Source organism: Anoplophora glabripennis, unplaced genomic scaffold (genome assembly GCF_000390285.2).
Source record: "Anoplophora glabripennis isolate ALB-LARVAE unplaced genomic scaffold, Agla_2.0 scaffold527, whole genome shotgun sequence".
In the NCBI taxonomy this organism is placed as follows: domain Eukaryota; kingdom Metazoa; phylum Arthropoda; class Insecta; order Coleoptera; family Cerambycidae; genus Anoplophora; species Anoplophora glabripennis.
Window position 1 is genome coordinate 20,086 of NW_019416795.1, and position 67,767 is coordinate 87,852.

General features: G+C 32.7%; 1 protein-coding gene across 1 annotated transcript; it reads right to left on the minus strand.

Annotated features, from left to right (window-relative positions):
* Window positions 1-33,708: 33,708 nt before the first annotated feature.
* On the minus strand, window positions 33,709-57,437 carry LOC108909445 (transcription factor Sox-11-A-like). The gene is made up of 2 exons (XM_018713784.2): window positions 56,758-57,437; window positions 33,709-38,047 (listed from the first exon to the last, which is right to left on the minus strand). The coding sequence occupies exons 1-2, from the start codon at window positions 56,881-56,883 to the stop codon at window positions 37,205-37,207; spliced, it is 969 nt and encodes a 322-aa protein (XP_018569300.1). The 5' UTR covers window positions 56,884-57,437; the 3' UTR covers window positions 33,709-37,204.
* Between the last annotated feature and the right edge of the window lie 10,330 nt (window positions 57,438-67,767).

The following is a 67,767-nucleotide window of genomic DNA, read 5'->3' on the forward strand; positions in this document are numbered from 1 at the left end:
TTACTCCGAGCGAACCTCTGAAGGAAAAATTAAATCAAAACAGGCGTGAAACCGTTCAATATGCTGTTGGGGATTTTGTACTGGTCCATAGGGCGAGTAAATTGCATGTTAGCAAGTCAAAATTTGAATTTTTGGGTCCATACGAAATTATGAATATTACCAAAGAGGGTCGCTACGAATTGAAGCGGGTTGGTGCGAGTAGACACAAAATTATAAAAGCTGCTAAGGAGCAACTGAGGTTGTGGCCAACGGACTGGTCGTTGGCGACTGAAATGTCCGACTTGTTAGATTTCTTAAAAAATGAGACTGCAACAAAGGATGTTGGCAAGTTAACATTGTCTGATGATTATGAAGCTATTTATAAATACTGCTTTGCTGCAAGGTTGCAATATACCTTGGCTCTTGATATGTTTTGAATGAGTATAGTTTTGCTGCAAGGTTGAAATATACCTTGGCTCTTGATATGTTTTGAATAAGTATAGTTTTGCTGCAAGGTTGAAATATACCTTGGCTCTTGATATGTTTTGAATGAGTATAGTTTTGCTGCAAGGTTGAAATATACCTTGGCTCTTGATATGTTTTGAATAAGTATAGTTTTGCTGCAAGGTTGAAATATACCTTGGCTCTTGATATGTTTTGAATGAGTATAGTTTTGCTGCAAGGTTGAAATATACCTTGGCTCTTGATATGTTTTGAATAAGTATAGTTTTGCTGCAAGGTTGAAATATACCTTGGCTCTTGATATGTTTTGAATGAGTATAGTTTTGCTGCAAGGTTGAAATATACCTTGGCTCTTGATATGTTTTGAATAAGTATAGTTTTGCTGCAAGGTTGCAATATACCTTGGCTCTTGATATGTTTTGAATAAGTATTAATACAGTATTGCTGCAAGGTTGAAATATACCTTGGCTCTTGATATGTTTTGAATGAGTATTAATACAGTTTTGCTGCAAGGTTGCAATATACCTTGGCTCTTGATATATGTTTTGAATAAGTATTAATACGGTTTTGCTGCAAGGTTGGAATATACCTTGGCTCTGTATGCAGGAATAGCTGTAAAGTTGAAAGATACTTTGGCTCTGTGGAGTGTTAAAAAAAACACTCGTGGTGCCATAATTGACATAATCGAATTATTACTTTCATGTTACAGAGCCTATACCTGCTTCCATGGGAAATGATTCCGAGAACGGAATACCCGTCAGTCTGGCCGTGTTAGATTCCGATCCTAGTGAACCCTTAGATTGAAGAAATCAAGTGGACCAGAACCTGTCATCGCGCCTGTCTCGACCGAGAAAAAAAAACTTACTTGTCACTCGACACCGAGCCTGGCAATTTCGTTATTCCTTATCTCGAATGTTGTGAAGTAGTTTATAAATAATAAACGTTGTAAGATTTGTATTTTTCAGTTTACATCTAACAATACTTAATATAAAAAATATAATTATAGAACTCTAAAAATATGAAAAATAATACAATCTATGTACAATTATAAGTCTATGTTTAAAAAGGCATGTTTAAAAGAAATTAAAGAACTTTTGAAAGGGTCAATATTAAAATCACAAAGAATTATGTTCAGATGATTATTGCAGCTGTAGTTCATACTATGCAATTTAACACAAAATATAAGTAGCTTAATTTTTAAATGTAGGTGAAATTATGTTTACAAAAATGCGACAATAATTTAAATTATTAAATTAGCGTAATTAATATAATAATTAATAACTTGCGTATGTGACCCAACTTCTTAGTAGAAGATTTATCATTTATAAAATGGTAACAAACTACTGATACATAATAAAAAAGAACTTATGTATGTATATGAGATTTTAAGTCAACTTGCAAATCCCTCATCGCACCTACTCTATATTAGTATGTCAATGTGATATGCTGATAGTGTACCACAATTATTACTAAGGGTAAGTGAGATTATACATTTTTCAACATTTCGAACAACATTACTAGATCATTCACTATTGCAGTTAAAGATAAAATATATCATCCTCCTAATGTTGATTTTTTTATGACGATAGGCAGTTAGATATCCCAAGAACATTACATCTTTTCTTTATATTTGGTAAGCATATTTTTTATTCAAATCAGTCTGATAAAAAGCCGGTCCCAGACGATGTGGCCAACGTTCGTTCCAATGTTGGTTCCAATGTTCGTTCCAACGTTGGACACAATTTTCGTCATAAAAGTATGGCAAGTGTGTCTGCTACACGATGGGGTGAACTTTTGTTGAACATTAGAAATACATATGTGGCCAACGTCCGTCAGTGTCGTACTCATACTGCAGATTCACAGAATAGTAAAAAATTAAATATGAAGAGACAACAACTGTTGGCATGATAGTATTATGCAGTGCGAAACTATTATTACAAATAAAAAACAAAAAAAGACGTGTTAGAAGGTGGTGGATGCTACATATCTAAATATCTCTAAATTGAAATCTGTTGAAATTCAAGACATTAGTAAAGTTTTACTTAACATATAACCCACTTGTGAAAAGTAAGTACAAACTTTGAAAACTTTATATTATATTTATAATATTCAGTATGACTTTATAGACAAAAGAAAAACTAAACCAGTTCAATGTCGAATTTTTCGGCGCTCCTGGAATACGTCAAACACACGATCGCTCGTGTGGGTGTGTGACGAACGATGCTTCCAATTTGCTTCCAACGCTGGAAGCTCCTTTGATGCGGCTTAAATTTACCGACAGAAGCTCGAACGTGGCATGTAGCCAACGTTGGACACATGCAATTCGCCAGCGCCCGCCCACACGATGTGGCAAATGGCGATATGTCCAACGTTGGAAGGCATTCGCCACATCGTCTGGGACCGGCTTAACCATAATAAGTTGATTGTAAACTGAAATAAACAAAATTTTAAAATAGTTTCTCTTACGTTTTTGGATCACATAAATAAATAATGTAGACTAAGCTTTTTATTTAAATTCTTGATGAGTTGATCGCTTAATCCGTATCTATCCCACAGGGCATCACAATGAAAGGCATTTATTCATCCAAATATTTCTCGTCTGCATTAGTCGCAACTCACTACAACTAATGACATACTCCCTCCTAAAGTCTCGTTTGATCACATAAGCACTTGTTTTGTCCCCTTATCTGAAATTATCTTTACATCTTTATTGACTTCATCATTCTGTTAACATTTAAATTTTATCTTCTTAAATCAACTGGATTTAATTAAATTTACAAACTTCGACATCGGGGTTTGAATAAAATTATTCTCCCTTCTTCTCTGTTTTTACTTTGGTATTTCCGTTTAGTTTGTCGTCAGTTTAATATTTTTAGTAACTTTTCCACTGTAGGTACCCCACTAGAACAGACTTTACAGTTCAAGAGTCAAATTTTCCAGGATTTATTTCTTTTGGTAAATGTAAATATGCCAAACTACCAAAAACCCTCAATTTTTGTAGACTAGGTTTATGTCCATACCACAACTCCACACTAACTTTAGCTTCTACCTTGGAATTTTTATGAAACTTTCTCAATGGTTTTTTACATTCTGATTTTTTGTAACCAATAATACCGCAGTTATAACACTTATATTTGAATTTTTCGTAGACTTTAGAATTCTTTCCTGCCGTTACAAAAGCAATGGTTGGTTGTCCTTCATCTTTCAGTTTTGGTTTTGTACATCTTCTTTTTTATTCTTCTTCGAGAAGACGACTTTTAACGAATGCCAATGTTAAATTATCTACTGACAATGTTTTTAATGCTGTAGCAACAATATCATACTCATTTGGCATTGTCAAAAGTAAATGACACACTACATCTGTCTCTTCTAACGTAGCACCAGTTGATCGTAACTCTCTGATTAATTTATCAAATTTTAAGAAATGTGCTTCCATTTGCATGCTACTTGCATTAAACTTTAACATTAGCAACGACTTTCTAAGTAGTAATTGTCTAGCCACTCTTTTTCTTTTAAACGTATTGTATAAATTTGCATATGCAGTTTCAGCATCTTTAACATATTCGAGGTGACTATCTGCTACTCTCTGGACAATCTGCAATCTACATTTCCTATCTTTCTTTTTCCATTTTTCTAACTCTGTTTCTTTATTAGCTTTAGTATCTACAGAATCTGTTTCCAGAAATCTTACTTTTCCTGTATTCATTCATGGTTCATCAACCAATTCCAAAAGCTCGAAGTCCTCAAGCAAAGTCTCCATACGAAATTTCCAATTATTGAAATTATTTCCATCAAACAAAGGAACTTTTACACGTTCTTCTGGAGTACCTGCCATTTTTTCTTTTTAATGCTTTTGCTCTTATATTCCTTAATCCAAAAACGTTGGCACTGGGCCATAACCTGTTGTTGCAGCAGAAATAAGAGTTCGTGTTAGAAATAAATGTTTATTTCCCTCTTTTTGTATACAGGAATAAATAAAAATATTTCAATAATTCTTTTTAACTTTCAGTTGAAGTCGGACTACTCAGACTGTAAACAACAACAACTTCTCTTGTTTTTTTAACTTGTACAAAATCTTAACCATTGAACTGAACTGAATACAGAACTAAACATAACTTAACTTAACCTAACAGTGCCAACAACCTTAAAAACACAAATGTGATTTGTTACACATTACAACAATAATAATCAACGTACCATAACAACCAGTAGGTATAACAAAACCTACCACGTTTCATTGAGTACTAGTAAGAAATATCAAGTCGTGCGAATATTATTTTATTCAATTCCAATAATTCTGACTCCACAAATATGATTATGATGCGATTATGGATAAAACGTTGTATTGCATTCGTGTTTTAATTGCCTTTTATAAAGAAAATTAAATGCTACTTAAACTAGACACTACGTCATAATACTTGTGAACAGTCAGATAGTATATTACATAACATGGGCTGTACAGTAATTATGCGAGCGTCGAAATTGATTAACTCGAGATTTTGTATCGTACATACTTTTTCTACGCTAGAGAAAAGATCTATTTCAAATATACGGGTACAACAATTTATTTTGCAATTTGTTACTACTTATCCAATCTACTTATACGGTATATGGAAATAATTTCGAATGAAATTTGGGATATAAAATATTAAAATAGGGTGGAACATATACAGGGTGTTAAAAAAAGAGTGTAAAATATTTAAGGAGGTAATAGTATGAACCAAAATAAGCAGAAAAGTCTCAATAAACATGGGTCCGCAAAGTAACGGTTGCGGAGATATGGAATGTTTTATGTTTTTTAGCCCCTTTTTTTATTTTGCAAAAACGTTGTGTATTTTCTTATAATAGTTGGTTGATGTTTAGTGAAATAAACAGTACGTATTTGACAGTTGTTCTCAGTGCACAAGTTTTCTTTCGCTATGGCTGGTTACTCTAACGCAGAATTAACAGACATGCATTTCATGTATGGTCGTGCTAATGGGAACGCCACCGAAGCGCGACGTCTTTATGTTGACGCTTATCCAAATCGCCAGATTCCTTCACAACGCATGTTTGGAAGAATTCACCAAAGATTGCGTGATACCGGTTCCTTGAGCAAACAGTGCCATTTATCCGGAAGACCAAGGTCGGTATCCACTCCTAGAGCAGAAGAAGAAATTCTAGCACTGGTAGAGCAGAATCCAGGTACGAGTGTGCGGAGAATATCAGCCGAGGTAGGAATTAGTGGTCCTCTTGTTTGGAGAATCCTTCACGAGCAACTGCTTTATCCATACCATGTGCAACGAGTACAGGCCTTAAATCCAATAAATGATCATCAAGCACGTTTGGTTTTTTGCCGCTGGTTTCTACGTCATGATGCTGAAGACCCTCGTTTTCTTGCAAACATTCTTTTTACTGATGAGGCCGGGTTCACAAGAAATGGAGTGTTTAATTTTCACAATACGCATATTTGGGCCGACGAAAATCCTCATGCTCTAATAGAATCTGGACATCAGGCACGTTTTTCATTAAACATTTGGATGGGTATTGTAGGTGACAGGTTTCTAGGTCCTGTTGTTTTACCAAACCGATTAACAGGCGCTGCTTACCTCAACTTTCTGCAGAACACACTGTATGAGTTTTTGGAAGACATTCCTTTGAATCAGAGGCAACAAATGTGGTTCCAGCATGATGGTGCTCCAGCTCATTTTTCCATGGCCGTTAGAGAGCATTTACACCAAACTTTTCCACATAGATGGGTAGGAAGGGCCGGACCTGTTTTATGGCCTCCAAGATCGCCTGATCTGAACCCTCTAGATTTCTTTGTTTGGGGATATTTGAAGACATTAGTGTATGGTACTCCTGTAAATAGCCTGGAAGAGCTGCAGCTACGGATTAATCAAAAGTGTCAAGAAATCCAAACCAAGGAGGGTGTTTTCGAAAGAGTTCGAATATCGTTGAGACGAAGATGTCGTGCCTGCTTGGAAATGGACGGAGGGCACTTTGAACATCTTCTGTAACTTTGTTTTTTGTTTGTTAAAAGCTTCCTTTGTCGGTTTATTCCTAATAAAATAAAATGTTTGAAAAACTAATAATGGTCCATATCTCCGTTACTTTGCGGACCCATGTTTATTAAGACTTTTCGGCTTATTTTGGTTCATACTATTACCTCCTGAAATATTTTACTCTCTTTTTTAACACCCTGTATCTGTAAAAAAAAAATTTGTTTGTAAACAACTAATAAGTATACAGGGTGCCTCAGTTTTGATAAATAATACTTCAGGAGCAGATAGTACAACGAAAAATAATGGTACTTTGTCATATAAACAAACTTATTTCGAAATCTCAACCGATTTCGAGATACAAGGTGTTGATAATTAAAAAAAAAATGTAATTTACTGTAAATATCTTCTGAAATAATAGAGGTATTTGAACTAAATTTCCACAAAATACTGTAATATTAAAACTTTTGCACAAGTGGCGGAAATATGGGAAAATTATTCGACTGTATATAAAATAATAGTACGGTCCTGTGCAAAGTAATAATTGATTATATTTTCTCAAAAAGCATGCCAACGGGAACAAAAAATGTCTCTTACATTTTGTCGATATTTGTCTCTGTTTTACGGCAAACTGGATTTCTCTTTTTCCTTTCAAATTAGCCATATACTGTACGCTAATGGATTTTATAAAATCTTGTTAGAAATATTTCGGCTAGTTTCAACTAATTTAAATAAAAAATAAAGTACATCTTTCGAATTAATAATGTTATTATTTGATTATTACAAGAACAAGAGAATCATTAATATCCAAATAAAAGTCAACTTATTAGACTTTCTTCAATTTCTTGTGCAAGATTTATATTCGATGCTAGATCTTTAGCCTTAAAGAGGAATATGTGGCTGCAATTAGATGGGGCTCCTGCTCATTCTGGTAGGGTAGTTGAAAACTGGTTAAATGTCAACTCAACTACCCTAACAGATGGATTGGCAAACGCAAACAGGGCCCTATTCCATGGACTTCTCCATTAAAAATTATGTGTATAAAATCCAAATAAGTTCAGAGGGACATTTAGTACGTCGCATAAGAACTGCATGTGACCAATTAACAGAAGACATGATTCAGCTCCAGCGCATACAACTAAATATTTTAGCACGCTACAGAGCACGTATTGAGGCAAATGGTGCCCACTTTGAACACCTATTATGAAATGTACTCAAAATTGTTAGTAGCAGCAATAATAATTTATTAGTTAGTTAATCTGGTGTTAATTTAATTTTTAGCATTGAATTATTATACAATTTTGTTATTAACGTTTTAGTTAAATTTTCTTGTATTTCATATTTTGTAAGTTGTTTCTAAAATATCAGACAGATGTTACATCTTAACAGATAACAGATTGTCTCTAAAGGGAGTTCTACGGTGTTCACTTTTACACAAGGAGGAAGGCCAGCAGGCTTAAGGTAATAGCAGTGGAAACAAACACGATGCCTCTTCAGAAAATGAGCAAAAAATTTGTGAAATAATTAAAAGAGGTTAATCAAAGTTAAAGTAATATTTGGTCAATGGGAAAAATATATTCGCTTATTTGGACAGCGACAGCCAAGTTAACCTTATTTGTATCGATGCTGTCGAGAGGACCAACCTTCAACTGTATCTCGAGTCAAATTATTTAAAACCTCGAGGTCAGTTATAAAAATTGACAGCCGCAAAATTTATTCTGAAGATAGACAATATTGAAATAGAACCGTCGGCTTTTGTGATAAGTGGACAATGGACAATTTTCAAATGATTTTTAGGCAACCAGTATTAAATGTTAAATCACTAATCGATTGTGCAGGAAGTGCGAAATTAGTGGAAAATAGCGCAATTGGTTACAAGACATTTTGGAAATACGAAGTACACCCGAACATTATTTTGTCAAAAAATTCCGTACTATGGCTTCCTTCTACAACAATAGTGGTCTACATATTCAGTGACGAACATGACAATGTAGAGGTCTATATGAACAGCAAAGGCTTCCAGTTAGGAAGGATTGTGATATGGATTGCCTGCATGACGTTTAGAACTTCCCATTACTGATTCCTGTTTCGAACTTGAATCGAAGAAATAGAGTGGAAAGAGGAGCGACTGGTTCGTAAAGGACTTAGATTCAGGACTATAGAGTGGCTATAGGATTCAGGATTATAGAGTGAATTCTTTGAGTTATAGTACTAAAAATGTTTAGAGAGATTTAAATAGGGGATTATGCATAAATACTGATTTAGATTGTGATTCGAAGGAAAAAGTTTTAGAAGTATTAAATAAATGGCAGCATTGGAGTCTTCTGCAGTTAGGTTGTACTCCTTGACTAAATCCATCTTGTCCACGATATTCAGAGGCGCAGAGGTAATTTGCTAATTTGAATATACAGAGTGTCCCGTTCATGTTTCAAAAAAACTTGTGTGCAAGTTCCTCATGGAAAAGTAATAGGTGTAGTTCATGTAAAGTTTTTTTCTTAGACGCCTTGTTTTCGAGATACAGTGTGTTGAAGTTGTTACTTTCCAAATAGTTTTCCTTAATTATCTTTAAATCGGCTAAAAATTAAAATGTCAAAATTTGTACACGAGTAAACGACAACTGTGCGTTAAGAATAATGTGCAAAAAGTTTCTTTCGGAAAAGCAGTGTCGCCAATACAAGTAATTGGAGGGGTACAATCGAAAAAAAAAATGTTAAAAGTAAAAATTTATTACATTTCTAAATGGTTCTGTAAACTCTAAAGCATACTACAAAAACTTGTATGTAGCATTTTCGAGAAAAATGAAGTTGCATAAAAGCAAATGGGGATAATTTCAGCATCTACTGTAGTATTTCCAGTTTTGCTCATTTATTTAATTATGCAACTGTTTTGTTTTGTTCTGTATGTCTCCGAGTCTGTTTCCTAATATTTTTCTGTTCTTAGACTTTTTTTAATCATTTATGTCCATCAACAATTCAGTCCATTCAACAATTGTTTATTTTAGTAGTGGTAGTGTAGTAGTTTACAAAATCTCAAATTAGTTATTAATAGGTAGTTAATTAACATAATTTGTTTATTTTGATTTACTTTTTTAAATGTTAGTTTACAACAAGCTCCAACTTAAAATTAATTTTAATTTTTTTACCCTTCATTAAATAACTGTATTTACTAGACCTAACTAAATTTTAACACAGAAGGACATACTATAGGTCTTCTGCCTTGGTCACTCTTACTGCAGACTCTCTTCTTGATCTCACGGAAGGAAAATCAGAAGTAATATTGTTAACTGGAGAAACTTCGATTCCATATTAAAAAATATTTGTTTAAAAATTAACATATAGTCTATGTTAATACATTCAAATACTTCCTCAGGTCATTTCCATGGATTTATTTCTGCTTTAGGAGGACTTGTCTTATGCAATGAGCAATTTTCATAGCTTTTTGCTAGTTTCCAGATATCTTTATTCCCGACCAAAAATATGAATTGTCAGCCATATTTTTAATTTTGATAATTCCTGTGTTAGCATTACCTACATTTTTAGTTTAAGAACAACTGAGTTATTCTAAAACAAAACATTGTGCTTTGTAGTTAATAGATGAAGACTTGCATAGAATTTTTTAAATCTATAATTTTTTTTGTCACCCAATTTTTACATACTTTTTTCTACTGTCAAAATGTTGTCTGACTTGGTATATTTCTAAATAATTTAAAAAAGTGTTGAAATAGTTACATTATCCAAAAAATAATTTAACTAATCGACGTCAAGCGATTCCGAAATTTAATTTTTATCATTTTAAATTGATATTTACAATATTTTCTAATCTTGTCAAATGTTCAATACAATTTTTTATCACCAACCAAAATATCATCTAAATAATAAACACTTCCTTTGATATTATGAAGATTCAAAAATTTTCTGTCTCTGACGTTGAAAAAGACCTTCGTGGAAATTGTAACTAATTTTTTAGACTGCTCATCTAAATAAATTTGTGCATAAACATATGATAAAACAATTTTGGAAAAATTACACCACCTTGCAATTTAATATATAAATCGTCAACACGCAGTAAAGGGAACTGGTCAATTTCTGGAAGTGGATTAATCATAATTTTAAAATCAACACATAAGCGGACATGTCCAAATTTCTTTGTTACTGGTACAATTTAAATTGACTAATTATTTATTTAATTCTCTTTCGACATTATATATGATATCATTCTAGTTCTAGGAGTATTTGCGCCAATTTTTAATTTCAATGAAACAGTACCTTAATTAAAAGTTCTTAACCCTGATGAAAATACACTATTATATTTATTAAATAATTAATTTAATGTTACTAAAATTTATTTGAATCATTTTGAAATTAATTATATAACTGCACAAAATTTCTGCTTATAAATGTCATTATAAAAAATATTCAATCTTACCAGGAAAATTGTTTCACCATTATAAACATTTAACTTCTTATTAGCGGGAAATTACATATTTAGAAAAATTCTCTTTCCAAAATTTCTCAGATATTTCTTAGATTTAAAATTTTTACCCATCTTTGTGACACATTGGACCTAAGTGATCTTTGACTTTGTACAAGTTACATACGTAGTCACGATAATGACACTTCGTGGTGGGGTGATATTTATTTCCTACCGCTTATACCTAACACTTACACTTTTCACTCGTCACACTTCTAGGCTTCTTCACTTAGGACAATACCAATAGAAGTGACGTAATGTACAGTTAGCTCCATCTGTATAAAGGATCTCTGGAAACAGAAATTTCCCCAACCGCCATCTTTTTCCTTGAAGAGTTTCGCCTGAACTGGACCGCTTTCGAACTCCATAATAAATTGATCATGTCTATGAAATCCATAATATTTTTTCTTACTTACAGTTTAAACCCAGAAAACTGACTCTAGTTGCTCATTCGCTGACAATTTGGTTCTCATTTTTGCACGCGGCGAAAAACTTCGCGTAAGCTACAAACAGTGATTCGATGATTTTGAAATGCATGTTAAATAATTCAGAAAGTTCTTTGTAAATTTTGTCAGGTGAAGTCGTGGAAGGCACAAATTGTATATTATACTAAATTTACTTTATTTAACCCAGTTAATAAACCAACGGTTTACAAATTTTAACCACGTACATTGCCGTAAAAAGGCATTTTTATTGTAAAAAACTAGGTAAAAAACCAAGGGTTGACTGAATCAAATCGGTGTGTATAGACGAATATACTTAAAGCAACGACATCATTACAAACATATTTATCACGTTAAATAACACAGTTCCACAAAAAAAAGGTCGTGATCTGGATGACGCTAAATCCGAAACCGAGGTAAAAAAATCGTGTACCCTTTAAATTTATGTGTAGAGCCAAAGTTATGAATATCAGTATCATTACGGAAAGGAGTTTGAATGGGCACTTTGCAACCCTCGTGCTCTCATTTTATTATTGCCAAGGTCTCCCCCGAAGGGGTTGGTAAGCCTTCTGCACCCCTTCTATTTCTATACCTTTACATACAAGCTGTTGAGAATGCAAAGTAGACATAGTGGAGGGCAAACACAGCTAAAGAACCAACCCTCTAGAGTGGAGAAAACTACCCTCTGCAGGACGGGGTGAAGGAAGATGTGGGAGAATAAATTTTTCTTGTTTTTACTGCGCAATAGTCGCAGTGCACTGAGCAAAACATGCTTCAACTGGTTTGCCCGTATCCATCTAAGGAGTTAGGATTCAGCGTTGACCATGGTCAGCCATCCAGATCACGACCTTTTTTTGTGGGGCTGTGTAATTAATTCTTAAAAAATATGATAAGCTATTCAATTTTTGAGTAACAGTATTTATTAGTATTTAAAAAGAAATCGTTATAACACTTACATGTTTTGTTTTTGCCGCAAAGTCGCAGATCGTCGAGCCATTTGAATAATCTTCATTTTAAGAGAAAATATTATATTATTTTCCCATTTTTTACAACTAACTTTACTGATACATGCTGATACGTATTTTTCATTAGAATATATTTTTGACGTATGTAAGTAAGTAAGCTAAGTAGCAGTTTATGTTTGTAATAAATATATTTGTTTATTCAGAAAAACATATAAGGAAATGTATTTATTATATTATTAATGAAAGCATGTCTAGTTCATGTTAACAAAAAATAATTGTTTACAAAACTAAAAAAATCGGTAGAAGAGAAAAGTGCCAACAAACTTTCGAGTTGAGAAAAGGAAAACAATTTCTCTTTATTTATATTATGTCCATTGGCGTTTGTTGTTACCGCCATTTTAAAATTTGATTTAATAAGAACTGTTTTGAAAAATAATTTTTAAAAAATTGGACAGGTTCTGAAATTTTACGAATTTGATTAAAATAGTTTGATGATGTAACAGTGAATTTTCAGACAAACTTAAAATAAACGACGAGGAGTTTTTGACTTTTAATATATTTTTCTCTCAATTATGTATAACCTTCAAACTACTATGGGTTGCCAGTTTTTCTTAAAACAGTTGATATTTAGTCATGTACAAATTCTTATACCTTTATTTTTGGCCGATTTAAACATAATTCAAAAAACACTCTTTATTTAAAGTGTCAACTTGAACATTCTGTATCTTGGAAACACAACGTTAATGGGAAAAATGTTATAAGAAATACCTCCACAATTTTTCCAAATGGAACTCATCCCCCAGTTATTTTTTAAGTATATCTTAATTTACACGTCTTTTAAAAAGAAAACATTTCCTGGCGCCTGAAAAGTGTATACGATCAAAGCTGTTGTAATTAAGCAAATAAAGCGATAGCGCTCTTCATTTGTTTAAAATTGTGATAAAAGGACGTTGAATCGCGTTATCTAGTCGACAGCCTGCGCAAATGTGTCTACTTAAATTAACCTATCACTGATTTTCACACGATACTTACGTGGTTTATATTGATAACCATTAAAATGATAAAATTATTAAGATAGGCTCATAAATAAGAAAATAAGGCTCATAAGGGATAATCATCAAGTAATTTTAAATTTCATCCATCTTTCAGATGATACAAATAGTGTTCTATTTCTATATTTGAAGATGACTTGTTGAAAATGTTTTTTTTTAGATATCTTCTCAAGCACTTGAGGTATTTATACACGGTTCTTCACGGTAAATTGCGTATTAGACAGTTTCAGAGGAACCAAAGACAATATGACCCTGAAATTTTGTTTACGGGGGTTATCAGATATGTTCTCTTCAATGAAAATAATGCCATTAACGTAGTACTTCCGGTTATACCGGAAGTAGCTTACAACTTCGTTATTTTAAATGGAACACCCCATACCCCATATATTATTGAATTATCGACAAGATAAATTAAAGATAAGGCAAAATTGTTAAAGCACCCCTGTACCTAAATCTAACCGTTTTCGACATAATCGTCATTCTTCAAATTTTGCAAAATACCAAATCATAGAAATGCAGCTAATACTGATTCATGGTGAATGTCCCATAGATATAAAATAAACTCAAAATACCTTCATTAGAATAATTATTCTACATTTTTCTTGTCGAGTAAATACTTGATACTTTCAAGGCACATTTGATGATATTTTTAACGTAATATTCTTGTGAATGTAAGTAAACCGCAAATATCTGAGAAAATTGGAACTGTAACCTCTATAATGCCTATATCGATGAAAAGAGAATTTAATTTTCTATAATATGATGCAGAAAGATACAGGGTGTTCCAATTGAATCTAAAAAGTGTTGTCGGTTTTAAGTTTTCAAAATGTAACGTGAAAAATAGGACACTTAGTATAATATTCTTCAGATAATTTTGATAGAGGAAAATAATGCATCTTATGTTCCTTATGTATTCCGAAAAGCAAGTGAAAGCTCCTAGAACGAAGAAAGATATAAGGAATTTTCGAAACGCTTGCATATGTCAAAATTTTTATAAAATGTCGATTATCTCGAAAATGGTTAGATTTCGGTACAGGAAAGCTTTAACAATTTTGTCTTATCTTTAATTTATCTTGTCGACAATGCAATGTGTTCCATTTAAAATAACGAAGTTGATAGTTACCTCCGGTATAACCGTTAATGGTATTATTTTCATTGAAGAGAACATATCTGATATGCCTCGTAAACAAAATTTCAGAGTCATATTGTCTTTGGTTCCTCCGAAATGTTTAATAGGCTACTTATCGTGAAGAACATGAAAGAATGTTAGTAATTGTAAAAATTTTTTTATATAAATTGTAGTTTCGGTATTCTTTTACTTTGGTTTTCTTTGATTTTCCATATTATTATAGTCTTCCTGATTATGTTTTCTTCTCTAACTATTCTCTTTTTCTATTTGATCTTTTTTAGTATAACCATTTTGTAATTTCCTGGTCTCATCGTGCGTTTGCCTAGTGTAATTTCCAGTTTCATTCCTTTGATATATTTCTTTAATTAAATACTTAATTAGGTGCGTGTATTGTGTTTGTTATTATTCCCTAGAAATCCACCCTTTTCAAAAACTGCAATAGACACTGTGTTTTGTTTATTTTTTGGATTCCTCGATAAGATCGTACTACGTGCTAGCATTCTGTGTCATCATTGTCCGGATAAATAATTTTAAGTTCTTTCTCTTTCATTTTTTCTCCCATTTATATACCATTTGTTTCTACAATAATTGGTATGTATGAATTGTTCTAGGTAATTTAGCTTGTCGAATGTCACGTTTTCTCCTCTGTCTGAATCAATATTGGAACGCCTTGTTATCCGTAAATTATTTTCCAGTATGGCGACAGTACGGCGATTTCTTTTATTAGGATATCTATCTCGGTACTCCCCGACACATTGCTGTAAATTTCCGTTACAATATCCTAACACCTTAAGACCTAGGATTTTTTTATGGCGCTGTGGTATGGTGGGAAAAAACACCAGACCACAGCGAGAGAAAAACCGACTCAGGAACAATAATGATTGGAGAGGTAGTTAGTCCCTGTTCCAGGATTTTGGACACATATGTCAGAATCAACTCTTGAGATGGTATTTGGGAAGATGGTTTCAAGGTTTCATTTTCATAAGCCATTTGAGACTCGAATAGCGGATCAAAGCAAATGGGTGGAAAAGTTTGATACTCTGGAAAGATGGAGCCTAGTATAGTTTACGGACGGCTTCAAAATGGCCAAAGAGACGAGTACAGGAATATATGGACTCTACAGTCAGGGGAGGTTCCTTACTATACTGTATTCCACGCAGAAATTTTAGCGATAATGGCGTGTCTGGCAGAGAATATACGTAAACTCATATATGTATTCTTTCTGCAATTAAAGCTTTAGGTACACACAAAACTTGTGTGGGATTGTTTACAAATGCTGACTGAACTGAACCAATAATACAGTTAGAATGTATTGGATGCCAGGACATAAAGGCATTTGTGGGTACGAAAAAGTGGATGAACTTGCTAGAAAGGGATCCTAGCAGAATTCATTGGACCGGAGCCCTTCTGCGGTACATCTCCCATTGTGGTCAGGCGGGCTCTGGGCAAATGGACTGACACAGAACACAGGAAATACTGGAATTCGAGTAGAGGGCAGTCATTCTAAGGAGCTCATGGAATATCCTTTGAAGGAAAGAGTAAATGAGCTGCTGAACTTAAATAAAATTCGGCTCAGGAGAGTGACCAGACTCATGACGGGACACTTTAGGAAACATCTACATAAGCTGAAGCTTGTAGACAGTCCGGTCTGCCGAGGATGTGACTCGACGGATGAAACTTCTCTGTATAGGCGAGTGTCCGGGATTTGCACGTAGTAGAATGAAGCTCCTGGGGAGCCCCTATTTGGAACCCAAGGAACTGAGAGCAAGGAAGCTTTTAGACTTTGTTAAAAAGGACAAAACTACGTGCTGAATAGGCCAAAATAGTAAAACATTAAATCTAATAAGCCTACGGTGCCATGGGACTTATTAGAACTAACCACTAGAAAAATGAGAAGAACACTTTAATCATAGTTGTCATTGCCGAACATGTATAGTTAGCCATAATTAATAAATTATGCAATTTCAAATTTCAAACTTTTTAGAAGGCTTCTACTTGATGAAACAGAAATCTATGTGACAGTTTTTTTATCCATGACAACAGGTAACTTGATTATTTATAATGCATAAGACGTAGGTACCTAAATTTATTTGCCGGGTTGCATGTGACGGACGTGTGTTGAATTTTTTGTCACTAAAAGGCATGAGTTATCAAAATTTTCGAAAATACAGAATTTATTTAAAAAAGTTTTAACTTTCACCAGAAAAAATTGTGACAATTGGATAATACACAAAAAAATATGCATATTTTTTTCAACTGAAGTGTCCAGTTTAAGGCGTTTGCACAATTGTGCAACATTAATTACATCAGGAAAAGCCTTTTACCAATATATTTTTAAATACCAAATTTCATTTTAGGCGTTCAATGCTTTCCCGTTTGATAACGGATTATTGATATTTTTCAAAAACTTTGTCGCCACCTTCCTTCCTTCCAGTTTAACCTTAAGAATCTAGGGTGGTTTACTGGTACATGCATTTCAGGGACACCCTATATATGTATAGTTATTTAACGCATCATACCTACAGGTTGCATTCAGAGTTCGAATTTTATTTTATTCCTGTTTGCAGGCTGATTTAGCGACGCAGAAGGCGACATTTACATAATGTAGAATTGAAGAGACTAGACAAAAAGTTTATTTCAGTTTTTTATGAACTTCCAGTTTTCTGCTTACCTGTCCAGGATTTTGAATTGTATAAATATTTTAATTTATGTGAAACAAGTTCAGTATTATAGGTAGGTACTTGTTTTTAACTTGTATGTAGGGATTTGTTCCTGTAATACAGGGTGGGCTACCAGTAACGCCTCAGTCGCTAGGACCAAACGGCAAATATTACAGAAATCTGTTTAGGTGGGTATGTGTAGGTTGATTACGGCTACATTTTAAAAATATTTTGAAATATACAGGGCGTCCAGGAAAAGCGTACCATATCAGTTATGTATTTTTAAATGGAACACCCTGTATTTTACTGCTTTTCTGACCCATAAAAAAATAGGTGAACTTTATTAAAGGTTCTGCATACCTAGGACTTACAGTTTGTGAGATTTCAATTTTAGTGAAAATGCAGGCTTAGCGTAGAAATTTAATATTTGCAATAAAAAAATAATTTTAAGGAAGCAGCTTTGGNATCTCGACATAGTGCCCTCCTCCCCGGCACCCGAATCTGAAAAATAAATGCCGGCGGTCTCTCTGCCTAGGCTGAGATAACGTCGGTTGTTAGTAGAAATTTTGCAATATAAAATTGCCGAATTCTTTCTATAGATTGCCTTAATAAAGGCAGAATATTACTTGTCTTGTAAAAGACAGGTTTTGTGGGGCTTCCACTTCACTGTTCCTCGCACTGACACTCACTGCTGCACTGCACAAACTACGTCCGCACAGTTCGGCTGCTCGCTTGGAACTCAATAATGTACCCACGTGTCTTTATCGAGGTCTTTATTGAATTAGTTTGGGTTCGTCTTAATGATAATCTGAAAAATTTTCGATTCACATAAGGTTTAATAGAAAAGCGACAGTAATAATTGTGAAATGAATTACTCTAAAGAAGAATTAGTAAATATGGTGTACGCCGCGCCGTAGGAGAAGCTCATTGTAACTGTTTATTGTCAAGTCGTATTTACCAAGCTAATAATCCAGATTTACAAAGATATCCTCGTACAAAGAGTTTTGTAAAACTGAAGGAGAGGTTTGAAAGAACGGCAAATGCAAATTATGAGAAGACAACAAGCACACACGCATGCAGTAATCAGGATAGTCAAATTGGCATTTTGGGATGTGCAGTCCAAAATCCATCCACAAGTGTCAGAGAAATTAGTGATGAAATTAGTATTTCCAAAAGTGTGGTTAATATATCGTTAAAGAAAAACAACTTCCACCCCTATCATTCTGAGCATCACCAATTATTAACACAGCAAGATTTTCAGAAACGAGTACAATTTTGTGAGTGGGCAACTATAAAGCTACAAGATGAAAATTTTTTTTCAAAGGTGACGAGTCATCCTCTGCCAATACTGGTAGAGAAAATCGTCATCATCACCATTACGCCGATCATAAACCCAGATTAATAAGACAAGACGATCATCAACACTGCTTTAGTTAACGTTTGGGCGGAAATATGCGGAGAATATGTCATTGGACCACATTTTCTTGAAGGAAACTTAACTGGTAATGGGTATTTGCAGTTTTTACAAAACGACTTGCTCCAATTGCTGGGACATATTCCTCCGGATGACTTAAACAGTCAGTGGTTCCAACATGATGGTGCCCCTGCACATTTCACACTGGCGGTAAGTTTTCTCATTATGTAAGTTATTCATAGAAAAACTGTTTCAGGTTAGAGGATACTTAAATGGTTTGTATCCAGATAAGTGGATAGGTAGAGGCGGTCCAATTCCATAGCCTCCCCGATCCCCAGACCAGTCTTGTCTTGATTTTTTTTTATGGGGCTGTATAAAAGATAGGGTGTATGAAACTCATCCGACAGATGTTGAAGATTTACAGGCAAAGATAAGAAATGTTTTTTTGACCGTAACTCCGGAAATGTTGCGCAATGTGTCATGCAATTTTCGTCGTAGAATTCCTCAATGTCTAAAGAAAAATGGCATTTTGAGCGGTTACCTGTTAATTACTAATTTAACTAGGTCTTTATTACTTTTGTTAGAAATGCACGATGTTAATTTACTGTTTTGGATACTGCATGCGTGTGTTCTTGTTGTCTTCTCACAATTTGCATTTGTTGTTCTTTCAAACCTCTCCTTCAGTTTTATAAAACACTTTGTACGAGGATATCTTTGTAAATCTGGATTATTAGTTTGGTAAATACTTGTCAATAAACAGTTACCATGAGTTTTACAAATTATTCTATTATTTATTTACTAATTCTTCTTTAGAGTAATTCATTTCACAATTATTACTGTCGCTTTTCTATTAAACCTTATGTGAATCGAAAATTTTCCAGATTATCCTTTGACAAGAGCCTACTACGTTATTTTACATATAAGCTATTTGTAAACTTCGAATTTTTTTCTTAGAAATGAGATTTCATAAAAAACTAATGAATTTTGATATAGGAGCAAATAGTTGAACCTTTTCTAATATTCATCGTCGTATTGAAACTGCTAGTGTCCGAAAACTTACATCTGAAGGTAAACCTTGAAAAGTCGAAGAACATACTGAACCGAATACGAGGATGATCTCTAGATATTTGAATATTTGCCACCAAATTGTTTGAAGAATTTTAGTACATTTTATATCCATATCATATTTTAAGAATACAGGCATTACTTCCTAGAAATTTTCCAAGGCGTGTGACCTTTTGTCAGTGGTATTTTCGTAAAGTTGCGGAAAATCTGCAATTTAAATTACACATTCTGTTCAGGGACGAAGCTAATTTTTCAAGAAATTTCACTCAAAATTTTCACAACAATCATTTGCGGGCGGATGAAAATCCACATACCCTAATGGAAATCCATTTCCAACACCAATTTTCGGTCAACGTATGGGGAGGAATTATTGATGACCACTTTATTGGACCATTCTTCCTGCAGCATGCTGGGACGACTTGACGGACAATCTTACCGCAATTGGCTTCAAGAAAAATTGCCCTTGCTGTTTGAGGATGTTCCGATAGCAATAAGAAACCAAATGTGGTACATGCACGATGGCGCAAAAGCACATTTCAGTGTAATGGTTCACAATTATTTACAAACTGTTTATTCAAATCGTCGGATTGGCCGCGATGGGCCTCAAGAATGGCCACCAAGGTCCCCCGACCTCAATAGCTAAGATTTCTTTTTTGGGGCCCATCTTAAGATGCTAGTGTATACAAGTCCCCATAAATAGGGAAATAGGGAAACTAGGGTAGTTAAGAGAAAGAATAACTGCAGCATGCGATAGAATAAAAAAATACTCCAGGAATATCTCAACGAGTGCGCAATTCCATGAGAAGGAGGATGAAAGCATGCATATTAAGTGAAGGAGGCCATTTTCAACATTTTTTGTAATAATAGTTTAATACTAATTGTAATGTTATGTTAATGTTGTATGTTGTTAATTACACGCAGGTACCAAACTATAATGTATTTATTTTTGTTATTAGTAATAATTCTGTAAGTTTTTTTTACTCAAAAAACGGTGCATTCGCGATCCATTTTTTTCTTTAAAAATATCATAGTCAATGCTCGTACGTACGTCATTGTTAGAGCTAAAAATTATATTTGTATTGAACAACATGCGCCTTTATTATCTATCAGTACATACTAAATATCACTGAAATATCTTACAAGGTTTCGAAAATTTTAATTAATTTCCTTATTTTACCTAAAATTTGAACATCTCGAATTTTCGCAATGGAACATTTTTATAAAGCAAACTACTATTAATTTTCCATGTAACATCACACCCTTAACTATTCGCATATATTTAAGGAACGCCCTGTACAAGTAGAGTTATTGTGATATTGTTAATTACATACATTTTTGGTACGTTTCCTTTGAAATAATTCATCCCGAGTATCTGAAAAATCTTGTCAATTGTGTTTCGTCTGCGGGTCCTTAAGTTAATGTAAGACCACATTGATATGGATAGTGTATAATAATTCTACTTTTTATTTGTTTTAGACGTTGTTTTTGAAATATCGCTGTGTTGTTAGTTACATAAATGAAGGGTCCAGAAATTTGCTTACCCAAAATCAAAGTAAGAAAGTATTTGTATTTAATATGATACCTATCAGCGGTTAACTAAAACTAAGACAGTATTTTAATTATCGTATATTATTTAATATTTTTAATTTTTAAATCTAATTTATTTCCCAAATAAGTATTGTACTGAGTATACAAAACGCTTTGCCTAACAGCAATTCTAGTTATAAATTAGGAAAATGTTTATAGAAACGTATGTCTGAAAACCGCTTCGTTATCAAGATAAAGGCGGACAAATTTACAAGAGATATCATAGAAAAATCTGGTATACTATTATCTATTATTTTTGTTCGAGAATGTACATACAGGGTTTACAAAAAAGATATGGCCATTTTAATGTAGACTGTAATATGCTCTGTAATTAAAAATAAATGGTAAAATTCGTCGGACTTTCCATGGTATCCTGATGCCATGGAATGTTCAAGTAAAATTCATGTATAATAAATATATATTTTAAAGGTTTTATTTAATATTACATAAATTTTACTTGAACATTTCATAGCAACAGGTTACCATGGAAAGTTCGAGGAATTTTACCATACTCTTTATTACAGTGTGTACCTACGTATATTTCAAATGTTTTGAAGATGTAGTGGCGAAGCACTTGGTAATTTATTTTTATCTGTTTTAATTATGTCTAATATAATGTGAAGAGGTAAATTACAGATCTTTTTTAATTCAGTACTACGTTTATTTCTTTCCTACTAGTTCGACTGTTATTACTATGTAATTACCATATACAGGGTGTTTGGAAAAGTTGATACAAAATTTAAGAAGGTGAAAGTAGAGTCAAAAATAGTAAAAAAAGTTGCTATAAACATTGCCCCCCCCGGAGCACCGTTACTGAGATATGGCCCTCCAAACGAGTATTATCATTTAGATATTTTTTAAAATAACTTTCTTTCTGATTAAGATATTGGAATGAAAATTGTAGATAATAATCACACCATAAGGATCTTTAATCATAAGTTTCATCAAAATTGCTTATAAATAAGGATAGTTTTCTGACTACCCTTAACAGAAATTTATCGAATTTTTTTATTCCTTTGAATTATCAAGCAAATAATATTATTTTTTAATGAATTTGACTTTTTTGAAGAAAAAATTTTCCTACTTATTTTTTCGAATTCTGCGTAGTTCAGTCAGAAATAATTATTTTTTAAATAATGTATGGCTCAGAACAGTAACGTTTTTTTAACATTTTCACATAGTAGGCATCTTTCATAGTGACAGTTTCGTTGTAATGATACTAATGATTGTCATTTTCGTCTGCTATCGTTTAAATTCTTACTTTCTGTATCTTCTTAATTATGATCTTTGTGCTTGACTTTGCATTTCACTCGATTTTTTTACAACCACGAACCATCATGAGCTCTTCTTGCACTCGCAGTAGGATTATGTTAAAAAAATTCTAAAATTACTTCGTCTAAATCATGCCTACGCCTCCTTGGATTCATTCATTAAAAAATAATATTATTTCCTGATAATTCAAGGGAATAAAAAAAATTCGAAAAATTTCTGTTAAGGGTAGTTAGAAAACTATCATTATTTATAACCTATTTTGATGAAACTTATGATAGTTAAAGATCCTTATGGTATGATCATTACCTACAATTTTCATTCCATTATTTTAATCAGAAAGAAATTTATTTAAAAAATTATCCAAATGATAAGACTCCTTTGGAGGGCCATATATCAGTGGCGGTGCTCTCGAGGACCAATGTTTATAGAAATTTTTTTTACTACTTTTGGCTCTACCTTCACCTCCTTAAATTTTGTACCAACTTTTCCAAACACCATGTATATTAATTTTCGTAATGATAGCATAACAGCTACAACTTGTGAGAAAAAAGAAAACACAAGAACTCATATTTACCTACGTTTAGTATTACGACGGATATTCGTTAAGAAATTGTGTCTAATATCCATGAAATTTTTACATTTTCAGAAAGATTTTAGTTACTTCTATTGAATCAAATTCTGAGCAATTTTACAGAATAACATTTTGGAAAATTTTTCGTTTAAAATGCTACTATATACTACCTAGATGGATATTTATACAGGGGAGTACAAAAAACGTGGGCGGTTCTCATAAAAGGATTAGTCATTAAACAGTAAGACAAAGCGGCCCTATCAACATGAGTCTATTTTTATTTCATTTCATTTCTGTTCAAGTTCAGCTTTTCTCAAACTAAACTAAAGTCACTTTAAATTACATTAAGGGTCTTTTGACACGATACCAAAGTTGTAATTAATATCAGTAATTAACTAAGAACTTTTTAATTTTGCATAGGATCAGACACAAACTGCAACAATTATTTTTGTTACAATTTAAAAATTCTTAGTTAATTACTGAAATTAGTTCTAATTTTAACATGGTGTCATACGACCCTAAGAAAAAATTGATTACATCAATTACCTGACGTAATGAAATTTTATTTATAAGGAAATTAGAATAGTACTATCAAGACTTGTCATACATTTAACTGCCCACAGTAGTGTGCTATAAAAATGCAAAAAACAAGTGTACATATATATTTGTTTTCAAAAATTACTTCAGTGCCGGCCTATACGCACAACCCTAGTAAAACTACTACTACTGTAGGTAGGTACTAGATTAAATACTTTTAACAACTATTGCCCTTCAAATTTACTCGTTTTGAAAACAAAAAAATTAAGAAGTTTTAAGACCCTTAGAAAAGAACTTTTTCAAATACGACATTTTTAAATTACAAACAAACCTGTACATAACTATTTCCTTTTATTATTACCATCGCCTAAATTGGCGATGGCGGCCTACTGAATAATGATATATACAGGATGTTTCTTAAGTAAAAGTCAAAAATCCAGGAACGTATTCTGTGGCTAAAAATAAGGGTGAAGAAAAAAATCAGTTTTTAATTTTTAATTTCTAAACCGCTTGAGATAATTTAACCAAATTCGGTGTGCATATTTACTTAGTATGGAATGTGGAATATAGAATAATTTGGAGGGTAACTCAGTATACTGAGCGGCATCAGTACATCCATGCCCCATTGCAAAAGGGCTGGATGTATGCCGTCAATGCCTGGCGACTTGAATGGTAGGAAGGTTTCTCCTGCCCACCTTATTTTGTCTTCGGCTACGGTTTAGTTGGCAATTTGCTAATCCATAACCGTAGGTAAATTCTCAATTTCGCCAGGCCATTCCTCTCGTTCCGCTGATGCAGATCCCGGAAAATAGGTTTGCATGAGCAGCTCCAGACTCTCATTTAGATTGATGGTTTTCTTTCCATTCTCTCTGATTAGTAGACCGAAATTGTGGTATTTCTCTTTTGCAAGGACGTTAAATATCCTAACAGTCTGTGAATAGTCTTCAATCTCCTCAGTTATATATTACCTACTTCCCAGTCTGAGTCTCATCTGGTGGTATTTGCCTTATTAACATTCCTCTTTAGGTCGCTAAATTTTCGGTTCCACCAACTCGTAATTTCAACGGGTTATTGCCCTGACCTAAGAGGGCAGGACGCATTAGATGCTGTTTTTATTGCAAACACCTCGATTTCTCCATTATTCTTGGGCTGCTGTCCTTGCGCTGGTGATATAAGTATCTTTCCTTGTCAGTTCCTCGAGGGTCCCGAAACAATTTGGTAGGAGTTGATGCGTGGCCACATTTAGATCAGGATTAGATTAGATATACACGCCGTAGTTATTGTGGCGTATATTAGTGTTTGACTTCTAGAGTTGACAAATGTCGGTTCGCAGCCTCTGTTACTTATGCAGAGGCTGTTAGCGTTAATTCATTCCTCCACTTCCCGAGTTGGTAGTAGGGTAACCGAATCATCTGTGAGGTAAACTGATGCTAGGACAGCCACAGCATATTTAGTATGACAGGAGGCATGAAACAACATGTTAACAGCATTAGAAACTTACCAGTGGCGGAGTGTGGGTATCATCGATCATTATTTGTCAAAAAAATATATCACCCTGTGTAATATTACAAATAAAATAGGTCATCATATGCGCCATTGCATTATCTTCACTTTTTGCTTCTTTATATATTTTTTTTGTATTGCAAACCGATTAACAATAAAATTACTACAGTTACTTAAATTACTTAAACATATCTTACAATTAGAGAGGCTACGCAAAACAATAGTAATAAGAAGCCGTCATCTTATTTGATATTGTGTATTGTCAAATTAAGATGATTTTTTTTTAATATTAAGTTTTAATAATGGCTTATACATATTCGAATACTGAAATGCCAATATGGTTTACATTTATGCCCTTACAGATAGAAATGGTACGAAGGCTAGGCGAATTTATATAGAAAGATTTCCAAATCATCCAACTCCAAGAATGTTCAGAAATATTTTTCAACGACTTTCGGAGTCGGGCTCATTTCAAAAAGGCCCAATTCCTGGAAGACCTTTGGGTGTTAGAACGCCTGAGTTAGAAGAAGCTATTCTACACGAAATTGAAGAAGGCCCAAATACTAGTTTTAGGAAGATTGCTGCAAATCTTAATGTGAATCATAAATTAGTTTAATCCATTCTGAAGCATCTGGAATCTGGAATCTGGAATTTAGGGAGGGTAGCTTAATATCTACAGCACTTACTTGTACTCTTCCCGTTAGGAGATCAATCCACCTGAGCTGCTAACCAACATATTACAGAGAAAAATGTAGACCATAGAAGGCCAACGTTCTCGGATTCTCTTATTGGGGAGTGCATTCGTATAACAATGTAGTACCGTCTCGTCTTCCTGTTCACAACCCCTACAAAGAGGTGTTTTACACTTCCTCATTATGTGAAGGTGTTTCCTTAGCCAGCACTGTCCAGTTTATTCTGAAGCATCATACCCTCACATCACATACTAAGGGTTCAAACCTTACTGCCGCAGGACTATCCTACTCGCCTACAATTTTTCCACTGGATTTTGCAAAAAATTGAACAAAATGTGCCGCTGGCATATTGTTTACCTACGAAGCTAATTTTTTCATGAGCTTCCACAATAAACACGTTGGTTCTGATAAAAACCGTCATGCCATAATGGAATCTCGATTTCAACATCAGTTTACTTTGAATGTATGGGTGGGTATTATTGGAAATTTTCTTGTTGGGCCTTGATTTCTCCAATAACTAACCGGTGCCTCCTACAGACATTTTCTTGAAAACGTTTTACCTGAACTACTTGACGATGTTCTTTATGCGCTAAGCGAGAGAATGTGGTTTATGCAAGACGCGGCTCGCCCACATTTTAGTTTGACTTCTCGTGAATTTTTAAATGAAATATTCCGTAATAACATTATTGGGCGAGACACTCAAGAACCAGGTCAACCTTGGCCACCCAGATCACCCGATATGAACCCTAAGTATTATTTTTTTTCTTTAGAGACATCTCAAGACATAAGTTTACAAAGTTCACATTGAATCTCAGGAGCACTTACGTCAACAAATTATAGCTGATTATGATGCGATAAGAGCTACTCCTGGAATTTTTGCACGTGTTCGAGCTACAATTTCAAGAAGATCTGAAGCATGTATTTTGGCTGAAAGTGGCCATTTCCAACATTTATTATAATAAATCATAGTAAAGTAATTGCATTGTTAATTAATTATTTTGTTATTATTACCTATAAGTAATGTAATGAGTATCGTAAAAATGCACTTGTACAAATAAATAAGTTTTGTTGTTAATCGGTTTGTAATGCAAAAAAGTGTAAGGAAACAAAAAGTGAAAATATCGCATTGACTCATATGACATCCTATTTATTTGTAATATTATACATGGTGATATATTTTTTGCCAAATAATGATCGATGATACCCACACCTCCGCCACTGGTAAGTTTCTAAAGCTGGTAATTTTTTGTTTTATATCTACTGTCATACTAAATATGCACACCGAATATTGTAAAATTATCTCAAGCGGTTTAGAAATTTAAAATTAAAAATTGATTTTTCAACAAAGTTGCCCCTGGATTTTTTACCTCTACTTAAGAAACACCCTGTATATTTAAAATTCTTATTATTATCCGACCATTCTTCAGACTTTTTATTTCTTGCCAGAAAAATTTTGTGTATTGGCAAGTTTTAAATACCATAAAGATCAATTATTGAGAATACTGGAATGGACTCAAGAGAATTTTACGTTATTTACGTGGTACTGCAGAATTTGGTCTATTTTATAAGAAAACTTGTGAGCCTTTAATTGGTTATGCTGATTCGGATTGGGCCAATGCATCAGATAGAAAATCAGTGACTGGTTACCTATTTATGGTTTCACTATTTGCTGGGCAACTAACAAACAGAAATCAGTCCCACTTTCTTCAACTGAAACGGAGTATGTTGCACTTGCTACGGCTGCATCAGAGTGTGTTTGGCTAGTGAATCTACTCAAAGAACTTCAAAATGAAACTGGTAGTGTTGTGATTTACGAGGACAATCAGTCATGTATACACTTGGTAATATATTATTATTAAATACAACTTTATAAGAGATTTAGTTTTATGTGGAGACAATGAAGTGAAGTACATTTCTACAAAAGAACAAATCGCAGACTGTCTAACAAAGGCGTTAGCTGGTGAACAATTTGAAAAGTTGAGAAGCCTTATGGGAATTTGTATTTTTGTAATGTGGTCTTCCGACAACGTTTAAAACCACAAATTGAGGGGGGGTGTTGTAAAGAGTAACAAATCAGATTTGTGTTTTTAAGGTTGTCGGCACTGTCAGATTAAAGTTCTGTTTAGTTCTGTATTCAGTTCAGTTCAATGGTTAAGATTTTGTACAAGTTAAAAAAAACAAGAGAAGTTGTTGTTGTTTAGAGTATGAGTGGTCTGACTTCAACTGAAAGTTAAAAAGAATTATTGCAACATTTTTATTTATTCCTGTATACAAAAAAAGAGGGAAATAAACATTTATTTCTCACACGAACTCTTATTTCTGCTGCGACAACAATTATCAATTATTTAATAAACAGTTCCATCTGAATTTGGTAAAAATGTAAGAAAGTAATTATTGTGTTCCTGTGGCTGTTTTTGAAGAAGCTCGAGAAGCAATTTTCCATTTATTGCCAACGAAATAAGTGTTCGCCGAATTTAACGAATGGGGGGAAAAACGAAGAGTAATGACAATAAATGAAGAAGTTGTACAATCGTATTTTTTAAATTTAAAGATCTACAAAAATATAGATATTGGAAAATATAACAAGCTTACTTAGTAGAGTTTTTGTCAGTGGCGGCACCTAAGGGAGATACAGCCCCTTGAAGGGGTAACTCGGGAAACGGTTTTTATTTCATAACTTCAAAACGGTTTAATATCAAATCACGAAATTTTCATTTACTTGACATATCTGTTAAGTGTCATAAATAGTAATTTTCTCATGGCACAATTTGATATATTTATTTTCAGCAGGAATTTTTGACCACGTAATGAATTATTGAAGTGGATTTTACTAGAAAACGCTCATGCTATTAAAATCTGACAAGAGTACCTTTTTTATGCAAAATATGATATGATTTTCATAATTTCGATTCAGGAAGTAGAAAAAATTGTCTACAAAAAAAAATTGTAAAATTTGCCCCATGATCCCGCATTTTCTTACACCCCTGTAGCAAATTTTGATTTGTATATAATGCCGATTATTAAGCATATAAATAGTAATACAACCCCAAAATTTCGCGATTTAGTATTAGACCGTTTTGAAGTTATGCAATAAAAACTGTTTCCTGAGTTACCCCTTCAAGGGGCTGTATCTCTCTTAGGGTCCGTCACTGACAAAAACTCTACTAAGGTTTTCATCATATTTCTACATGTTTTACATACTCTCCAATTTTGAGTACTTATTTCGTTAACACCTTGTATAGTGAACTTTGAATTATTTTAGGTTGCACTACTAGTGCTGCGAATTGACAAATTTGAAAATTAGTGACGTACAGGACGTTGGCAGTTACCTACCTACTTGTTTCAACATCTGACACCAAGACGGGCATTTCAAAATTTGCAATTATAGAAGAAGGATTTTACGTGAATGCTGTTGAAATATGCAGAAAATATATTTCTCTACGCCCAATTCACCTAACACGAAACAGATTCTTTTTAAGATACATCAATCAAAAATGTACTTCTCGGCCTATTGCAATCAACACATTGGCGAAGGTACCCTCAATAGTTGCTTCACTCTTGAATATCGCAAATCCAGAAGAATATACTAGTCATTGTATGAGGCGCACTTCAACAACTTTATTGGCCAATAAAGTGCTGATCTTATAACCCTCAAACGGCATGGTTGATGGAAGAGCTCCTCTGTAGCAGAAAGTTATGTTGAGGAGTCTATATCTAACAAACTTGATATTGCAAAGAAATCCAAGGAAAATATAGCTGTTCCTTACGAGAAGAAACATCCGTAACTTGTGCAAATTCTTCACAAACTTCCGTAGATGTTATGCGTTCCGAAAATGATGGCAACAATGCTACAAGTGTTTTTATTAACGGAAAGGAAGTTAAATGTGATAAAACAAAAAACGAAATCTTACTATAAATGTAAATGTTAATGTTAATAAGTAAATAAATTTAATTTCATTTATTATAGGTTTATTATTTTATTATTCTACTAGTGAAATAAAGTTACTTTATTCTACTAATGGATAAGTGTCACTTTAGACGGTACACATATGTGGATAAAAGTCCGATTATAAGGTGATTGTGGACAAAATAATTTTAATCCTGAATTTTGTAGACAACGGAGTGCAAAAATGCATAAGAGACAAGTATTATTATAATTAAAATTGTTTGTTTAATATTTTTTTTGTTATTTTTCATATTATAACGCACGAATTTATTTTTTGTTCCATGTGATTTTCATTATAAATTGCTCAAATAGTGTCAATCATTAATTCAATCTATTTATTTCCATAACAGTATTAATCAAATATTTTAGATAGAGGAAACGAAAAAATTGGTAGACGCAAGAGTAATGACCGCAAAGCCACTAAACAACTCAGGCCTAGCTGGTGGTCAGTGAATCATAAGGTATATTTAAAATTATCTTTTGTCCTTGTAAATGGATACAAAACATCGTGCATGATTAACGACTCTTCGTTCTCAACGGCTTACGTCGCAATAGATATATGAAATCATGCGGCTCCCAATGTTAACGTTAATTTACAGAAATTATTAATTTCCTGTTTATTATTGGTAATGTTTCTGTTAAATTACCCTACCTTTGAATATAAAGAAAACGAAAAATATTTGTTATTAATGTTTAAATTAATGCATTTAAGCGACAGTGCAAATAAGTTGCCACAAAGTGATATTTAAAAAAAATATATTATCGCCGAAAAATTGGGCCAAAATATATTTTCAGGTAAGTTACATACATAACAGCGTTTCTTTTTTTTATTACATAATTCTTTCAATACATACATAATTTACAAAATATTGTGTGATTCAATCTAGAAAATATTATTAGTTGACAATTGTGAAAGCTTGACAATTATAATTACTTCTATTTTTACTTAAGTTTATCATATGTATTTCTAGTTCTACTGTACATATTAAGGTAAGCGCTCACTTATCCGCGCCGAACACAACGCACGTACCGTGCTAATCGCTTTTTTTATACCCGTATACATAGTCGATCGATGCTAGTGTCCGCTCACTGTATCCGCAATGCTTCTCTTTTCTATCATAGCTGTCTGAAAGTTATTAGTGTAAACAATATTTAGTCCAAGTTTGCATTGTGCTTTTCGTATATTTAATGAGTGATAGTGAACAAGGCGTAATTATTATTAGCGCCTTATTAGAATAGGAAGAAAATATAAGGAAAAAACGAAAGATATATACATTACACATTACATGCAAAAAACCACTCATTCTAAATAAATTTCATGCATTATTTCATGATCTACTTGAGGACCATTGTTCCTAAAGTGACTGAATACAAAATATTTCCAAATTTTCTAAAGCATGCGACTGGTGCAACTAACCGGAATTGCATGTGTCGTCATCAGCACGCACCGAACACGCCGCATAAATATTCCCTCTGAAGAATGTCGCCGCAATTTCGGTAGTGCGTTTCGTGCGATTCAAGGCAGTTAGCGCAAATGCATACCTATAAAAGAGTGTAAAATATATTTTCTTCCGATTCGGGTGGTGCCTGCGTTGCGTTCGGCGCGGATAAGTGAGCGCTTAACTTTATTCTTTTATCAATACCATGCCTGCATTCTTGATTATAACTCTAAACTGTTTAATATATTTATTTTCGATTCTTAAGGTAAGCGCTCACTTATCCGCGCCGAACGCAACGCACCCACCACCCGAATCGAAACAAAATCTATTTTATGTTGTTTTATATGCATTGGCGCTAACTGGCTCGAGTTGTACGAAACGTACTACCGAAATTGCAGCCGACATTCTTCAGAGGAAATATTTCTGCTGCGAGTTCGGTGCGATCTAATGACGACACGCAATTCAAAAAATATCGCAAAATATCTAAAAGACTACTAAATTTCTGGTAACTAATTTTTGCATATATTGTGTTTTTTCCTTATATTTTCTTCCTCTTCTAATAAGGCACTAATAATACTTACGTCTTTTTCACTATCACTCAATAAGTACCAACCTATACGAAAAGCAGCATGCAAACTTGGACTAAACACTGTTCACTAACAATTTTCAGACAGCACTGATAAAACGAAGCGTTCCGGATACAGCGCACACTAAATAAAAAATGCAATTCGCCCGGTGCGTGCGTTGCGTTCGCAGCGGATAAGTGAGAGCTTATCTTTAAAATGTAAATGTAGGTAACTAAATTATTACTAATAGTCATTACCTACGATACACAGATGACAAATGAAAATCGACCATAAGACTAATTTTGGGATTGCCTAGTGTAGAACATGTTTATTGACATTTCATCCATATATGTAGGTACCACTTTTCTTATGTATGCATTAAATAGGTCATTATATTAGTGAAAACCGCTATTTAATTTTTCCATCACTTTCCTTTTTAAAGATTTACACATTACAATCTCTACTTAATTTAACTATTAATAAATTTATAATACAAAATAAATTAAGAAAATCATAAAATCTTGTAGGTGTAGGTAGATGAGTTAGTTGATATAGTACAAAAAACAAAAATATACACAAGGTGTTTACTAAGTAGCCGTACAGATTTTAAAGGGCGAATCTTTGACTAATTTTAAGATAAAAAGTTCATATGAACATGGGTCCGCAACAGCTTTGTTCTTGAGATAGAGAACGTCCAAAAAAAATTGTTTCAGCAATTATTGTAAATGTAATTTGGAGAAGTAGGTACTTGTTTTTCAAAAACTCTTAATGATTCAACTTACAAAATTCCAAGGCAGATTTAACTTTGAACCCGTTTTTTACAAAACGGCTGCTTTCAGCGACAAGTCCTAAGAGTACCTTCTGTACGTAAAATTGAATGGAGAATAGATATGTTTAGACAAAAATAACTTACAGTGCGACATAAAAAAGTTATGGTTATTTAAATCTAGGTACAACAATGTACCTATGTAGCGTCCTCTAACATTAAACAAAAAACTAAGTACATATTTGAGTTTCTTCAACAATACTCCCAATTTCCTGAATTTCGTCAAATTGCTATTTTATTTAAACTAAACAATGTTTTTTTTGACACCCTCTGTCTCAAGAACGTTGCGACCCATTTTCATATGAACTTCTTATCTTAAAATTAGTCAAAGATTGATCATTTAAAGTTTGAAATAGGTACTTAATAAACACCCTGTATGCTTACTAAAGTTATACAAAACCAACGTCAGACTAAATGTTTATCTGTATATTTCCGATTTCAATTTTGGTTGAAATTTAAGTATACTTTTGATTGACAATCTATCTTTTTTGATAAAAATAATAAGTATTTGTTCCAACTAGATTAATAAACATATAATCAACAATATAAAAAACAGAAAATTTTGTTTTAAAAAACGAATTTGATTTTTTTAGCAAAGTTCTACATTAGATGATTTAACCGCCATAGTTCAATCAACAATTTTTTTTTGACAAATCATTAATTTAAAGAACATAAACAATATTTTTTCTAAGAGGATAACCTATGTATCAACTAGTTATTGTGAGAATTTGAAGTCAGTATTCATTCATATATTGCAGATAAAGACAAAATCAGTTTAATTTAGACGTACGTTGTTCTTTTACATACTTACCTTATTTTTGCTCTTAATAAGTCCCCATAACTTATCTTGATTAAAAAAATGTAGTGTTATTTTCTTCATACAGTAAAAAATTGTTTCAAAGCCATATTTAGGTACCTATATGTTAATGTGTATTTTGTTTGTGAAGATACTATTTTCATTCATATGTATAAGTTGTCACAATAAAAATGGTATATCACTATATAAATTTTATCGGCAAACAATAAAAAGTTCGGTCATTGGTATCGAGAAGAACGAGTTTAAAAATTTCCGACAACCAATTAATCCTCTGTTAGTGAAGCGAATCGATCTGAACCAAGACAGCGTGTTTTCATGACAAAAAAAATAAATTGAAAAAATCTGTTTATTGGCCATATAATAATATATTTAACAGCAACTACAATACAAAATGTACACACTATATAATAACTTTAATATATCTAGTAATATGAATATAGTACATGGGGCAGATTTACAAATGCAGGGGATTATGTTACATCAAGGTAAAATGCAAAAATATTGCTAACTTTTTTAATCTCTTAAATCGTTCGCCAGAATAGAAGTTAACAATGCGACAAAATAACGTACTTACAAATCAAAGATGATTCGCGCGAAAATCCACAGGATAAATAATAAATATTTAAAAAAGTCTAAAAGGTATGAATTTTTACACATTGTGCCTAAAATATATTTTTTTTCTATTTTCTGGCCTGAAACGGTCGCACGAAACATCTTACTATCTATCTGCTCAAGTCCGAGCCGCGGATTCGAAAATATCCAAGGTGAAGCACGCGACTCGTCGACTTGGAAGATCTAAAGATAATTATTGCGATGATTTTAAACTGATTGTGTAAACAGTACAGTTTTAACAAAAACAATCTTTACATGAGCAATTTTTACATTGTATATACAAACTGCGGAAGGCACCTGCAGAGCTATAGGCCCAAAATGACAATCGAACCAAGAAACGGTCGCAAAATTAAAGAGAACTTTATTATCGTCTGAAAAGCACAGTGCTTAACAGAAAATTCTACATCTAAGTCAGTCAGCGGCGGCACATCTTGGGCAGCCGTGCAGGTGCACCGCGTAAACAATTATTGGGTACAAAAATACACCGAATATGTTACTCTACTTTATCATACTGTACCAGGCAGGCCTCATAAAATTTTAAAATTCGAAAACATATATATATCGGACAGTCCGATCTAACTGTAGTCTAATCGACAGAGGATAAAAGGATAAAAATAACCGCCTAAAGTGGTAACTAAGATTTTTCAATCAATTAGTCAGTCTGAAAGAATTATTGGATAACTTCCGAGACTATATAATATGACAAAATACAATTTTTAATAGTTTTAACTGACTGTTGTGCGTCATTTAAGTATACTTAAATTGTTTCAATAAATACTTAACAGTTTGAAGTCTAGATGTTTTGAGGATCACAAATAAAATGATAGAATAATATCTCAGTTCTAAGGTATTTTTAATAACGGAACCACTGTCGATTAGACTATTTTATAATAGTTATTTCTAGTACACTGAAAGCACACGTTGGCGAGTTTACCACGCCTTCCGATATATCATGTTATATAAGAATATCGATGTCGCTTACTATTCTAGTTGTAAATTTGAAAAACGTTATATACTATCTTTTATTTTATTAAGTTTGTGCATTGACTCTGGAATACATTAGAAAGAAATAGAAGTAAGCGTACATAGGTATGTCAAGAAATCGACACTTATACCCTTCGTGATTATGAAATTAGCCCCAAGCTGCGTTCTATGATTTTCTCATGAAAATTGAAATCTTCAAATAGATTGTAAAATTAAAAATAGTACATTTTCCCCGTTTAGAAACAATGACAATTTTATTAACAAGTAGAACGAACGCAAGTGTTACACGATTCATTTTTTTAAGGAAATTGTAGAAAATACATAGGGCTAAATTTTATATTCACTTATCCATCTGCAGCAATAAGACGAGGAAGTCATAGATAAATAATATTATATACAAGACATGTGCATAACGAAGTATAAACCGAATGTCCGACAGCAGCACAAACAATCCTAGCCTACTGGATATCTGACTGTTAATATCAACTTCTATTACTACCGACAGTGCTTGCTTAATCTTTACAGCTGTACAGTACAGATTTCAAATAATTAAGTACAATTCTGGACGAACGAATGAAACCATTTCAATGAAATGCAATGAAAACATAACCAGTTACAAAAGTCGACAAATTGATGCCTGAATGACCAATTAAGACGGTTTTTGACAAGGGTTGAGAACTCGATGACTTGCGTTCACGGTTGATGTTCGACAACCATAATGGCACCTCGTACTCATCTTTCACTCCATTGCCCAAATTTTTCCAATATTAATAAGTTAATTAAATATATTTGGGATATGTACCGACTAAACTACAAATTAATTTTTGACTGTGTATATGAACTAGGTATGATAAAAAAATCTAATACAATTATAGGTAATAAAATAAGTTAATCATAATTTAAAAAGATATATTAAATATTATCTTACTAATTATCACTAAAGAAATAAATCACTCATAAAATCACTTACAATATAAAAATTTGATATTAATGGTTTAATAATAATTGATAGGCAAGTATCTGTGTGTCTAAGTATGTATGTGCTCACAAGGTGATCGATATCTCTTGGGAAAAGCATTTTTTTTCCTTAAAACAACTGAAGACGTACATTCTGAAAACAGTACAAAATTTTCAGTGCACTTTGTACTTTTTTCTTACAAACATATCCATGTTTCAATGCTTCTGGAAATAACTTTTGATTGTAGGACTTTTTCTACTTCACTTTTTTTATATAACAGTTTCCGATCTGGATATAGGAAAAACAGATGGTGGTGTTTATTTCCATTTTTTCTTCAAAATAAAAGTATCTTGAGTTAGTTTGCACATTTAATTAAATATATGTTACGAAAATTTTGAGACGCTTTGTAAAAACTCGCACAGTAATCTTCGATTCACTAAACTAAAATAAAAGTTGTTTCCAATGACATCAAAACAAGAGTATGTTTCTAAGCGAACAAAATACCAGTGCCACCAGGGATTTTGTGATATAACTAAACATTTTTGTACTACTTATATTTGAGCGGCACTCACTGAAAATATATTCTGGAATTTAATTATTTTCGGTCAAGAAAAACACATTTCCCAAAATATATCAATGTCCCTATACTTAGTATGTAATTTACGCGTTGCAATACATAAAAAGTAGTCAAACAGAGATTGAGATTGAACGAGTAATATGAAAAAAATTCTGAGTCACGAGGTGACCAGGAGGTTGACGGATACCTCCCCTGAGTGGCAATGTCAATCACTCAGCTGTTTACTATTCGCAACTAAATGCACCCGGACTGACAAGTAAGCAGCAGCAGAACTGTTAAAGACTATACGGATTTTGACAACTAAATATTGGTCATCAAACAGGTGAATCACAGCCTGATTTTGTGTTCCGCCTCCGTAAGGATGGGAGCGGTTAAAAATGTATCGAAATTAATTCCGGGTTACCCGGATCCGACAATGGTACTGAGCGAGGCACTAAAAACTGGTTAATTTCAGAAATTCGTGTGACGAACCATGCGGTACACCGCCCTATTATGATAAATACAAAAATAATAAACGCAAAATGAGATCATTATTGGGGTTAAATAATATATTTATAATATAAAACCGTCGCCACGGCCAGTGCTGAGGCCTCTTGGCTGGCAACGAATGGACTGCACCGCGTACACGGTATTAATAACAATGATTGTATGTGCCTGCACACAGGATAAAATTCAACGACAGTCTTATAGTCTCTATTCAACACATCATAAACGAATCATCGCTCCAGGCTTCTATATTTGAAAATATAGGTATATCTCGTGGACAAGCAAAGTCCAAGTGTGAGCCTGAACTGTTTGAGGCCGTATCGAAGCTGGTTTCTATGTCCGCGAGCTCCTCCAGGTTGATGTCGTCCATAGGCAGTAAGTCGTCGATCCTGTCCAGATCATCAAGAGTTGCATTGGGGTGTGTCAACCTATCCTCGGGTTCCTCCTTCACCAAACACTGGTGAACCCAGGAGTCTTCATAGATAGTAGCGCTTTCAGGAGAATCTGGAGTATCGCAGGATGGGCTGGATGGCACTTTGGCCAAAAAACTAATAGGAGGTAAAGTTTGAGGTACGCTCTGTCTTATTGAATCTAGTTGAGGCTCTATCCTCGATACCCTGGGTTCTAGCCTTTCTTGTGTGAGCTTGAACTTTAGTTTGGACGCCACTAATTCTGGAACAGTAGAGCGACGATCGAAGATCTTACCCTTAATTCCTGCATTATTATTGTTTGTATCATTTTTGTGTACTTTAGATTTTTTTGATTTTTTGTTGACTGTATTTATTTTTGGCGTGGGTTTTGTAGTTTTCTTTCGGGGGCGATACTTGTAATCTGGATATTCTTTCTGATGTAATTGACGGAGTCGCTCTGCTTCCTCTATAAACGGCTGACGTTCTTCATCGTTGAGCAACTTCCAACGCCTGCCTAATTTCTTTGAGATTTCTGCGTTATGCATATCTGGAGATACTTCACAGATTTTTCTGCGCTCGATCTGAGACCACACCATGAACGCATTCATGGGTCTCTTGATGTGATTTGGATTATTCTTCTTCGTCTGTAACAAAGAAACACGGATTATTATGCAGTGAACAACTTTTAACTTAAATTAATTATAATAGATACCATTGCAGAATATATTTTTTTTAATTATAGAATGAAAATTAATTAATTAATTAAAATAAGTAATAGAAAGCTCAGACAAACTAATGAAGATCATTAAATATCCTACATAATTATTGAACTAATTAGCCGTTGCTATTTATTTAACACATATTTGATATTGTGAAAAGAATCTAAAATATGTCAAGCCATTCCTCCAACAAACTTGGGAAATTTTTAATAGTTTTTCATCTTTAGATGTTAAACTATATCTAAGCTAGAACTCAAGAATAATGAGCGGTAAGTCGATCATGATTATGCGCCATTAAAAGAGCTTATAATAGTACCTCTTATCTGCGGAGAAAGGCCAAATCTACACGATACCTTCTAAAAAAGGCTGGTGTCCTTTCACAATCAATTCATAAATCTGCGCAAATTCGGAAATACAAAAAACATCTTCGTATTTCCTCTTATGATGAAATCAAATAGGCGCTGTTTTTTGTTAAATTCGTTAGCATATATTGGAAAAACTCGATTAGGAATTTAAAAACCGATTAATAAGTATTAGCACAATTTTTATAATCGAAGAATTTCAATATGCATTATATTAATTATATAAATAATAACACTAAACGATCTTTAAAAAGAATAGATAATAGTAGGTTACTTATGTAAAAATAGTTATTAGTAAAATTAATAATCCTTAATTAATATTTTTATATTTATTTAAATTTGTTTATTTATACGATTCAATTTTGCCAACATGTCCAATTGACAAGATACTTACTAATATATTTATAGGGGGAGAGAACAACTGTATTTACAATGTAAAATACAAATTTATATTTGAAGTAATTAACTTCGAAGGTCGTCGAAGTGTACGTCTTTAGCAGGGCATCAACATTACCGGCCAAACTAGTTCCAAGTATTTGAGTAAGACTAAATTACGGTTTAATCTCTAGATAGTCTAAACCTAGATGTCAACAAAAAATTTTGAGCTGAAGGAAACAAATAAATAAATAAAAATAAAAACGAAATAAGCATTTTAGGAAACGATCCTACTTGATTTAAAAGTAATTTGAAATACTTTTATTTCTAAGGCAAAAATATTTTCTGTTTAGGTAATGTGCCTTTTCCGTATAAAATAGATATTAATTAGCAAAAATTTAATTAGATACGCTATTTTAAGTCTATATTTTAAATAGAATTTTACCTAAGGAAGCGACGCTACTGGTCCATGAATTGCAGAGCACTGAAGTTTGTATTGTTTTCGGATATTACCAAATTTCCGTTCATGCGGTTTGTGTTTAAATACAATATGTTCTTGATTTTTTCTCTTTGGCATCTTAAAAAAGGACTCTTTGCGGAATTCAGCAAGAAGTCTCAAAGACAGCTAGTCCGAAAGTAAACACATGTAAACAATTAAGTAAACAAGTAAACAATTAAGTATGTATATTAAACTTCATAAATAATCAAAAAAGACATTCATTACTTGAAAGGTACCTACATTTGCTTATCACATCTTTTGTGCGCTCACGCACATTAGTCGCAAGAAATGCTCCCGCAAGGTAGTCCTACCAAATACTGATAAGGATAAAGACCGAAATATAACACGTGCCTAGATTGAGGAGGCGGGAAATTAGAATTTTAATTGATAAATATTTTTATGCGATAAATGATTTTTTTTATTATAATTTAATTTTGCATATAATAACAATTTCTATACAAAAAATGATAACGTTCTCTGTATTATTTGAGTAACGTGAATATTTTAGTAATATTCGAGTAATAATGAGAACTGTTATGAACGCGCATTTTAGTGCATTCTTGTTAGCGATTTCCTCCTCCATACTTGTTATTTCAGGATTAGATATAACTCAACCAGATAAATAAATATAACATATTTCCAATTTCTCCAAAAATTATTAAGGAAACAGTGTAAAATAATATATTTTGAGTTTTTTTAAGATTTATATTGTTCACATCACTCAGTATGGCTCGAAAATGAAATGAATTTCAAGAAAAAGATTATTACTCATAGCAATATACATATTTCAGAAGTTCTAGTTTTAAATAATTAGTTATAGATAAGTACTGCTGAAAATCTCTGTATATCTCAGAACTGTCTTTTCAATTAAGATAAGAGGAGCTCACTTTCTAAGTCCGTTATTGATAAAAAGCGAACGAAAAAATAGATCAGATTACTCACATCAAACATTTTTGGGGTAAAATTAAACCAGCCTAACTTATTAGGTAACTGTGGGTACACATGTTGCAAGTGACCCATATTTGAAAGCACAACGTCAAGAGCGCCGCAGGACGCCGCCGGACGAACCAGTGTTCCAAGAAGGGCTGTTGGCGCCGGCCACCAGACGCGTACCCGTATACGACCGACTTCAACCACAAGGCACTCTCCAACTACTCTCCAACGAACATTCACCCTGTTAACACGTCTTTTTATACACAAGTTTTCTGTACACCAGTTTTCAATAAAATTCTTTATTAGTACCGTTGAGAGAGCGTTTATTTCTTGCTGTACAGCGAAAGCAACCCTCAGTAACATTTAAATTTCATATCGGAAACCTCTTGGAAGGTTCCTTAAACATGGTACTAGGTTACACATAATTCATTTAATGAGTTGAAAACATTACTTTAATTGCTTTCTGAATAAAAAGTATTGTGCACTTAAAATAAATTTGGGATGTCATTTTAAACAATATTGTTGGAATTATAATTCTGCAATAGTAATATACCATTCGAACAGTTAGAAAGTATCCAGAAAAGAGAACTTGCAGCGATACCAAATTCACAAAAAAGCTATTTGCTTTTTCAATTTCAATGTCCATTTAATATTTTTTTTTTATTTTTGTCAGTGAAATACAAAGCAACAGCTTCGAAAGTTTATTCAATAAGAATTTATTCGGAGGTAGGTTTATCATTGGACAGTAATGTTGAGCTTTTAACATTTACATATACTTCTCACAAACAAAGAGCTTTTTTATTTCATAAAAAAATATATTGCAGGTTTCCAAATATTACCAGCTTATGGTCATTTATACTTAGTAAGTATATTCTGTAAAACTTTCTAAATGATGTTTCATTAATAAATATCTAAATATTAGAACTTAATTGGCACAAGTAAATATACAGGGTGATTCAGAACTTATCCAAAAAAAAATTCTGGATGTACAGGGGACCCTTACAAATACAATTTTGTAAAGAAAAAATCAAAAAGGTCAGTTCGAAATTGATTTAAAAATACACTTCTGCACGGCACTGGAAACTGGTCCACTGTAAAACCTGACCTCGCACAATGCGACCGGTATGGCGGCGTGAGAAAAACGGACAAAAACTTTCGCAAGGAAAGAAATATGTAAATAGAATTTTATCGCACCTATTTTATATCGGCAAATTCAAATGCCTTTATTAATTATTAATAAAATTAATTTGCGTTTTTAAATAATAAAATCATTTGACATACCCCATGCTGCAACAGCAATTGTTCAAAATTTTATCCACTCACGTGTAAACACATTTGGGTCCGTCTTACTCACTTTCTACGAACTAACACAAATGAAGTCTTGTTTCACCATAACACAAACGCTTCAACTCCGAGTACACATAAACCATTTTTGACACTAACTACCCATTTGACACCAACTACTAAAAACGTATTATAAAAACCACAGATAACAGGTAAATATCGCAACGACGATTGCAAAATCCGAATTCAGTATTCGGAGTCGATGAGGCCACGTGGCGAATGATGCTAGAGACTACAGTTGTCCAGCTATGTAGTGGTTTAATGTGCTATAACTTCAATAATTTTTTTCTCAGAAACTGTAAGGATTTTACAAAATTTTTTTTACAATATTGACTCCATTTCTCATGCCGCATCTATTCCCAATTTTTTTTGGATAAGTTGTGAATCACCCTGTAAATTAGGGACATGACACCATTTCTTCATAAAAACTGCGTGTCTTCCAAATTCATTCAGAAACAAGCGAAAAAGTTTGTGATGTCAATTAATTTATATAATTAAGAATTTAGATAAATATGCAGGACACGATCTATAACAAAAATCAAAATTGTAAAATCGAGAGGAAGAGGCAAAAATATGGAAACTCATCGAGAATGTTGTGTGAGACAAATACTGATCAGTTCTGCGTGTCCACCATGACAGTGGCGCCAACGTGATCAGAATAACTCGGTTTATTAGGTTACTTAAGGCATATGTTTCATGAGATCAAATATTCAACGGGTAATGCATTAAGTGACCAGGATGCTTTATTTGTGATGCCTCATTGCAATAATTTATACTATGATTTTTTCCATCGTGTTGGCAAAAAATATTTTTGACTAAGTACAACAATAGCTCTTTTGCATTTACTTAAATAGGAGAAGATGAAATAATTGCACCTTATCCTATTCCGTTATGTTGAGAACTCCATCCAACAAGGATAGACAATAAAATTCTATGAACATTAAAGACAAAAAGTTACACATCGTTTGTAATATTCTTAACTGCCTGCAGGTATTTCCCATTTACCTGTTTATTTTCACGAAGTCTGGATAGTTATAAACTGAATATATTTAAATGGAAAATCACTTGTAGAAAATTGATTTTTCAAGCTGCGCTATTGTGGTGACGAAGGTATGTATTGTAAAATAAATTCATAAAACTGAATCTGTTGAGGTCTTGACATTCAATGTAAAATTTGTTACAGTTGTATGTCGGGGGACATGAATAATTGAAATTAAATTTCAGACTTGCGATTGAAAGAATTTTAATATGATCAACACCTGACCAATGAAATCACTGAACCTCTTCCGTTCTCTTTTAACTACCCAGGGATATAAATAAAATCCATGACAAGTCAATTTATAGTTATCAAAATGGCTATAGAACCTTCAAAAATGATTACGGCCACGTGACCAGTAATTGTGTTTGGTACAGTAATTTCCTTCGTGTTGGCAATTTCAGTAAACTTAAAAATTATTAAAACAATAAGATCTAGGTTACTAAACGCAACATTCTTTTCTCCGGCTGGTGATTGGTGCAATTTTTCACGAGATTTTATTCAACCAATCAGCTATCGTATTATCTCGAATGTAGACGATTTTTCATTGTTCATTTGATGACATTAACATTTAGGGATTTTTAGTTATAGTAGTTATAATCATTTATGAAGACACTGTATAATTGATTATAATCAGTTTCCGCAAATAAAACCTAAATTTTTTACGAAGGACCAATCGGGCCAGACATTGCTAAGAATTGCAGGGTATCAGATAGGCATCAGTAGATATCATCAGGCGTTGCGCGGGCATTATAAGAAAGGGAATTACTGAGGTATTAAGGACATTTAGGCGTTTAGGCAATTAGTATGTATAGTGCACTTGCGTTGATAAAGATTACACCCATATTCTTGGACCATTCTCGTCTTCTCTTGGTATCTGCAAATTTGATATAACATGTGCATTCCATTTTGCTCCAATTGCAATTAAATCTCTTTTATGAAAACCTCTTCATACTATGTGTTTTGTGATATTTAATATTCTACACTGATCAACTATTAGGTATTTTAAGAATTTCACTATTATTATTTAGATCAAATTTGTTTATTTAGGCAGTTAAAAATGTTCCAAAAAATTTATACAGCGTGTTTTCAAGAGAAGTAGCACAAACGGTACCGGTGAATCTACAACTCGTTTTGCTTTATAGTTAGTTTATTAACAAAAAAATTAAATTCATTATCATTTGCAATACAACTCGCGTGATTATAATTAAGAAATATTTAAGTAGGCGGTTCTCATTATAATTTGGATGCCATTTTTCTTGCTGCAGCACAATTTTTCCGACATTAAAAAAATACTTACAGCATGTCAACATATTCATCATTAGTAAAATTATTTGCCATAATTCTTCCTAAGTTATCGTAAAAAAATAAAATTATTAACTGGTAAATCCAAGGAAGCACTCGAAAAAGTCTTAAATATTTTTTAGTTGCAATCGTGCGAGTTTAAATGCGAATGATAAAGAATTTAATTTTTTTTGTTAATAAACGGTTAGTTTTAAACCAAAAAAGTAATAGGTAAAAGTTTTAAAATAAACCAGGCTATATGATCCGAATTTTTGAATATCCAATTTTTTTCAAACAATAAAGTTGTAGCAAAAAATAATTTAGGGGATGCTTATTTTAACCCCCTCCCCCACTCCAGAAATTTTCGAAAAATTATTGTGAAGTTGCACATACATTAGAACATTATTTGTGTAAAATTTGATTATTATATCTGTTACGTTTTTCAAATTACAGCCGCTATTTCATATTTTTTTGAAAACTGAGGGGCTATATTTCCTAAGTTGTGAACATTTTACTAAGGTCAATTTTATGCAAAATGTGTTATTTTTATCTGTAGATCCACCGGTATCATTTGTGCCACTTCTTTTGAAAAACACCCTGTATAAATGAAATAAGTAGGTACTCTATTTACAAAATTTAATTATTTCCTGTTTTAGATGATTGGGCAAGATTATATATTCTATTTTTTTCAAGAAGCCCAATTTACATTCCGATAATATTAATATTGAAAAATAAATAAACACCCAAAAAATAACAGTAATAAAAACTTATCAGTGATGGTTTACGAACGTAAAAATGGTGGTGTAGCGCTGTTAGTTTTGCAAGTATTTAATAGGAGCTAATTTGAAATGATTTATGCAAGGTTTTATGTAAAGATTGTTATATTCTAAATTATTGCTAAGGCTGTTGTAAATTTATTTTGTTATACTGATCACATTACATACATACAAAATAATCAAAATCTATATAAATGATTTGGAAATGTTCCTTCATACGCTGAAAAAGGCGATTATATGCAATCAAAGATATATGTACTTATTATACCTACCTAGGTATTTAAGTCTACCATAATCTTGAATTAAGTAAATCGTTCTTCAGCCAGTCATTTATAGTGAATACTTAGTTCAAAATTATAATACACATGCTTGTGCATAGGCAAATAAACGATTTAATCAATTTATGTATTACTTCCATTGCTTCACTTAAATAAATAAATAAATAAATAAATAAATAAATAAATAAATAAATACAGTTTCCAGTCTGAATTTTATTTAATTCAAGATTATAACATGATTAAACAGATATACCAAATAAATGTATCCTTGATTCCAAACGATCGCTTTTTTTGTGTATGCTTTCAATCATTTATATCATGCTTTTATATTTAGAAACATATCTTGCAAACGGCTAACTAATTGTTATTTTTACAAATAAATATTTTTTAATAAAATAAAATATTTATACGTCGCTATGTTCAAAATCTTTTTTGTTTATCAACTTTGTTTATCAATTAACCAGAAGCAACAAATTTCGAATACTCACATTTTTATGTTATTTTGTACCAGTTAAAATAACGCTAATGAGCTGCCTACAGATTACAGCAATACCCAACTTAGCACCCCATTCACACGGTACGATACGGCATGATAATTTATTCCTACGGTAGCTTTGTCGAATATACGGGCGTGAACTGTGCAGCCAAAATATTTAGCAGCCAGTTTGTTTTCGCGTGAAGTTAGCAGCCTTTCTTTTTCATTCCATTTCACCTGGTGACGTACATATAAATATTATTTAGCTGCCTCACTTGCGCCTCTTCCTTCGACAGACAAAACAAATTAGTAAATTAGCAAATCTAAATCGAATATTTCCCTTAGTTCCAATTTTTCTACGGGTTTGTTGTTGTATGAAAATTGACATGAATATTTGAAATAAAATAATCATAAAAGGCACCAATTAGAATAGAAAATAAATAATGTATTCCCCAATAAAATTACTTCTTTTTAACTGTATCTTATAAGCGTAGTTAGAGGCATTTTAGGGGCACTACAAGGCAGTAATGGGAATTGCTACTGTTGATATGCATTACTAAGAAATTAAGGGTACTCGACGTAAAATTCGCATTAGTGTACAAAAGTTTTGCCAGCGCCAGTGGTTTGCTCCTCGTTTTTTTTTAATTGAAATAAATGCAAAGAAAGTTTAATTTTGTTCGAAAATTTTTCCGCTGCTATCACTACATTTCGTATGAACCGAAGTTGACTGAATCAGTATTACCAGAATGTGAAATCCGATAAGTAGGCAGAAGCATTTTCAATAACTGCCTTTAATTTTTGCCCCACAAATTAAAATGATCAACAAGGAAAATTAAGGTCGTCTGGTTTCCTTAAATAAAATAAAATATAAGGCTTTGTCAATACCATAGACTTTAAACTGATGATATCGTTACCACTTCCTGCAAGGAAATGCGTACTTGTTTCAAATTTGCAAATTGATAAAACATTTGCTCAGGGTATTGCACAGAATCAATGAAAGACAACTAATTAAATTGACACTAACAGCAGTAATAATAATAGCAATGTCTAAGGTGTGGGTATGATTCTATAGCTATAACATTCACGCCTATATTTCTTAAAAGGTAATGGATTTATAGACTTGATTTCCGTTGGAGCAACATAACCCATAGGTACATTGTACCATTTAAAAAAAAAAATGATATAGTCAATAATCTAACATAGATGCACAGTATTTTCCAGTTTTAAAATTTGAAATTATGGAAGCTTAAAAACTGAATGTAATGAAATATTCGAGAAACTCCTCCAACGTTCGATGTATGTATAAGGTAATATATAACGTTTAACATGAAGATAGGGACAACACTTAAAGACATATTTAAAAGATTAAATGACGTTCTCTCAAAACTCAATATGCAATGTTGTTTAGTTTTCGAGATATAAGTTATCACTTTTTTCATGTTTTTCAAATATCTTTGACATTTATTAATTTTTTGTGCACATATTACACATAGGTATTCAGAGATCTAAAAGGCATATTTTGCATTTGGTTTGAACAAAAAATTCTTGTTTTAAACCAATGGTGTAGTCAAGTCTCTACATTCCAAAATTTTTTTAACGTGCGCCAATGGATATTTATTATATATAGTATTTTATAGCCATTTATTCTCATGCCATAAAGATACTTTTTCGCTTTATGTTCTGATGTAAGAGAGATAAAATCGTGTGATTGAGCATAACTACAATCCTTTGTTATCTCTCATTTAGTTTCACATTTAAAATTGTTAAATTGAACTTAGATATGATGGTTGGTTAGTTCATTATTGGCGATGAGACAAAACACACGTATTTTGCTTAATGCGAAAAATTTTTATAAAAGTTTAAAAAAGTCAGTGGCGCACATTTTTTTGTCAAAAATATTAGTTAGTCCACAGGGACGCCACTGGACTTAATAATTTTAATCTATTTCGGGTTAAATTAGCCTCTTTCTACCATAAATAACACTGCGAAATTTCAACAAAATCGGCTGGAGGATTATTAAGATTCACTCAAAGAATCGCCCCTTAACGTTTGGCCACGTACTTAAATAACACCCTATATACCTTCAAGCTTCAAATTATTTCACACTCGAAATAAAATAGGTAGGTCGCAATAAACTAGGTCCCTAACGGTATCAGTTAAAATAAATTTGAACAAGTAATTGAAAACTGCACAAAACCTCAACTAGATCTCATAATTTGCCCTCCACTTATTATCAGACTAGTAATCTACATAATACGAAATCTGAAGTATAAAGTATCTAATAACTACACTTAGTGCTTCGCTACAAGAACTGGTTTCAAAATAAATCAAATGTGTCTGGGCCTCGGAGAAACAACGGCACGACTGACCAACCAACGGAGATAAGGTAGATCGCAGCAGGTCATACGGTTCATGGACTACTAGATGATGGTAAAAATCGCATTTTTATTCTGCGCAAGCACCAAGTTTATATCTGACTGGATGTGGTTCTGTCTCTACTATTCGTAAATAATAACTCTGTACTCTGTATTATGTGGAAAATACTGACGATCTTTACTGCGCACACATATCGTTTGAATTATCGAAACGAAACGAGCCTACAAACTGGTTTAATATTTCACTTGACACGACAGAGAAACGTTATTCACTCAGCGTCTAGTACTGGGATCTAGAAGTGGGAATGATACTAACAATAAGTTACGGCTGGTTTCTCACAGAAGACGAATATTTATTTTGAAAAAAAAATTAAATTTTCCCTTCCCTTTATGGTAAACTAGGAACAAGATAAATACATTACGAAAGTAACATTTAGTGGATATAATTAAAAAATGAAACCTCATTTTACCCTATTGAACGCTACGTTATGTTTATAGTCGAAAAACACCTCTTAAAATTCGTCAAGGATTTCACCATTTCATTTTTGTCCTTATTTCAGGAATATCGTGTATATGAAGAGACTAAAGTAGTCTCGAGGAATACACCATGTTCCACTTTTCATGAAACCACCCTTATCTGTTTTATTTCAAATTGAAAAGTTTTCACATTTTAACTAAGTAATTACTTACCTAAAGAGTACGTATATTACTCTTTGCTTGCACGCATCTCTTTCAATTTATACATCTGTCAATAACGCTGCGCAATTTAAAAAAATCACTTTCACATAGAAGTACAGCTGAAAGAATAATAGGTAACTAAAAATCCTCGACATCTTTTAAAGTTATCTACTCCTTACTTTCAGTTACATATTTGGGATGGCGGCTACTTTTGGCTGAGACTTTCTATGTCTACTCTTATGTTGCGGATTGCATATTTATCTATATCTAATGTCATAAGCGATTTGTCAGCAAAGGTTAGTTTAAAATTCACCTATATTTCGAAAAGAATTCTCAAATTTTCAAAACGCCTCATACAAGGTGCAGTTTCCTTCTACTGGAACCTTAGAAAACTTCCGGAATTCCCCATGCATAGCTATGATTGCCGTCAAAATGCCCTTAGCATGCGATTTAGTGATACATCGCTCCCGACCACGGAGAAAATTTTCACACATATTTTGAATATTTGCCGCCATATCTTCACGGAGCCATGATTATCAATAAAAGTCATCAACGATACCAGACTACGTTAAGCACATATGCCATTCATCACTGAAATGCTAACAACGCAGGATGGAACAAAAATCTTCACCCATGTTTCAAATCTCGGCGAAAAGTCCAAAAAAATTACAAAAATCTAGCTCCATGACGGATTTCGCCTTACAATTACCAAAGATCAGCATCTCAATTCTTTGAAGACGCAATCCAAAGAGGGACTTAATTAAAATATCCTCACAACAGAACCCCCTGCGGAGCCAGCGTTCAAAGTGATCGAAGGTTAGCCCGATCATGCGGTTCAATAACCAGTGTCGTATCCTGATCAGTATTTCGTTTAAAATGTTAAAACGTTTTAGTTTAAAATAACTGAGATATGGCTCCATGAAATGTGAAACAGTGTACATATACGTATTTTTTGGTGGTCCGAAATAATTAAAATTATTAACTAATGGCATATTATACACAGGACTACAATGCACCGTTTAATTAAAATGCACTTTAATCCGGGGGGCGTCCCAGAAATAATCGCCAACATTTTAATTACGCATCTGACACATCAAAAGTAGCAAACTTTTGACCACTTAATATTTTTTCAAAATCTCTTAGTTTTTAAGATAATATAATTTTTAACAACTGTATACAGTACAACTGTATACAGTACCACTGTCCAGTGCAGTACATATGTACATATATAGTCAAATAATAGACAGGGTGTCCCAGAAATAAGTGCCAAAGTTTTAAATATGTATTGTACTCATCAAAAGCAACAACTTATGCGTAATACATTTTTTTGAAAACTAACATTTTTGTAAGATATTTTATACAGATTAAAATAACGACAATGAGCTACCTATGGATTAAAGAAATATGTAACATCTAAATATCAATTATAGTTGAAAGGATAATTCCCTTTTAGATTAAAAGACATTGTCAACGAAATAACAAAATACATATTCTGATCCTATTTTTAATTTTTTAGTCTCCATTTATTTCGTGTTTTTTCTTATCTTGGCTTTAGAAATCATCCAAATCGAACATATAACTATGGATTCTTAAAGTATTCTCAAAATAATAAATTCTGGTGGCATATGTAAAGATACTGAGAAATTGCCTGGGTTGTTTTTATCTCGTCTCATTTTCTCTAAGACAGATTAAGAACAAAATTCATTTTGTAACAACACTAAATATCTAACCTTGTCTAGTCTGTTGAAAATGATGTGCTAACTTTATATACGCTAAAAATAAATAAAATGAAGCACAAACATGCAAAGTCAATAAATAAAATAAAACAGTGCTTTATGCCAAAAAATATTCGCATACGTTACTTAGATACTACATTGTTTTGTTTAATCCATGGTAGCTCGGTTAACGTTATTTTAATCTGTATAAAACATCTTACAAAAATTTGAGCTTTCGAAAAAGTTGTTGCTTTTGATGAGTAAAATAGACAATTAAAACTTAGGCAATTATTCCTGGGACACCCTGTCTACTAGTTTGCTATATACGCACAGCTTTACTGTACTGGACAGCTGTACTACAGCCTAGATCTAGGCTGTGGCTGTACTGTATACAGCTGTCAGATTACATTGGCAATAATTTGAATTTCCTTAGTAATTGTACCTTTGTTTTTGTTGGAGTAAATCAAAGTAAATATAATATCTCGGATATTAAAAGTGACATTTCACTTCCTGATTTTAAGTACTAAAACAATATTTTTTATCCAATAGGTACAGAAATATCAAAACTAGATATATTGTCAAATTATCTGGGCAACCATTTGAGTCGTGTTAATAACTTATGAGATGAATCATATGTAGAACCCTCGGTAGAACCTTCATGTTTTGTTTGTTTTTATTACAGGGTCTAAAAGCAACATTATAAACTTAATAAAATTAGGGATCAAAGTTGAAATTCTTCTTCTTATTACATAAAAAATACAACAAATTTCAAATGCTATAAATAAAAATGACGGCTGCCAAGTGTCTGTTATAATTATATGTAATAAATATATAAAAGACACCGAGAAGGTTAAATATAAAATGTTAATTATGATTTGTGGCTGTTCCTTATCTATGTTTCGATTAGCATAAATGATAACTTTAATTGCTAAAAAAAATTGTTACTGCAAACGATAGTGCACACCCAGTGTAGTAAAAACAATTTTAGATCCAACTAGTAAGAATTTACCCAATTCCAGCATTTATTTTTATGACTGTTCTACAGTTACAATAATTATCTACGCTTGGCGAAGTTTTCTTGCAAATTATGTAAATAGAGACTTTCACTACAAAGTTAAACTAAAACAAACCTGAATTACAGTGTTTGTAAAATTAAGTGACAATTAATAATCATATTTGTAAGAGACATCCAGATACATATTTTATGTCTCTTGTTTTGAATTCTTGATTGTAATGCATTTTGTGAGTGATTTATATAATATTCAATATTTATTCTTAAGAGTGAATCAGGAATATGCTAATCTTTTATAAACGCATTTTGTTTTGGTAATTAAATGCCCTTTCGTTAACGTAGCGTTCCTCAATTCATTATCATTATTTATTTATATTTTGCCCACTAATAACTTGATAACAAAAAAAAAAAATATCGAACCCTTTTTGGCGTCAAAATGTAGCTACTAACCGCCGTTATTTTTTTAATTTTTGATGTAGAAATTACCTTATTATTTCCATGTATATATAGTATTCTCAAACATCTGCACGCGTTAGACGGAAACTGGACTATTATTGTTACTAATCTCATCATTTAAAGCAAAATAAAGCACCACCCGCCGAAAATAAAAATATAGCAACACGTAATAGTTTGGAAAAACTTTAAAACGATTTTATAAAACATTTCATATCAATCAGATAAGTATATTTATTTATGATCGTTTTTAAAAACAAAAATAATTATTTTAAAACATAAAATATTTTAATTTACAACTTCTCTTCCGATAACAAAAAAATAATAAATGGGACTACTTTTCGTTGATTCAAAAAAAGTTTAATTCGTTTTTTTTATATCTATATAAAAACAATAAATGGGACTTCTCTGTCTTGGACTAAAACTAAATCAGACTTCTCTTAAGTAAACGCATGTGTGCGTGAAGAGTGATATATCATCAAATTATTTTAGGTCGAATTTTTAAATGCGGGTCTTATTACCTCCTAGGCCTTATTTGCCTCAGGTATCTTACCAAGTTTAAGCTTGACTCCGCAATTATTTCTCATGCAAGATATTTTTTCTAAAAAAAATCCTTACTATTGCCTACATTTTGAACATTGCTTAAACTAAAAAAAGTATGTTGTACTACCTGCAGTTATACCTATTTTATAAAAAGAATCTAGATAAACCATCATAATTTAACGTTACCTATCTATTTTAAAATAAAATAAATGCCTTTAACTAGAATGGAAAATTACAATTCTTGTAAAATCTTTTATAATGCATAGGTACCATAGTAATAAATAAATTAGGCAATCGCATTCACTTGATGCCAAGGTCCTATTTTGTCAGTTCCGGAAATAGCAAAGGAAAAATAAAAGCGGTAATTACTGATTACGAATTACTGAAGCATTGCAAAAGTAGAAATGAGAACGGTACGTGATTTTAGTGCAATATGGAGTTGATAAAATGCGGTTTTATCTGTCGCAACTCGATTAGCTCGTTTTTATCACAGTTATGATAAGATTTCTTATCAATTTGACCTAGAGGTGTAACTGGAAAACATTACAATAATAATTTAATTTGTTTCCAACAGGTTTTCAAGAATATTCATAATAGAAGATGGGACAAACAGTTTAGATTAAATTGGGTAAATTTAAGAGTTTAAATTATCAATTATTTTAGGTGTACCTACCACTGACATTTATTTTTAGATTTTTTTCACTGTTCTCAGTTCTTTCATCCAAATTTCTTTTGAGGTTGTTTGGGTGTAACATTAAATATTAGCGAAATGTCGCTAAACTGCTCAAGAATTATTTGAAATACCACTAATTCTTCATTTTCAAGTAAAACTTTTATTGGTCTTGATCTCGGTCTTGATACATTTCTTTCATACCTTTCCAAACGAATTGCTTTGAAATTATCAAAATCATCATATCTGATAACTAAACTTCAGCAAATTTAGCCATAACAAAATTCTACCTGTCTTTAATTACTTTATTTTCCTTATCATTGTTATCATGTTATCTGACATTGTATAAACTCAAGGAAATATATATGTATTTTTAAAATTTCAGACATGTTGTCTGCGAGTGAAATCATGACCTTAATGTTGACATTAAGGAAGTAATTAGATTATCCCTATTAAACTTCACTGTTAGAGTTCAAGTAAATTATAACTAATTATATTTTCGCAATACAGCAGTGACAGAAAGAGCTGATAACATTATAAATAAATATGACAGATAAACTGCAAGAAAATTGTACAACTGTACAATTTTCTTTTTACATACCTGTACTTAATTTTCTTCCGTGGGGCTATTTAAAAGCGTTTTCAAACATTTCATTTCTCTATTCGTTTCCACGACTATTGCATAAAATTTCAAAATGGTAAATAAATTGTACGGCAGCATTGATGATTGCGATCAGCTGGTTATAAAGGTGCATGGCTTGTCAAGGTCTAGCTGAGTCACATTGAATAATTTATCTATCTGACAGTAGTTTTAACAGCCAGGTATAAAAATGTTAGCAATAATACTCGTAATTAAGCTCAGCACGGAACTGCTTGATTAACCTTGACTAGTATCAATCTTGCTTTATCCTCACACTTTAATTCCTAATAGTGAAGGAAAGCGTAAAAAAGATGTGGTTTAAAATAACCATTTTTATTGAGTTTGCACATTTGGAAAATGCTTTATAAATTGCTTAGTAATTATCATGTACATTAATAATTATCATGTACCAATAACTGACGACAAACGCATTGCCGTACGTAAAAATTCATTCTACATTTTTCATTTTTCCTTCCCACTTGTTGACTAGTAATAATTTACTTCATAATTTAGGACACTCGATTCGCAATACATGAGTATGTATTAAGTAGCAAAGCACACGGCAGACAGTAGGTGGCCGACTTATTTTATCGGCGAATGAAAATTGTACATAATGTACATATTAATGAAAATATGCACACGCACTGAGAAATGCGTAAGGCGCTGCAAACGCTTTTATTAAATAAGCGTTTAGCATGATTCAAAGATAAAGTAAGAATACGAAAACAGTTAAAAGTAGTAACTAAGTACCGATAAACAAATATATTTAAAGGTTGTAAAAATACTAACGTAAAATCTAACGAAAATATAAAACAAAATTAAGTAGATATTTTTAGTGAAAATCAATTGAGTGCGAAAATGTACATGAAAATTTAAGGATTATTCTTTCATTATAAATAACGTAACAACAATTATTATGAGGACTGCCTATCAGTAAGAGATTTATAAAGCAACAGTCTCTAGGATGAATAAATTTTAAATGTGAAAATTGAGAAGCTAAATTTTTTTTAACCTATTTACAAATTTTCCAATAGTGTATTAAAATATATGTTCAGAATTCGACCACACTTAGGTATATAACTAGGTATCTACCAAAATATATAAAAAAATATTTTGAAATTTTTATTTATGTCTAACTTATTAGGGACATTAAAATGCGTCGTTAAAATTTGTTTCTATAGATTACATCAAATACCGTTAAATTGTCGGTATAATAAAAAAAATTTACGTCAATCAGCTCCATGAAATCACACATGCGAAAAGTGATAGGTAACCTTCAAGGAGTTTAATACTCCAATCGTCGCACCGGCAAAACCGAATTGAAATAAGCGGAAGAAAAGTTCCCAGAACTGATTTGTTAATAAATCTGCTTTGATATCCCTATTATATTCTCAGACATTGGAATCCTGCCTTGAATTTTAATATCGTTCGTTAAAACTGATTTTTTTCTTGAAAATATATTTACCTCTATATCTAACTGACATCGAGTAGTTTACATTATTTTCTATATTTTCCCACAAAAGCATATAAGTAGTAGACACTACTCGTGTAACACTATAAATAATAAAGTTTGGTAAATACTTATACCTATAATTCCAACGCATTTATAAGTTCTCACTATCATTAATTTAGTTTTAACTAATCTAACAGTAAAAAAACAATTAAATTTAATTATAATTTATAATATTAATATCTGGATAATATATATATATATATATATAGCTACAAATAAAATCTGATATTCATTCTGCAATATGTGATAATAGTTAATAAGGACCGATTTTTATTTAATCCTGGACTCACAAATTTAATTTTTGTAATATGTATATACCTACCTATGTATATAAAATTCAATTTAAGATAAAGTACCTCCTTTAATGATAAGGTAAAGGTACTACTAATATTAAGTATGTATTTAATCCCTAATAACTGTACCTACATGTCCGGTTATTGACCTAAACATTTTTTACACGATTTACAAAAACACATACTTTAAATGCCTACCACTAATAATTAAGATAATGTTTTTGTTCTTATCTTTATTACTCGCTGATAAATATGTCTTATATAGTAGATAAAATATTTTTTGTTTGAAAAGAGGTGGATATTTCATCGACCTCAAAATGTATTTAGGAACGCTTAGCACGTTTTTTCCGGGTGGACCGTTTTCCAAGAACATCGAATGGCAGCCGCGGTAGTTAGTAATAACACTAGTACCTAGTTTTATCTGGTTGTGTAGAAATTAAATTTTCCCACGATAAGATGTGGGTGCTATATCGAATGTAAGTGTTCGTTTTGGAAATAGTCCAAAATGTGAACGCTCTGGGATGTGTCAGTGGTATTATTTATAGCTATTCAAGTATTTATGTGCCGTTCTGACGATTTCTAATTAGTTAGCTTTTCCGATTTCCTTACAAACCTGTGGACACAAAAATTTGAGAACTACTTTATGACATTCTGACACAACACTTCTTTTACCAACACATTTGGAATTCACTTTCGATTTCTCATTTAGACCAATTTTTGGAAATATTTCACCTAAATCAGGTAGGCATCTATTTAATTTTTCTACAAAAAAATTAGGCTTTCATTCGATTTTCCACAGTTTCTAAAATTCGTAAAGATCATTTTTGTTCCTAGCAGATATTCACACAGTGAATGAGTACAATTTTTACGTGTGGAAAGCTCGTTTAATTTTTAAATCAATGTAGGTACCTATTTTATTAAATTTCCATAACTGAAACTTTCAATCGATTTTATACCTAACAAATCAAGTTTAGAATGTAATAAACATATGGTAAGCTCTTAGGCGGATAGATAAGTAAAAACTTTTTCGAAAATCTGATTCGATAAATAGCAATCCATTAATTATTGGCCAGTTTTACGTTCCTTTAAATTTCCTAGCGCATAGAGCTTATATTAGTATATTTTCTTTAGTAGTTATATACTTACCTAAGTAACTTAAAAAATAGGGCGCCTAAAGAAACTAAATTAATTTTCTAATATAACTTTTGTATAAGGGTACGGCAGATTTTTCTAGTTATTTAAAATAGTTGAATGCATTTTCGCATAAAATGAACCATCCATTTCAACGTAGCACCAAATCCTTAAAAATTTGTTCGAGTTCATGGAAAACATCCACCATTTACGGTCACTAATACACAATGCAACAATTTTCGAAACCTACCTGAGTGGCATCAGAGTAGGGTGTGGACGAATTTTTGTCCACTAACTGGGAACCGAAAAGTGGCTGGGTTACACTGCCCGTTGGGGTTTCTGATCTGGATCCGTCCATGTTCTGTTGGGGCACCATATCCGAAAGCGAACAAGTCACAGACACTTCACAAGTCACTGCTCTGTGTAGAAAGTCTGTTTGAAAATCTGACTAAGTCCTCAAGTGACTAGCACTCGACTATACTTAGCATATTTCGCGTATTGACACACGACTACTACGGCGGACTGACAACTTCAACTTGATGTTTTGAGTTTGTATCTTTTCTCAGCTGTTTCCCCCTCTAGGCAGTTAGAGTGGGGTTCGAGCATGCGCGAGGTAAGGCTCACAGCTGACAATGCTGATACTATGATTATACTCGACACTCGAAGCAGCTTTATTAAGAGACAAAATGATGAGAGTTAAGAAACGTTAAATTACGCTGCCCGAATCTGTACAAAACACCAGTCTGTACTTTCTCCAAAAAAATATATAAACGATGTAAACTCTTTTAAACAAATCTTTATCCTAAGGTTTTGCTCACATTTTTAAACAAATTTAAATACCGACTGAAACAAGTGAAACGAATAGGAAGTACGTAAGTAAATAATGAAACTCTCGGCTGTACAACACACTTCCACAGTTACGTCTTCTCCTCTCGCTACTAACTGGTAACTGGTCCAAGTAGATTTTCAAATGGCACGGTGAGCACTGAATTCCCCCACCCTACTTCGATTAGTTCTAAGTTTGATCATTAGGGGCAGCACCGGACGGCATCATTATTCGGATTTCGGCCGCTTACAGTTTTAAGTTCGAAATAATATTAATGCTATTCTGATTCGTATCGTAATGTCAAATATTAATGAATTCCATTCATTACATACTTCGAAATATGTTTGCTAAATTTCAAAGGAAGTTGTTTCCAATATTCCTGACCCGCAATACATTAAAATGTAAAAAACTTTTGAAACTTTTTACCTTTTGAATAAGATAAATCGATACTTTCAATATTAGATTATTATTTAATGTTTACAGTGAGGGAAACATACTTTAGCCATAATTACTTATTGATTAACCCTAACAAAATATCTACATTAAACAGGTTTCAGAAATATTACTCCGAGTATTATGCTGCTGTCATAATAAAAACCCTTTTGCTAATGAAACTTACCTACTAGTGACTAAAAAGTATTTTGTTAATTTTTAATTTATTGCAGCAATTCCATTTTCTTTTCACAGTAACTATAGTACAATACAGGGTGTCACCTAACGAATGTTACATACTTTAATCTAGAACCCAAATGGTGTCGATTTAACTAAACTTGCTTAAACGAAAAACGTCGTTACAGGGTGTTAAAGTTAAAGTCTTTTTTATTTCTTGCGTTCTCCTTAACGCAGAACCCAGTTGAGCAAAAATTGCTAATGCTTAATTTCTCTTCATGAAGTATGCAGTTATGTTCCTATTAGGTTAAATAATACAGGGCGTTCATTTTACTACAACCGTTTGTGAATATTCTTCTTTAAGTTTTTGTACATTTAACACGCAACTATCAGATATAAGTAGAGAATTTTATTCTACTCAAAAAATGTATACTTACCTATCAAAAGTCGAAATTATGGTCGGTTATGAAAATATTACAAAAAATATATATTAACACATACCCCATATTTTTTGGAAATAACTACGTATCCATAACAACATGACAATTTCGATAAGTCACTGTCAAGTTTGTATTTTGCAAAAGTTTGTTTCTAAATATGCCTCGTCGTAATGAATTTACGAATTATGAAATGGGAGACATGATAGTGGTAGGTTAGAATAAACTAAAAACTCTCGGTTTAATTCACGAAATGGAAGGTACGTTCAAAGAAGGGTACAAGAAGAACAAAACAAGAATAGAAGAAAATCTCGAAATTAGTATTCGCAGTTTGTCAGCAGTCACAGGAGTTGGCTGCAAAACCGTTTCAACTATACTCACACGCAGCAGTTACAATGTTTCCATTTTCACCCTGTACAAAATTTGCTTGAACCGGACCGCTCGCTGAGATTAACATTTTGCGAACGATTTCAACAGTTAGATGACAGGGATCACACTTTTCTCAGGAGAATTGCCTTTATTATGCCAGGAAAATAAGCTGAGAAATGACCATTTCGCGACTATTTGTTTCGGCAAGGTGAATTTATCACTATAGATGCTAAATATTATGCTATATTAACATATTATATTAGTTTCCACAGTGATAAAAAATCGGGGGAAGATTGTTTACAGAGTGGTTAATTGTATAATTTTTACGTAAATTCAAGTTTTTCGCTTATAACTTTTTTCCGTTCATTTTCACGAGAAAACAGTAAGTATTTTTTTTCATCTTCGAAAGACCTACAAAACTAGCCGAGCGTCAAAAAATATTGGATAGATCAAAAGTTATAAACGGAAGGAGTTTGTTTATGAGTTTTGAATTAAACATTTATAAAATGCGTTATTATTACCAGAACGTTTTGGCATCGCATCTTCTCATTCCTTATCACTGCCTAATAACTCACACGAAATTTGGAATCGGTAAGTTGAATAGTTTACAAGTTATGGCCTTATAAACAAATTAACTAATTATTAGTCTGGACGATCCCGATGATCTTCCACAATAGCACTGATTTATTTCATGGTAGATTTGCAACTTGGATTTTTTTTATTTTTTAGCCTTAGTTGCAAAATGAAATATACGACGCACGAGCGCAATATAGTTATATATTATTAGTATTACATATTCGGAAAGCTTATGAAAAGAGCTTTAAATTAAAAAAAAATCGTCAAGATTCGTTGAAAAACAACGGAGTTACAGACTGTCAAAGTTGACGGCCTATTGTTAAACAAATTAGGTTGGTAGCGGCAAAAAAAAAAATACTGTCATAACCGGCAACCCGAGTACTTTCCCAGTTAAAAATATTTTATTTGTGGAAGTATGTTAAGTGCATAACAAATATTGTCAAGTCAGCGGGTAGCTTGATTTGCGGCGAGACGTGACGCGGCGGAAGGGTGGGGGAAGCGAACGACAGCGAGTCCGAAGAAATTGACGATAATATTCATAGTCCTGCCGTTAAATAAGCGAAATTCTCTTGAAAATAATATATTTGGCAGTCTGTAACTCCGTTGTTTTTGAACGAATCTTGATGGTTTTTTTTTAACTTAAAGCTTTTTTCATATGCTTCCCGAATATGTAATAATATATAACTATATCACGCTCGTGCGTCGTATATTTTATATATTTTGCAACTAAGGCTAAAAAATAAAAAAATAATGATAGATTTCAATGTATTATAATGAAATCTACCATGAAATAAATCAGTGCGATTGTGGCAGATCCTCGGGATCGTCCAGAATAATAATTAGTTAATTTGTTTATAAGGCCATAACTTGTAAACTATTCAACTTACTGATTCCAAATTTCGTGTGAGTTATTAGACAGTGATAAGGAACGAGAGAATGCGATGCCAAAACGTTCTGGTAATAATAACGCAGTTTATAAATGTTTAATTCAAAAGTCATACATAAACTTCTTCTGTTTATAACTTTTGACCTAATCAATATTTTTTTACGCTCGAGGGCTAGTTTTGTAGGTCTTTTGAAGACGAAAAAAAGTACTTTACTGGTTTCTCCTGGAAATGAACGGAAAAAAGTTATAAGCGAAGAACGTGAATTTACGTAAAAATTATACAATTAACCACCTCTTAACTTAATCTTAACAATCTTCCCCCCATTTTTATAACTGTGGGAACTAATATGTTATTGTACATAATATTTAGTGTCTATAGTGATAAATTCAGCTTGCCGAAACAAAAAGTCGCGTCCAACTCTGTATTTCCTGGCCTATATAACGAGCGTTCAAATAAAAACGTGGTCGAAGTTAGCTCTGACACATTGGACGTAGGGAGTAGCTTATAGCGACCAACTTAACCTCATTTCTCAACGAGCTGTATAGCAGCTGTCAGTTTCAATAACGTTAATGACTATATAACTTTATTTTAAAGAATAATCGTGATAACAATAACAAACAATTAAAGGAGCTGCGGAAAGTGTCCCCCTCCTTGTTATAACAATAAATTAAAGCAGCTGCTGAAAGTGTCCCCCTCCTTGTTCCAAGCACTTTTCACACCTGTTCCTCAAAGAATTAAAGACATTTTCTAAGATGCTCGGGGTATTGTTAATTTCACGAATCTTGTCTATAAGTCGAGCCTGCAGATGGTTTAAATCAGGAATAGGCAGTTCAAAAATAGTGTTTTTAAGGTAAGGCCACAAAAAGAAATCACACGGCGTAATATCACATGACCTCGGTGGAAATTCATGTTCAGCATTGAGACTTATTAGTCGATTTTGGAAAACTTCCCTCAACATATTCATCGTCTCGCCTGCCGTATGTGCCCTTGCGCCATCTTGTTGAAAGTAAAAGTTTGTAATTTCGTTTTCTTCCAGCTGGTTAACAAAAGGAGCGATAATTTCTTCTCTATACCTTTGCGCAGTAAGAGTACCATTAAAAAAAATAGGTCCATAAATCCTCCTTCGATTGAGAGCACACCAAACTCCAATTTTTTGAGCGTGTAGAGGGCCCTCGACAAAAAAGTTATCTGGTTTTTCAGAAGACCACATTCTCATATTCTGTGAGTTTACGTAACCACTTAAATGAAACCAGGCTTCATCAGAAAAAAAGGTGATATTATGAAGTTCACCGTAGTTGTTTAAAAACCATTCACAAAATACAGCCCGTCGCGGAAAATCAACTTCATGAAGTTCTTGCTGACAAGTTAAACGATAGGAGAACAAACGCAAATCTTTTTTTAACACTGTGTGGCAGGTACCGACTGATACTCCCACCATTTGTGATAAAACACGTACAGAAGTTCTTGGCGCATTTTCCATTATTTGTTGGACATTTTCTTTTAATTCTTCAGTCCGCTTTTTAGGTCGGCCGCTTCCTTCTTTTCTTGTTACACTGCCCGTTTCACGAAAAACATTAACACAACGCTGAACTGCACTTTGAAAAATTTTGTACTCAACAACGCCGGGAAATTGATTTTGAAATTCTATGAAACATTCCTCAATAGAATACTTCCATATTCCATCAATCTTGCGTCCATTTCTAAAGTAGGACTCTATGATAAACACTTTTTGTTCTTGAGAAAACACCATTTTAAACGCTTTTTAAAACGAAAATATTCAAATTGATAGCGGCGATATAGCGCTTTGACACATGACGTTTAAGTTCATTTGCTATACGCTACGCCATACGTCCAAATTTTCAGGACCAACATGACCACGTTTTTATTTGAACGCTCGTTACATAGATGAAGCTGTTTTTGCCAGTAGAGGTGTTTTTAATTGGAAAAACTCGTATGGAGCAAATAAAGTCCAAACGCAATAAAAGAGAGTCACTTCCAACACGAATTTTCAGTTAACGTCTGGTGCGGGATTATAGGAAATTTTATATTGGGGCCTATCGCTCTACCTGAAAGGTTGAACGGCCAAAATTATTTAGAATTCCTTCGGCAAGAACTTCCTGGGGCTCTCGAAGAAGTACGCATTAATACTAGACGACAAATTTGGTTTATGCACGATGGTGCTCCTGCTCATTACAGACATTTGGTGAGAGATCATATAAATCAAGCATTTCCATGCCGTTGGATTGGTTTCTGTAGTGACTTTCCTTGGCCTTCTCGCTGTCCGGATTTTTATCCGTTAGACTTTTACTGTCGGAATCATTTGAAAGGAATTGTTTACAATTCAGCGGCATACCTCAGGGTTCAGTTTTAGGGCCCCTATTGTTTATTATATATGCCAGTGATATTCAATATCACGTCAAGAATAAGGTATCTTTCTACGCGGACGATACTAAACTATACGCCAATTCTGATAGTAACCATGGATCCCTCCAACGAGACTTAGTGTCCATTGCGAATTGATGCGATGAATGGCTACTTCCGCTAAATGCAGACAAGTGTGTTGTTCTCCATATCGGCCGTAGAAATCCCAATTGTGTGTATTCCTTACATGGACAAGTGGTAACAACAGAAACTTCTCACAATGACCTAGGTGTCATAATAAACTCCAATTTGTCATGGTCAGATCATGTAAACTTTGTGTGTAAACGTGCTAACTCTAAACTCTATTTACTGCGAAAGTCGTTCACTAATTTATCATTTGATGTGTCGTGTAAACTATACTGCAGTTATGTGAGACCAATTCTTGAGTACGCTGGTTCTGTGTGTTGCCCTGATCTCATTCGAGACCAGCAATCCTTAGAAAGTGTTCAACGCTCTGCGACCAGGCTTTCTTTTGGACGAGTTCGACCTTCCTATGTGGAACGACTTTCCATGGCCCATCTCACAAACTTCCAGCAGCGTCGCCTTCGAGGTGATTTAATTATGACTTTTAAAATTCTTAAATTTAATTTCGGCAACTTGTCTTCAATCTACTCATTGAATTGTGATAATCGCCTCCGTGGTCATGACTTAAAGTTAAAAAAAGAAAATTTTAAATCTAGAGCTAGGCAATACTTCCTGTCCAACAGAATTTTTACAATTTGGAATAATTTACCAGCTTCAATAATTGGTGCACCATCGCTTAATTCATTTAAAAGTAGACTGGATGCTCACCTTTTGTAATAGATATTAGTTTTAAGTTAATTCTTTAATATGTTATGTTTATTATCCCTATTATGCTGTACATATTTTGTTAATTTTGGGTATAATAGGACGTAAGTCCTCTGCCCTAACCTATTTTGTAATAATAATAATAATAATAATAATTAATCTACAGGATCTCCCTGTGGACCAGCCCATACCGATTTGTGGGATAAAAATAGTTAACACCCGGTTTGGGAAGACGGTTCTTGTCGACTTGGGTGAGAACGCAGTATTTTTGCCAAGGAGGTCTTTGCCGGCAATCGAGGCGAATTTGGAACACTTTGTGCCTAGAAAGTACGGATTAGTGTTTAGGGGTCTAGTACAGTGCAATCAGCCGCACCCGGCTATAAACTTTGAGGTTGTGGAGCTGCCACAAGAACATCAACAACCAGGACCTGCATGGAAGAATTAAAAAACTGTAAGTGCCCCCAATATTTTTTATTTGATGTGTCGTGTTTCTAACAGAAAGCGTTTTACATTAGTTGCAATTTTTTTATTTTATATTTAATTGAAAATTATGGAGCCTCTTGTTCAGGAAGCCGATAATTTTGTTGTCAAACTTACGCAGGTTTTAGAACTTGTACGTGAAGGTGGTACACACGGTATTCAAAATTTTACAAANAATAACAATAACAATAACAATAACAATAACAATAACAATAATAATAATAATAATAATAATAATAATAATAACTCTGTAACACCTGATACAGGAGAAGAATTTTGGGACAGAATAAAAGACGCCGTATGACAAGCTAGATGAACGGATAATTCATTTCCTATTCTCAATAGTTTCATAAATCGTTTAAGGAAATGCGTCGAAGAGAATGAGGACACGTAGAACATTTATTATAAATTAGTATACTTTTGTTACTGCCACCTTTCAGTTTTGTGTAGAATAAAATTCTCGACCTATTTCTGATACTTGCGTGTAAATATTTAAACATGCAAAAAAGTTACAAAAGAATATTCACAAAGGGTTATAGTAAAATGAACGCCCTGTATGATTTAACCTATTAGGAACATAATCACTGCACACTTCATGAAGACAAACTAAGTAACAGCAAATTTTGCTCAAGTCGGTTAACTGGGTTCTGAGTTAAAGAGAAAACAAGAAATAAAAAAGAAACTTTAACACCCTGTAACTTTTTTGCGACATTTTTCGATTAAGCAAGTTTAGTTAAATCACATTAATTGGGTTCTAGATTATACCCCCGAAGTATGTAACATTCGTTAGGTGACACCCTGTATTTTACCCTAGCAAACATTTTTATTGCCGCTGCTAGGTTTTCATGCTGGGATGACAAGTTTTATGACGATACCAGCAAATATCTTTTTTTACTTCAAATAATTGTCTTTGAGACATTTGGAAGCGATTGCTATTACTAGGTAAAAATTATTTTGTTGCTACGATTTTACTACCTCATTGAAGGATTTTTTTGGTAAATCACTATCTAGCGCAAAATATCTGCATTAAATAAGAGCCAAGTGAGTTGCCTTCCTACCACAATGATATATGCTTTGCTAAAAAACAGCTCACTTGCAGTACGTACAAAATTTAGCTTGAAATTTTTGTTACCTACTTCAAGTTAATTAATTCATTAACCCCAAGCTAATTCATTTGCAGCCACTGAGTTAAACGGTGTATTGTACAGGATGTCCACAAACTATAAGGGGTGATTTTAAACCAGAAAGTTTATATATTAACCCCAAGCTAATTCATTTGCAGCCACTGAGTTAAACGGTGTATTGTACAGGATGTCCACAAACTATAAGAGGTGATTTTAAACCAGAAAGTTTATATAAACATGATAGAGCAAATTCACAATTTTCGAGATATCGACTTTATATTTCGCTTTTTTAATATCTCTGAAGAGGTTTGATACAGAATGATGAAACAGATTAATAATTTATCTATTTAAAAATAAAAATCAACTGAATTGGGGTAGTGAAAACCCTAGAAATTTTATGCCAGTGGATATTTTGAAAATTCGATCATTACCTATCTTGTGAAGAAAAAAGATGTCCTTCATTTTATTCGAAAAATAAATCTTCGATTTGTCACTTTTTTCTAATTTTCATTAATCTCACAAAATGTAACTTTTCGTTTCTCAAAAAAATGTTCATGGGACTTTTTTGCTAGAAATCCTATTCTAGACACAAATTAATTATCACAAGTTCGAAAAAGTCTGTGGTGTGAAATTTTGCATTTTTATTATAGATAGCAAAAAATTGTGCCAATTTTTTTCTCAGACTTTTCATAATTATATTTTATTTAAAATCATATATTTAAAAAATAATCCTGATTTTTTTTTTTTGTACAACAAGTAGTTCTAAAGTTGTGTTAGATGTAATGAAGTGATTTGTATTGTTAACGAAAATTAGAAAAAGTCTAATAATCCAGAACAGTTATCTGAATTCAGTGGATATTTACTTTTAATTATATAAATTATTACCCTAAGTTGCATCGTTCTGTATCAAATGCCTTCATATATATTTTTGACAAAGTGATTATTTTTATTTCAACACCATGTTTACATAATTTTGACTTAAACTTACTCAAAGAATCGCACCTAATTTTCATCCTGCATTTTTTATAATATACAAGGGACTCTTTTGTTCTGTTTCATTCACATCACTCGGCAAGGGTGGTAGGTAATAAATACACAATATGATTCACTAATCTGCGTTTACTGCATTAGAAAATAAGTGAATATGTACCTATAACGACACTGAAAAGAAAATGAAGTGCGATGGCTTCTCCCATGGGACGGCCAGATTGATAGCGACAAATAAAATAACCGTAAGAATATGAAAATAAAGAGAAAAGCACTTAGTAAGTAAATTCGAGACTGCATATAGTAAGTACTACTTGGCTATATACGAATTTATCACAGTGCATTGGCTGCTGGAGTGGATAGGTACTCCAGTTGAATTAGAGTTTGAACATAAAAAAATTATTACCGTGCCGGTTGCCGACTGCATGCTTTTACTCCAGTCGAATTAGATCATAAAACCTGAAAAATCTGAAAAAATTATTAGTAGACATTTTATTGCACTTTAGGATGCGCAAAGATATATAGAATGATAATATCAAAAAACTAAGTCGAAAGAAGTCACACTAAGTTGGCAAGTTACAAATAAGTGACAAAATTACGTGTTTCTTCACTTTTCTTACTGCTCATGAAAATCTAGACGACCTATCGGAAAATGTTGTAAGCAATTAAATTAGGTACATACTTACAATGTAAGGTACCTAAAGTCATATTTCATCAATTTGTAACTGTAAAATAAAGTCCCAGGGAGTGGAATTTGAGGAAAACTATTGAAAATTTTAAAGAAAATTCCGTATGTCCCAAACTACAATCTGGAGCACTTTTTTGGCCTGGTATGCTTATTCCTGACACGTCGAATATTCACTTAAAATCTTAATGACTTGCAATGGATTCCAAGCGGTGAAACTGAAAGAAAACTATTGGAAATTTCAACAAAATTCCATACCTTCCAAACTACAATCGGGAGTACTTTTCCGCTTGATATGCTAACTGCTAACACGTTAACGAATATCCACTTAAAATATAATCGACTTGCAATATGTTCCAGGGTGTCAAATTAAAGGAAAACTTTCAAAGAAAATTCTCTGTCTCCCAAACTGCAATGCGGACCACTTTTTGGCTTGGTAAGCTAACTCCTGAGACGTTATCGAATATCCATCTAAAATTTGAATGACTTGCAATGGGTTCAATTGAAGGAAAACTATTGGAAATTTCAAAGAAAATTCCGTATCTCCCAAACTACAATCCGGGGCACTTTTTCGCTCGGTATTCCACCTCCTGAGACGTTAAAGAATACCACTTGAAATTTGAATGACTTGCACTGGGTTCCAGGGGCGAAATTGTAGGAAAATTATTAGAAAATTCAACACCTACAATTAATTACACCTCGAAGCACTTTTTCGCTAAGTGTGCTAATTTCTGAGGCATTAGAGAATATCCTTTTAATATTTGAACAACTTGCACCCGGTTCCAGGGGGTGAAATTGAAGGAAAACTGCTGGAGATTTCAAAGAATATTCCGTATCTCCCAAACTACGTCCCGGAACACTTTTTCCTTTAGTCAGATAATTACTGGAATTGCAATATTGATATTGCTATGAGTTCAAGGGGTAAAGTGGAATAAAACTTTAGAAATTTCAAGTAAAATTCAATATCAGATTTCGTTCCAGAGTATTAATAATAATAATAAAATAATAATAATAATAATAATTATTATTATTATTATTATTATTATTATTATTATTATTATTATTATTAT

What these genes read in the sequence shown, in the direction of transcription:
- LOC108909445 (XM_018713784.2), bottom strand. Translation starts at nt 56,883, where the DNA reads ATGGTGCCCCAACAGAACATGGACGGATCCAGATCAGAAACCCCAACG. An exon ending in CCTACTCTGATGCCACTCAG is followed by an intron (nt 38,048 to 56,757) that starts GTAGGTTTCGAA and finishes TCTTTGTTACAG; the next exon opens with ACGAAGAAGAATAATCCAAA.